At 46.2% G+C, this 65,646-nt stretch overlaps 1 protein-coding gene across 1 annotated transcript; it reads left to right on the forward strand.

Annotated features, from left to right (window-relative positions):
- Positions 1–16,167: 16,167 nt before the first annotated feature.
- On the forward strand, positions 16,168–25,782 carry LOC146176113 (kunitz-type serine protease inhibitor bitisilin-3-like). The gene is made up of 4 exons (XM_084580916.1): positions 16,168–16,281; positions 17,233–17,292; positions 19,414–19,605; positions 25,523–25,782. The coding sequence occupies exons 1-4, from the start codon at positions 16,242–16,244 to the stop codon at positions 25,720–25,722; spliced, it is 492 nt and encodes a 163-aa protein (XP_084437042.1). The 5' UTR covers positions 16,168–16,241; the 3' UTR covers positions 25,723–25,782.
- The last annotated feature ends 39,864 nt before the right edge of the window (positions 25,783–65,646 follow it).

Here is a 65,646-nt window from a genome sequence, read left to right on the forward strand (position 1 = left end):
TCAGAAACAAAAAAATAAGTCATGCAGTACATCAACTGCTTTCAGTGACTTAAAAGATAAATATGAATGTGCACAAACGTTCAGCATGGTCTGAGTTTAAAAAGTTAGTGAATTGATAACATTTGAATTAATCTGACATTTCATCTACTTTCTGTGTCAGTTATTAAAATTCAGATCCATTTGCTGGTCGCGCTCTTTTGCTCAAAAAAAGCTCAATTACTTGCATGCCAGATTGTTTTAGACGCATTGTTCGGACGGGCTCTATCCTTTTGTTTGTGTTGCATGCGAGGTGGGATGAGATAACAAGCAAGATAGTGTCTTTGGCATAATTATTCCCGACGACACTCACGTGCAGGCATCAACATCGCCTACAACGAGTGCAGCGTTTTTGTAAGTAATACATAATTTCGAATGTAGATTTTTTATGCCCACTGCAAAAAACATTAGTGCAAGCAGTGTAGGGCAATATGTGTTTATTTTCATAAACTGCAGCCTCGATGAGGCTATTGCAAGAATGGGCAGGGAGAGGAAGTGCATCACGAAAATACAAATATATAAAGATCAAAGATAATTAAAGTGGCACCAACAAGCAAAGGCTGCCAAAACTGCTTCCATAGGTCGCGAGCGGACGTTTCCAGGAAGCGAATTCCAGAGTTCAATGGCCAAACGAAAGAAGCTGTGTTAACCCCAGTGACGACAAATAAGTGGCTACCTCTAGGTCTAGTATAACAGACACTGAACACTTGGCTAATATAATGACTGTGTTTATTTTTGTTTACTGATTCAAACCATTTTCCTTTCCTGCTTGAATATACTGCAGGTGTGCACACTAAGAAAAGGCAATAATTCAGATTGTACTCATCTCCAATTTCATCACACGTATTCCTTCACATTGTGAGCTTCCCCTTTTTATTTTGATATGGCAACCACCCTATAAAAAGTGTTTCTGATAGATGTAATGCTGATCAAAAAAAGGTGAGGCATTGCTTGTAAAATGTGTTGGATTAATCACATGATGACCGAGTAATGTATGTATAACTTTACTAAGCAGCCGAAAAACGACGGGTTAAAGCGTCGTGACGCTGGCCAAGCGTCGACCCGGGGTTATGCCCTACTCTGCACTACCTCATTTGGCCCGTTTGGGATGGGTTGTGAGGCTTGTGCTTTTCGAGCGCACCCCGGGCCTGCTGGACGGCCCATAGTTGAATGTCCTTGTCTGTATTTTGCACAGCACTTTGAAGTTCCGGTGGGTATGTCCTGGATGCAGCTTCGGTCGGGAACCTGGCACAGTCCCCCATGATGTGCCATTGGTTCGCCGGACCCACTTGACATACACTGCACATACCACTGGTGTAGATGTTTGGGTGGAGGACGTGTAGCACTGCCGGGGCTAGGAGTGACCCGGTTTGCATTTGCCTTAGAATGACCGCCTCCTCCCGACTAAGTGCCGGGTGAGGCGGCGGCATTGTCCGTCGAGCAAGGCGATAAAATTTAGTCACTTCCTCGTAACTGGTCATTCGGTCTTTTGTTTCGAACCACCATTAGGAACGGTCCCCTTCGGGAGGATGCATAATCTCCCGCGTGCGCCGGGAACCACTTGATGCGGATAGTGTTGCCGCGTTCTTGGAGCTGGAGCTTCCTGATGATGGCGGCCGCCGGCGCGCACACTCGCCCCTTGGCAAAGTTGCGCACAGCGTTCCTCGAGTCGCTGAGCACGGTGCGACACTCGGCCTCCGAGATCGCCAGAGCGATGGCAACCTGCCGTTGTCGTGATGCCGGTAGCCGCCGCAGCGGCCACTGCCACGAATCCTTCTCGCTTGTATTCCGCTGCGTCCACAAACCGGGCGTGCGGGTCCTGGCCGTGTTGCTCGACGAGGACTTTGGCCCGCGCCTGCCGCTGTTCTTGGTTGTACTCGGGGTGCATGTTTTTCGGTATGGGGTCCACGTGGATGTGGGCCCAAGCCTCATCGCTGATCTCGACCGAGTAATACATGACCCATAGGTAAGGAATTTATTGACTGCAATAATATATGGTTACTTCAGCGTCTGATTACTTTTGATAGGGGCATTCATTCATTACTGACTCTTCATACTCACAGGTTATCCGCTGCCGCCCATTCTTAGTATTGTGGGCCTTTGTTCGCTTGTACTTCCGCTCCAGAGTTTTCCATTTATTTTCTACCCGTAACGGAGTGATGACGCTCCCTTGGAAGCGGTGGCTCATATATGATAAGACGTCCTCCTACATTGGCTTCCTTATTCGAAATGAATCTCGCTTCTGTAGCCTACTCTGTTTGCAAAATTATAAATGTACTTCATTCCTGTTCGAATAGTAGTACATGAACAGAAATGAAGAATGCTTATAACAGTGCTTCCTAAATTCAATATATAACTCCATTTGATCCTTATTTGTTGCTTTATGTTACCCAGTTACCTTAGAAAACTAAATTCATAGTTCTATGCACTCATCAACCAATGACACCGGTAACTGAAAAGTCATATACCCCTTTATGGAAAAAGGGGGGGGGGGGGGGCGGGGCTAGCATACAAACTGATATATAATTACACCAGCTGGTATATTTGACACCGATGTTTTAACAATCTAAATGTGCCATGCAAATCTCGTTCAATACTTTTTACGTAACTGTTATATATATGCGCAGGTGATCTTTAATGATAGCTTTTTAAAAGACAAGTATATGTAGAAGCTTACGTATTGCATGGACGTATCGCTACACACGCCTCATCTGCCCACAGAGCTCGAGGCCACACTTGTTGCACTGCAGCCCTGTCCCGTCTTTATTCAGTGGATCCCTTGACACTCGGGGATTGACGGCAATGAGCTTGCTAACCAGCTCGCCCGTGAAACTCGTAACCGGGTGCCGTTCATCCCCTGGTCCAGGTCCTTAGAGGGTGGGTCGAGACTGTCTCTTCGCGCCACCATCATAGAATATTGCAGTGCTGCTGCATATACCGCAAGCTCTACCCCGACCCATATCCTAATCTCTCCGTACTGGAGGCTCAAGTCCTTCGGCAGATACAGCTAAATCGGCTCATAACCCCTGCACGGCTACACCTATGCAAATTTCGCCGCGATCCTCTATGCCCCATCTGCCCTTTCCCTTATGTCAACCTTACTCACTGCCTATTTTCCGGCCCGGTTGCATTGCAATCGGGTTATTCCCAATGCTATCTGGACCTAGGTGGACTGACTTCGTGGTGAGGGGAGGAAGAACAGAGCCTGCTTTTTCAGCAGGCCATTGATGTATTAGGCGCCTAAATTTTGCGCTTCAATAATGTTTTCTATTGCTACAGCAGTAGTATACTACTGCCAAAAAACGTGCACCCAGTTCATAGCCAGGCGAGACGCGAAGCTCATGCCAAGATATTACATAAAGCTCATGCAAACGACAGCGACGCGGTCTACAAGGACGCGGCAGAGTACACCCACAATAGAGGCTACGTCTTCATTGTAGCGTCGCATGACCTCAGACACAGAGACTCATGCTTGATTAAGATAACAACCTCAGTCGAAACCGAAGGAGCAGCCACACCACTTTCTATTTTCTCATCCGCTGTCGCAATCATTCTGAGCGATTCTAAAACAGCAATCACGAATTTTGCACGGAGACAGATTCATTTTGCGACCCAAAAAAATCTCAGTTCTTGCTCTACAGTACAAAGACCGATTCAAATAGTGTGCGCGCCAGCCCACGAAGATTACCCCTGCAACGAAGCGGCCTACTCTCTTGCTCGAGCGTACGTCAACCGAGAAGCGCACACTGTAGACTAGGATAGTGCTAGGGACCAGCTAGTCACATATTATGACATAACACTCCAATACAGCGAGCGAAGAATTGTCTATCCCCCATCACACATCTTGATCTCGAAGGAACAACAACCAACCTCGATACAGCGCCAGGTTCGCACATTTCCTTCATCGGCTGTGTTAGTCCTTATGCTCCCAGGTCATTACATACTCGAATGCTCTCTTTGTGGGGCGCCGAGAGCCAACCTCGGCCACATTTTACATCTCTGCCGAGAATTTTAACCTCCATCTCAATGGAACCTCGCGGACATAGAGGGTTGGAAGATTGCAGTCTACAGTTCCGCACCGGTCTCACAAAGGTGTCTGGTAGACTTGGCTGGAAAGGACGCCGCACATCATGGACTGTTGGTCACCACCTGGGATCAAGAGCCAGATCAAACCTACAGGATATCACTCCCTCTTTAAGGCTCATCATAAACTTTTCCCCTAGCTACCTAGCAAAAGCTCTACAAATTAAGGGGCGTGTGATACACCGTCTGCTGCATTTACACTCGGGCTTTCGAATTTCTCCAGTGGAGATTCCTGTGTTCTCGAATTTTTGATTCCATGTGCTGTAAATTGAAGCCTGGAGCAGCTTTTTGAGGGCGTGGCTGCTCGTGGCCCTACGAGGCTGGGAATAGGGAGACCCCGCGGGGTCTCTCTATTTTTTCTTTTCCTTCTTCCTACAGTCGCAACTACAATTGGAGTGCGACAGTTACTGTGGCTTTCCTTTCTAGTGAACCAATTATTAATATTATTATTATCATTATGACACATGCCTCTGCAGCAGTCCTTCAGAGAGGTCAGGTTGACACTGTTTACTTTGATTTGAGCAAAGCTTTCGACGTTGTCACTCACTCAATACTACTTGAAGAGCTTCTACTCTCTGGTCTCGAAGTTTCAATCGTAGCTCCCTATGTAACTATCTCCTTGATCGCTGCTGCTTTGTCAGTGTCAATAGACAGACTTCCTTCGTTTATCCTGCAACCAGCGGAGTTTCTCAAGGTTCTGTATTAGGCCCGCTTCTCTTCTCCGTTTTTATTAATGACGTTTCCTCCGTCATCAAGAACTCCTCGTTTCTTCTTTATGCTGATGATATAAAAATATTCAAGGTCATACATTGTTTTCATGATTGGTTGTTCTTGCAATCGGACATATCTGCTTTTTCTGAATGGTGTGCTAAGAATCGACTTACCCTCAGTTCTTCCAAAACTAGGGTTGTCTCATTTACTCGTAAAATGCACAGCTTTCTCTACTATTATTCTGTGAATTCTGTGCTGTTGGACAGTGTTGATGAAATTAATGACCTTGGTGTACTTTTTGACCGCACCCTCAGCTTCTCCTATCATACTAAACGCATTGCTCAGCGGGCTATGCAGACACTCGGATTCATCTGCAGGCTTTCGAGAGAGTTCCGTACTCCACTTCCATTCCTAAAGCTGTACCTGTCCATATGCTTGCCGCTTTTGGAGTACGCGTCGGTTGTTTGGAGTGGCACTTGTAAATCGAACTAGAACAAGGTTGATAGAGTACAGCAAAAATGTTTACGGATATTTCGATATCGCTTTCCTTGCTCAAATTCCTCCTCGCGCTCCATCAAGAGTACCCCACTGAATCTTCCTTCTCTTAACTACCGTCGTGCCAGAGTAGATTTAATTTTTCTGTACAAGCTCCTACATGGCCACATTATGTGCCCTCAGCTCTTAGAGTACATCCTTTTGCGCATTCCGCGATAGAGCATGAGGGAATTCAGACCGCTTTAAGTTTCTCCGTCTCTTCATTCCCATTCCCCTTTTGACAGAATGCAGATGTTGTTTAACTCTTTTTGATTTCACCTTGACATCTTCCAAAACTCGCTCTCTCCATTTATATTGGACGTTCGTAGCTTTGTATTCTAAACTGCATTTATCACACATAACTTCCACTTTCTAGCCTAAGTATTGTATTTAATTTACTTCAGGTTTTGCTTTATTTCCTGTTCAGTGCTGTTTAAAGTATCTTGTAGTGCTTTTTATCCATTTCCTATTCATATTTTAACTTTAAACTTTATTTTCGAATCTTACTGTCCCGCATTCAATTCTACTTTTTAATTGTATTTCCTTGTATTTCTAGCCTGTGTTTTACGTACCAAGCTCTTGTTGCGCCTGGAATGGCGGTTTATTTTATGTATATTTCTATTACTATAATCAATGTCAGTTATTTGTTTCTTTTCGCTATCTATTGTATTTTTTTTTCTTGATGTGCTCTACAATTCTCTGACTTTGTATATCAGACATGCTACTCATTGATTTCTTTCTTTCCGTGACACTTTTCGTCTGTTTAATTTCTTGTGTTATTTGTTTCTTCTTTTGTGTTCTATCGGTGTGTGTAAAACTTTGTGTGTGCGTTTTCATTTTTTTTTTGTGCTGCAGCACGAAGAGCACATGGCTGTTCCTGCGCACATGAAATAAAGATTGATTGTTCGAATATTATTAATATTGTAAGGCAACGCGAATGTCGGACTTGGGGAATCAGGCTTTATTACAGACCTGAAGCCTTGGTCGCACACTGCAGCCAAACACACTCCGCGATGACGATGACTGCTGAACGTGCTGCTTCATCTTCATCCTGCTACAAGAGGGAGCAGGATGAAGATGAAGCAGCACGTTCAGCAGTGTGGAAGATGAAGCGCCACACAGTGCTCACAATATTAATATTATTATTGTTGTCAGTTATATTATGTGGCGAGAGAACAATATGAATTGGCATTTGTTTTAACTGTAGACCGTACTCCAATAAGAAAGTGTTTTTAGAACTTGTTAAAGGGTAGTAAAGTCGTTAGCGCTATGGATGGTGCTGTATATTGACGCATATAGAAGACGACGCAAAAGATGACATCTGAGACGACAAGCGCGAGCCTGGAAGTGAAAGAAGCTTGAACGCAAGACTTGTTCTGGTCGACCATTCAAACCATCTATCGCTAGGTTCTTCTTGGTGTTCTACCGAGACGTGACACTAGTGGAGCGCGCTGGGGTATGCATAGGACTCCTTCGGACAGTCCACAGCGGATCCCAAACATCGACATGCCTGTCCATCGTGCTAGCCGCCGCCTTCTAGGACTAGCGCCGGAGTACAGTCATCTGCCGAACGACTCCTCAAAGCCCAAGTTCCTCAGACCTCCCAAGCCATGGCACATACCAACCCTACGCCGGTGACTCTACAGAACACCAAGGTGCCAGAGTGCTTTCGCGGGGAAGCGTTTGAAGATGTGGAGGACTGGCTCGACCAGTTTGAGCGAGTGGCCAAGATAAACCAGTGGAGCGCAGACCAGAAGCTTTTTAATGTTTATTTTGCCCTTCAGGACAATGCTAGAACGTGGTTTGAAAACCACGAGGCCAGATAATCCACATGGAATGACTTCTGCTGCCAGCTGGTCGACACTTTCGCGAGAACTGACCGACGGGACAATGCGCTGCGCCTGCTTGAAGTGCGCATCCCGAAGCCAAATGAGAGCGTGGCTATGTTTGCGGAAGACATGGCTCGCCTTTTTCGCAGTGCCGACCCTGATATGAGTGAGCCAAGGAAGCTACGGCTTCTCATGCATGGTGTCAAAGAACAGGTGTTTGCCGGCTTGGTACGCAACCCACCTAAAACGGTGAGAGAGTTCGTTAAGGACGCTACTGCTATAGAGCGAGCCCTACAAGACCGGTGCCGAATGTACAACCGACCCGTTAACTGTGCTTCGACGACTGCGGCGGCGCTGAATGCTACCGATAGGACCGCTCTTCGAGACCTCATTAGAGAAATTGTCCTTGAGAAGCTCCAGCGAATTACGGCTACGAAGGCTCAGTCATCACAGGCCCTTGTGGAAACCGTCAGGAATGAAATTCGGTATGCCTTATCACCGTCTGCACCATGTAACCAGTCTCACCCCGTCGACAACGCGGCAGCTATTTCGGAGCCATACCACGCTCCACAACCGGTCAGCTTCACGGCCGACGTCCCTGCACCTTACCACTAGCCGCAACATGAGAGCTATGTCGCAGTCCTTCGTCGCCCGCCTCCAGACCACGCCCCACCGAGCTCATCGAGCCGTCAGGAGACGCGACTCTTCCATGGACCTCAGTGGGCGCCTTCCAGGCGCTTTAAACCACGCCTAACTGACAGGTGGCGCAGTTATGATAGACGGCCACTCTGTTTCTACTGCGGGCAACCTGGCCACGTGTATCGGTACTGCCGCTACCGCGAAGAGGGGCAAGCCTTTCCGCCTGCTTCTGCTCGCCAACACTTCAATGCCGACTCTGCCCGAATCGAGGACGACCCTCCGGTCAGCAGGGAAAACAAATCCCGGGGCTTCCGCCACTGCTCCTCCCCATCACCACAGCGTTATCCTTCGCTGATGCGTCGTAGTATTGCTGACGTTAGCGGACAGCGGTCCCCGAGCCCTCCCCGGGGAAACTAATAGCCGCAACCTCGCGAAGGGAGGTTGCAACCAGTCGAAAAATGCCAAACCCTTCACCACCGCCGCAATCGCCGACAATCTGTGCTTCTGACGCTGCTGTTAACATGAACATTGACATCGCCGCACTACCGCCGAAAATGCCGCACCAGATGAGCAGCCCCGACGACGAAGCCGACAGCGCCGACCTTGCCGCACTTCCGCCACAAATGCCGAAAAAGAAAAGCAACCTGGATGAAATAGTTAGTGCTGACCTCGCCGTTTCTATTGACGGGCTGGAGGTACATGCTCTAGTGGATACCGGGGCGCATTTTGCAATTATTAGCCAGAAACTGGCTGATACGCTGCGTAAAGTAAGAACCGAATGGACTGGGCCAGTAATTAGAAGTGCTGGGGGTCAGCTACTGGCACCGACAGGGAAGTGCACTGCCCGGATAGGAATAGGAAACGCGGTGTTTGTTGGCAGTTTCGTTATTCTCCCTGACTGTTGCAAAGACCTCATCTTGGGCATGGACTTTCTGCGCCTTCATGGGGCTGTAATCAGCATTCGAGATAGCGTAGTTGCCTTCACCAAGAATCATGGAGACCTTGGTTATGCGGAAGTACCACTGATGCCCTTACGCGTCGCCAAGGAGACGGTGACATTACCTCCGCGATCATGCTCTCTTGTTCAAGTGAAGTGCGACGTGGCGCATACCGGCGATGTAATCGCCGAAAGGGCAGTCACCCTGCTACTAAGCCGAGGTGTTTCTATAGCTCGGGAGCTAGTCAACTTGACCGATGGTCAGACCGAAGTGCTGCTGACAAACTTCAGCGACGAGCGTCAGCAAATTCCGAAAGGCGCAACTGTGGCCTTTTTCGACAGCATCCTAAATGCGCAGCACTGCTTCTCACTGCAACAGGAAGGGCCAGTGTGCAAGACGCCCGTAGCCATAATCGATGTGAGTCCAAATTTGTCTTCTTCAGAACGGGACCGCCTTTTGGATCTCATAGATCAATATCGAGACTGCTTTGCTTCCGAATCACGGGTCGGCCAAACGCCCTTGACAAAACATCGAATCATTACGGATGACTCGATTCGCCCGATTCGACAAAATCCTTACCGTGTGGCTCCAAAAGAACGTGAAGCCACTCAGCGCCAGGTGGCCGAAATGCTTAGAAACGACGTTATCCAGCCATCACAGAGCCCCTGGGCTTCCCCCGTGGTGCTTGTTAAAAAGAAGGACGGCAGCTTACGATTTTGCATAGACTACCGCAAGCTCAACCAAGTGACTAAAAAAGACGTGTACCCTCTTCCTTGCATCAATGATTCCCTTGATCGCCTACGAAATGCACGTTACTTCTCATCAATGAACTTGAAAAGTGGATATTGGCAGATAGAAGTAGATGAGAGGGATCGGGAGAAGACAGCATTCGTCACTCCCGACGGATTGTATGAGTTCAAGGTGCTTCCGTTCGGTTTGTGCTCGGCACCAGCAACATTTCAGAGGCTGATGGACACTGTGCTCTCGGGACTTAAGTGGCAAACATGCCTGGTGTATCTTGACGACGTGATTGTGTTTTCGGCCACATTAGAAGAGCATCTACGCCGTTTGCTAGCTGTGTTTCAGGCCATACGGTCTGCAGGCCTCACCCTAAAACCCGAGAAGTGCCACTTCGGTTACGAGGAGCTGCAGTTCTTAGGTCTCGTCGTTCGCCAAGAAGGTGTGCGGCCTGATCCTGAAAAGCTCGCCGCAGTCGCCAAGTTCCCAACACCTACGGACAAAAAGACATTGCGGCGCTTTCTGGGTCTTAGCGCCTATTACCGTCGGTTTATTGCTGGCTTCTCACGAATTGCCTGGCCATTAACTTCGTTGACGCGTGACAACGCTGTCTTTAGCTGGGGTGAAGAACAGCAACAAGCTTTTAATGAGCTGCGGTGGCGTTTACAGACACCACCTGTTCTGGCACACTTTGATGACGACGCCCCCGCACTGCTTCATACGGATGCCAGCAACGTGGGCTTGTGCTGTACTGGTGCAGCGCCAGGATGGTGTAGAAAAAGTAAGTGCTTACGCCAGCAGGACCCTATCTAAAATGGAAGCGAACTACTCCACAACCGAAAAAGAATGCCTTGCAGTGGTATGGGCGATTATGAAGTTCCGTCCTTATTTGTACGCTCGCCCCTTTGAAGTCGTTAGCGACCATCACTCTCTCTGTGGGCTGACGAACCTAAAGGACCCTTCAGGGAGACTCGCGCGTTGGAGCCTTCGATTACGTAAATTTGACATGGCCATTATTTACAAATCTGGAAGGAAGCACACGGATGCTGATTGCCTTTCCCGAGCGCCGGTCGAACCTTCCACTATACCCGATGAAGGCACTGCGTGTTTAGGTGTCATAGATGACGTAACGCTTTCCCAACAGCAGCGAGAGGACCAGCAATTGCTCCCTCTTATTGATTTCTTGGAAAAGCGAACTACGGTTGTGCCTAAGATTTTCGCTCGACTAATGCCTTCGTTCTTTATTCGCAACAACGTACTTTACAAGAACTTCCTCCCAGGGGGAAACAGTTATTTACTCGTCGTCCCATCAGCTCTCCGCAGTGAAGTTTTGCAAGCGTGTCACGACGAGCCAACCGCCGGTCACCTAAGCTACACCCGCACTTTGGCTAGAGTACAGCACGGATACTACTGGCCAAAACTGCCGGCGACAGTGAAACACTCTGTACACAGTGCATAGACTGCCAGCGCCGTAAATCACCCCCTGTAAAACCAGCTGGCCTACTCCACCCACTTCAAGTGCCAACGACACCTTTTAAACAAATCGGCATGGACCTCCTGGGACCATTTCCGACGTCCACAGCCGGGATAAATGGATAATTGTCGCCACCGATTATCTAACCCGCTACGCGGAGACCAAGGCTCTGCCAAGGGGTACCGCCGCTGAAGCAGCTCGGTTCTTCGTTGAGAACATTGTCCTGAGGCATGGCGCTCCGGCATTCATTATAACAGACCGAGGAACTGCATTTACGGCCGAACTTTTGGAGACCGTTCTCCGCCTCAGTGGCACCAGTCATCGTAAAACTACAGCCTATCACCCCCAAACCAAAGGGTTGACGGAACGTCTCAATAAGACCATCGCAAACATGCTTTGCATGTACGTCGACGTGAACCACAAGAATTGGGACGAAATTCTTCCCTACGTCACGTTCGCCTACAATACGGCACGCCAAGACACCACTCGTATGACACCATTCAGCCTCCTTCACGGGCGACCAGTAACAACTATGCTGGATGCAATGTTGCTCCCGAATGCCGACACCGATGATCTCGATCAGGACGCCGAGGAATTCGCTCAACGTACTGAGGAAGCTCGACAACTAGCGTGCGTGCGGATCAAAAATCAGCAAGAGCATGATGCACGACGCTACAATCAGAGACACCGACATGTCATGTACGAACCTGGCAACAAAGTGTGGGTCTGGACTCCTATTCCCCGCCGTGGACTCTCCGAAACTATTGCGGCGATACTTCGGGCCCTATGTTGTTCAGCAACGTTTAACCGACGTCACTTATGAGGTGGTGCCAGACAAGGTGTCGACATCAAAGTGACGCCAGCAACAAGCAGGCGTCGTCCACGTTGTGCGTATGAAGCCGTACAACTCGGACTGACCTCATCGAGACGATGCTTCCTGAGGAGGGGGGTAAATGACGCATATAGAAGACGACGCAAAAGATGACATCTGAGACGACAAGCGCGAGCCTGTAAGTGAAAGAAGCTTGAACGCAAGACTTGTTCTGGTCGACCATTCAAACCATCTATCGCTAGGTTCTCCTTGGTGTTCTACCGAGACGTGACAATATAAAGCAGACATTGTGAGATTAAAGTGGTATTTTTTTCAGTTAAATGCTTGTTTTGGTGCAGATGCGGCATAAAAATTGGGGGGACATTTAAGCTCCGCCATAAGGTTTTGGTTCAGATGCGGAATAAAAAATTGGGGACATTGACGCGATAGCGTTTCATGAACACTAAAGTAGTTTTCGCTGTTTTAATTTTTATTTTGCACATATTTTCTCTTCTGGTTTGCCGAGCGATGACGTCGGCCGGTAGTTCGAACGCCGCTCCTTAAAGCTTGGCGTGTTCCTGTACGCGTTCAACGCTTGACACATACGGAGTTTTTCCATTTTTGTTTTCATTCGTTGCGAATTCGCGCGGTAGAACGGACAACAACGCCGACACCGGATTTTTATTACACGGGGTCCTTAAGCTCTCGCGTAAAATGTTGAACGAGCGCGGAATGCGGTAAGCCGGATTTTAAGTTCCTGAGAGCTGAGTGAATATTCTTAACATAGATGACAACCTTGAGTCCTTTTAAACCGTTTCCAGCGCGAAGAGCACAATTTGCAAAATAACAATGCATAAAAACTATAAAACCTACTGTAAAAACGACCCATCGGTTTTAAAAAATGAGAAAAATGGCATCAATTTGTACAGAGTATACTGGACACAGTAACAGTAGACGCCGTAATTTGCGCGAGCTGTCTCTCGCATGACAACTGCTTCCAAAAGCCGTGTTGATGTCGAGAAAAGAAAAATAATTCTATGGCACACGCCGCGGCCTTGGCAGGTGGGACGTCCATATTTACCCCCCCCCCGCGCACGCACACGCACACGCACACGCACACGCACACGCACACACACACACACACACACACACACACACACGCACGCCCGCACGCACACACACACACACACACACACACACACACACACACACACACACACACACACACACGCACACGCACACGCACACGCACACACACACACACACACACACACACACACACACACACACACACACACACACACACACAAAACAGACAGAACCCTAAACTCTTGCAAGTTGCGGAAGGAGTTCATATGATTAATATTGTCACACAAAAAACATGCAAAAGAAAAAGAAAAAAAGAACAATACATGACTATAAAACGTCAAACGTCATTTGTTGAATACAACATTCAAAATATATACATAAAAGCGGGTTATAGCTATTTGGAAAATTATTGGCTGTTACTTATGCTTCTAATCAGTGGCGGTTGCACTTTCCAATAATGTATTGTAGTATATATAAATGAATAAGTGCCATAATTAGTTTTAATGCGTGTGACATGTAGAGATTCGGGAGCACTTACGTTCTTCATCTAATATCTGGAACACATTTTTAGCATTGAGTCATAAGTGAAAAGCCACTCTAAATAGATATAAAACACTGCTTAGTCAAGTCGTACGACTGTGTCTGCACAATCTATAGGTACCATGTCTGACTAAAAACGCAATGCTTCTAGAAGGATGAATCTGATCTCACACTCCCATCTGAGGAAAGGGCAGAATTTGCATCTCCTGCCGATTTTACTATGTCCTGTCGTCACTTGACGTCAGGCAACCCTACATCGAATCAGTGCAGGCGATATCAGAAACCACCTACCACCCGCCAGAGCTATTCCATTCATTTACCGCTACCAACGCGATGCCACGTTTTCGGGTACAGGGCTTTTCACGCTATCGCCTTAAAAATCCTGCATATTCTCCTGGTGGGTGATGGCTGGTAGCTGATAAAGACGCACTTATTTGTTATAGGGTTTCACGGCGGCAAAAAATGCAACATGGCAAAACAATGTTACCGTGGCCATACGACAGGATCTCCCAAATCGGGTTTCTAATCTGATATGTATTGTTGAGGGGAACCAAACCCTGCGAAATGCAAGACTCATGTCTTGAAGACATGAGTCTTCCGACGCCCATACGAAGACAAGTCCACTTGTCGAAACGTTGGCACAACCTGCTAGCTGAGGCTTCCCCCCTCTACCCTTGTTCAGTGCTCTTTCATACCATGCAGCCATCTTCTTCCTCTCGTTCTGCCTCATGCATTCCGAGTCAGACACGCCGGCCCTAGGTCATGCAGGTGCGGTCCGAGCGAAGAGGGGCTTTCTGTTCATATCGTGTCGTATTGCATATAATGCGGTAGCTTACGACTCTACGCAGATGATAATATGCGAGGTAATATTGAAATGCAAGTGATTTATGAGTTGCAAATAGCATGCACGCAAACGATGCTATTCAGTAGAAGAAGCCGCGGGCGGGAGCCGCTAACGTTGTTGCGTCATTACGTATAAAGGAGGGAATTTAATGCGTTTCATGCACTTATTTGGTAAGCGTGCTTTTAAAACAAAGTGTGCACGCTCAACTGAAACTCCGAGGAAAAGTACGCACGTCGCCTAGACATGATAGTTGACTTCCAAATAGATGTGCATAAATGCATAGTAACGTTACACAAGGGGCATTCTTTGCATAACCCGCGGACGTAGTGTACTGTGCGAAAAAGGAAAAGCATATAGCAAAATTAGGTTTTTAAGTGTTCTACATTGTATCTCATTGCCAAACCCGATATTAATTTATTTGCGGAAATAGCTCCTCATTGACGCAAGAAGAGATTACAATAAATTAAATAGATGTTTCTAAAGAAATCATAAGCAAGCAATAGAATTCGTGCGGCAAATACGCAGGAGCGTTTTGTTTTATTGCGTAAGCAATACTACACGAGGTTTAACCTATCGTGTAAACCCGGCCGGTAGCCACGTTTGGCCTTTAGAGCGACCGCAGATGGGGCCCCTCTTGAAGCCGTCGGGTAAACCCGGTCGGTAGCCACGGCGCGCCGCAGATGCAGAAAAAGAAGAAGAAGAAAGAACAGAAAGAGGGAGCTATGTCAGCTTTGTTTACGCAACCTGCCGGGTTTAACTAAAACTAAACTCCAGCTAATTTGTTTTTTTCTGCGGCATGAAACATGGGTATATTGTCGCCTTTGTGAAGAAATCACGCATGCATTAATTCTGGTTTGTGAATCACTTCATTATTGCTTAGGACCAATTTTTCTTACGCCATTTAGACCATATGGCATATCCGGTGGCTGTGCGCAATTTTCTAGGTGAAGTTTTTGACCACAAGCGCATCCTTATAGTCTTTTGTTCACAGGTGTGGACGCCCTCATGTTAGCTCACAGAATCGCGTTTTATTGTTTTTTAAGGGCGAGAGTTTAAACTTGTGGCGAAGTTTTGCCGTGTGTTTCTATACCCGTCTCATTCCTCCCACTTTTCCATATGAATGAAGCTCTCTGAGTTGGCGCTGCTTCCTACTCTACCATCTTATCCGCACTCCTGACGTCCCAGAGCACACCAACCAGCCACACGACCGCTTACTTCGAAGATCGAAATATAATTGTGTTCCAGCGCGCCATTTCATTCCTAACGTATTCGTGCCTGCCATGTAAGTGCTATGCTCTCATCAAAATCGACGCCGATGTGACCGCACAATTTTCTCAACCACTTACTAATGATCTCGCACTGAAAGCCGGCCGCAGGCATGCTCGTAACTTTTGAGGGATGCCAGGCTTCGAACTGTCAGACTACCAACACTGAAATAATGTTTTTAATTTCAACGTGCACGCGCGAACGCGACAACGTGCACGCCCTCAACTGTAACCTTCCAAATACCATCGTTATGACGATTCAATAATGAATCTGAGTGGCAGCGCCCACCCATAAAACTGACAGAAAAGGCAACTGTGACCAGCAGAAACGTGAGCGAAAAGCGGCATGTACCAGCTTTTACTTGTATATAGGTTCGGTAAGTCATTTCATTTTGTATTATATACTTTGTTCAGCTAGGAATACCTTAAAGAGTACTTTCGGGAAACTTACCGTCGTGTAGAATCCAGCCTTTAGGAACTGACGTGGAAGGTCAAATAAAAGTCAAATATAGAAAAGAAACTGGATTCATCAAAGTTTACTAACCACAAATGTAAAGTTCTCCTATGATTCGTTGCCATTTGTCTCCCGTCGAAAAGATATATAAAAGATCTTCATTTTTCCAAACAGTCGGTAGCACGTTTTCCAGTGTCCGCTACGTGTGGAATTGTTACAGTCTTAACAACCTCGACAAAAATCACATTGCGAGGAAATGAATTGTATCGTGTTTGTTTCAGCTGCGTGCCTAATTGGTGAGTATTTTCTAAGCAAACCAAAGTTAACAATAGGGGTAATACGTACCCTGAGCTGAATTTCGTACTAACTGCCCACGTTTGATTAATAGGACGCCAAACTAAATTTGAAATACGCGAACAGCAGGTCCGAACACTGTTACCCGATAAAGCGTGTTAAAAAAAACACTGACTATGTGTGAGCTTTTTAACGAGATAAGTTTAGGACTCCATTCTCCAGGAATGCCGTCATCGGCTTTGGCGTGTTATGAGCAACATTTCTGGGCATATATCTGGCCGCTGGTAGTAGGGGAGCTGACATGGCCCTGTAGGGACTGTCGCCGGGTGGTGTGAAGTCTCGAGACCACATGGCATGACAGAATTGGGGAGTGCTCACGGCTCGCGCTTCGCCTTTGAGAAGGGAGGGGGATATTGCATCCAGCCTTTCAGGACCCTTCAATTGGGAGTTCCGCGCGCTATCCTCATCCCACATGGGCACGTTCATGCGGCTTGGTTAAAGGGGGGCTCTGCATCTATGTCTGACGATGTTTCATATATTAGTCGTAGCCTAGGGCGGTATATATTGAGTATTTCTGGGCTAGTAGATGAGAAAATAAAGCGATTATTATTTAGACGAGTAGAAAACTCAGCACGCCAAAGCAGCTCCGCCGGGTCGCCGACAGGCGTACTCCTTAAGACTGTCACACCATCCCTTAAATGAAGCCTAAGTGCCACGCTGAATTTTAAGTTTTCGCTAATTTTAGATTGTATTTTTTGACATTCATAATCACTTCTTCACATGCGTTATGCAGATACTGTGTGCTTTCTTCGCTTGAGACAATCTTTTATAGCTACAATCCAGTTAGGTTTCGAAATAATAATTTTAAACAGAATGAAAATACGCTCGATGGAGGTCATGTGAAGGTGCTGATTTAAGTAACGTATCTTTTTGTTGTGTGCTTTTTCTCGCAGGTGCCGCATGCGGCCAAAAAGCATTCCTTTTGGGACAGGAACGTACTCTCAAGGGTTCAGGTGAACGACTATAGCCCTTTTTTTTTGCTATGGTGATATTGTTAAGCGCGCATTGCTACCACTTGGTGATGTGGTAAATGAGTGTGGTATTTAGGCTCTGTATAATACTATGCGAATCAAGTAAATGACGCGTACATAACATTACGCATGCTGCGCCCCACCGCCAGAGGCTATGTTTTGATGGGGGGAAAACGAAGTGGCGGCCGTGTGCTGCCTGATGTCAGTGCACTTTAAAGATCTCCAGGGGGTCGAAATTGCTCCGGAGCCATCCACGATGGCACCCATTTATCTCTTTCCGCTTCCACTCCCATTTCCCTCCCTTTACCTACGGCGCGGACAAGTGTCCACGGAACAAGTGGGACAAGTAGTGTGCACTTCCTTTCATCTGAAACAGTTATTAATATTGCGTGCTAGGTACGCATAGGGGGGGGGGGGGGGGGGTAATTTACAGAGATCGGTCGAAACAAGACAGCGGCGAAGCGTACAAACGTTCTCCTGCCCTTGCTCTTCTTTCTTCTTCACCGATCCACCCGACCATTCTTCTTCATCTTCCGTCGACGTTCTGCGAAAACGCGTGACAATATTATTATTACGTACTTTTAACAGCACCCCTGTCCCTTTGACTTATAGCATATCTGTATGGGGTCAATGCAGTGAGAACTTCTAATTAGGCCATCTCACTAATATTTTGACACAATGAACAGATTTCGGACGTCCTATTCATAGTGAGAATAGTGTGAGCTATTATAGACCCTTAAATTACGCATTTAATGGTGTACGGCAAGGTGTACGGCAGCGTAATAGCAGCCGCAACCGTCTGCGGCTTCCTTGTGGACCCTCGTTCGCGTCATGCACTTTGCTACAAGCTTACTCAAAAATTAGGAGGATACCTAAGCTTTGCCTTTGGAGTAGATGCAATAATGTCCTTAATATCGCCTTTTCATACCGGAAATTTTCGCAATATGTCCAGAGTTTGAAAAAGCTTTAAACGGCTTTAGTTGGTATAGGAAACAGTAAGACGCAGTATGTCCTATTTCAAGGTGGATACAGTAAAACACAGTAAAACACTGCAGGTCTCTAAGCACTGTATTTTCACTTCATGAGTAAAGAAATACAAGAATAACCTGAATAAACCAGTAAACATATTGAGAGGTAAAATTGTCACAAGGAGTCAGGGCACACGGCTTTCACTGTCGTAAGTTAATCAAGTGGTCACCGCCGCGAATCGAACCATTTAATCCGTGCGCTTTCATTTGTATACCGCGTTAAATTAGTAGAGTATTTTTGTTTGTTTTTCTCAATGTGCCGCTTCATGAAAATGTGCTGCAAACTAGGTTAGGTTACTAAATTTGTAAATAACCTCTCTACTTTCAGCTGTAGAAGACCGTAAAGAAAGATATATATGAGCAATTTGTATTCTCTTTCATTTGCGCATCACAGTAAATCACCAAGTGCTGCTTGCACCTCATCTGTCCATGAATATCCAGGCCGCACTTCCTTCGCAGGCGCCTTGCCTCGTGTTCCTCCAATGGATCCCTGGACACTCGGGAATTAGCGGCAATGAGTTGGCTAACCAGCTTGCCCGTGAAACTTATCCGGGCGCAGTTCATTCCTCGGCCGGAGTTCTTATCGAGCGTGTCGAGAGTATCTATTCGCGCAGAAATCAAATAATACTACAATGCTACCCGCTTAGAGAGCAAGCTTACACCGGCCCCTTCCTAGTCTTTCTCTCCAGGAGGCTCACGTTCTTCGACAGATTCGGCTTAATTCAGTCATCACACCTGAACCCTGTATCTGTACTTATTGCGCCCCGATCCTTGACGTCGTAACTGCCTTGCCACTTATGCAACCTATTCCACTACCTACATTCCTGCTTGATTGCATTGCAGTCGGGTTTATCTCCCACCCCCTCCCATATTATTGGGACCTGGCAGGACTGACTGAATGCTAAAGGTGAGGAAGAACAGCGCGTGCTCGTTCAGCAGCACATCAGCGTATTAGGCGCCTAAGTGTCGCGTTTCAATAAAACCTTCTACTTTTAATAATCATGTTACATATTAACTTGCTGTGGACACGGATTGTGCTAAGATGCGCTACAAATTTTCTATGCTTGTTTTACAGTGGATAACTCAACACGATGCAACAAAACCGGGAACCTAGTAGGAACTGAATGCAAAGACGGTTTTGTGGTTGGACGATACACTTACAATGCGAAAACCAAAAAGTGTGAATATTTCGTACCGGCAAGCTGCAGTGGAACACCTAATGAAAACAATTTCCGCACGCGCAAGGAGTGTTTTGAGACCTGCATGAGTAAGTAATCAAAGAAGATTCAACATAATGCTTTTGGTTGCATATGTAAAAAATGTGTTCATGCCGTATGATGATCAGCTAATAATTATGTATGTGCTGCCGTTTTGTAGACAGGGCAGATGTTTCGCAGTATTACTATTGCTTAATGGAGCGTTGTATTGTAAAAGAAAAGATAAAAAAAAACGCTAAAAGTACAAACCTAAAGGATAATATCGCCATCTGTACGGCGTGTGTGTTAACTACGTCATTAGCTGCAGTCGTTGCTTACATTGTTTTTTTTTTTTATACCATGCAAGCTAAATAGCTTTTTATTGACTTTTGGCAGTAAAGAAATTTTTTTAGAATGCATCGGCTGGCCACGTAAAAAATAGCGTAAATTCTGAAGCTGTGTCCTTTCCAAACAAAGTCAATATCGCAGTTACAAATGGCATCGTTACAAATTGCCTCGTAGCAATAATTTTGGCGGGAATCTTTACGGATTTTGCGGTGTGGTCGCGCAAATGTAATGCAGGTGAAAAAAAGAAAAACGTTCCAGGCATTGTGAGCACTTACAGGAGAAAATACTGGGCCCGAGATGAAATTATTGTAATGGCCATGCGGACTGTAAAATGGACGTTCTAGAGAATGCTGTGTTGTAATTTGATCGGGGGGTCTAGTCCTTTAAATTAATGCGCTATTTAGGAGAGACCTTCAATACGTCCGTCAATTTACCGCCCTCACTAAAAAGCGCATATCTTCGAGGTTGTTTGCGGTATTACTGTTATTATAAAATTAATAAAGAAACCTAAAAGAAAACTGTAAAGAACAATTAAATTCATGAAACCTGGCCCTGCAGTGGCATAACATCTCTACATCAGCACCCTTAAGATAAATGGGTGAATGGGATAGAGACCCACACCTTTCTGCGCAGTAAGCAAGATGTGGTGGCGCTGCTGTCGACAGGCTGAGCCGACTGGCGGTGAATAAAGCTTAATTATGGCTTTTGGTGAGGATTATCGGCATCTAAATGAGATTACAAAAACAAGAGACGTGCACCCCTTCATAGTATCCACGACACCCTCGGCTGTCTTTGTGATGCTACAGTTTATCCTGTATTGATCTTCGCTCCGGCTATTGCAGACCATAGTGGATGACCTGGACCGCGAGAAGGCTGCTTTTGTAACACCTGATTGGCTGTACCAAATTAAAGCGATAATGTTTGTCTTATGTAACGTTTTTGTCACAATTGCCCACGATAGGCGTCCTTCTGCAAGGTTTCAAGTGGTCCACTGGCCTCCGCTATCTCAAATATGTGATTGTCTTCTCCCCACATTTTCTTCTCACCTCGTTGACCTGCCTAAATTCTCTCCCTCTTTCGTCGTGCCGGCCTCAAGCTCAACGCCACTAAGTGCCGTTTCGCGAGCCGTCAGCTATAGTCTTTGGCCACGTCGTTGATGCCACTAGTATTTCTCCTGACCAGCAAACTTCAGGCCGTGAAAAACTTTCGGCTGCCCCGTTTCTGAAACGACGTGCGCAGCTTCCTGGACCTGTGTTCATATTTTCGTTGGTCTGTGCCAGGTTTTACCGGTATCGCATGCCCCCTCATAGATCTCAAAAAGGACGTGACTTCCTCTTGGCGCCTTATCCAAGATAAAGGCTTTGTAGAGCTAATATCTAGGCTCACCACGTTGCCCGTCTTGAGAAGTCTGTACTGACGCTAACAGCCGTGGAATCGTCACTATTCTTTCTCAGTGACAATCCGGGCACTATCGTGCCATTGCCTACGTCAGCTGTCTCCTTTATACCATACAGCCGATTAATTTATCACTGAACTCGAGTTATTTATTTTACTCCATTGCAAAAATTCGTCCGTATTTACACGGCCGCACATTTACTGTGGTCACTGACAACAACGCGCTCTGCTGGCTCTCCTCTCTGAAAGACCCAACGTGAGGGCTGGGTCGTTGGGCTTTACGACTCCAAGAGTTTGATTACATAGTTATTTATAAGTCTGATTTGCAGCACAACGATGCTGACTACCTTTCCCGCTATCCTGTTCACTCGCCAGAGATTTCAGCAATTGCCTGTAAAGCCGACTTCTTCTTGCTTTCTTTGCCAACTGGTGACGAGCAACGTCAAGATGCCGAGCATCGCTGTAATATTGACCGCCTCTAGGCTTCCTCTTGTGACCGCTCGAGAAGCCAGTTCCTCCTTTGTGCTGAAACTTTATACCACCGCAATCTTAACCCTCCTGGTCCGACATCCTTACAGTGCCGAAACACTTTCGGAAAGCAATGCTTCAAGAACTGCCCGAGTTCCCAACATGTGGTCATCTTGACGTCTTGCGGACTTACGACCGCGTGCTTCGTCGATTCTTTTGGCCACGCCTCTACCGCTCTGTACGCCGTTATGTAGGTAACTGTGCCCTGTGTCAACGTCTGAAAAGCTCCAACATCCGCCTTGTTCATTCAATTGACTTTCTCTCAACAACTTTCTACCGTGCCGGCTGGAACTTCTCGGAGCATTCCCTGAGTCCACCTCTGGAGTCGACATGTTGGCGTTGCCGCAGAGTACGCTAAACGCTACGCAGTCACGCGTGCGCTTCCCGCCAGTAATGCTACCGTTGTCACCAATTTTCTTTTTCGTGACCTTATTTTACACGATGGCGCACCGCGTCAACTCTATACAGACCGCGGCTGCTCCTTCCTCTGTAAAGCTGTCGAAGACATCTGTTCTTGTTGTACCAAACTTTAGCTTGACACCGCCGGTCAGCCGCGAACGAACAGCCTCCCCGAGCGCCACAACATAACGCTAACCGACATGCTTTCTATGTATGTTTCACCAAAACACCGTAACTAGGATCTCGCTCTCCCATACGTTACCTTTGAATCAATTAAAAAGGGGGAGAATTAATCTGAAGCGAGAAGTGAGAAGAGGAATCAAAGGAAGGGAGGAGTATGAGGACGGGAAAAAGGCTGACGGAATAATGTTGGCAATTCTAAAGAAAAATAATGAATGCGTATGTAGAATAACTCAGACCGAAAATCAGCTTGGGAACCTTTGTCCCACGGTCTTCCACATTTGCAAAAAAAAAAAAAAAAAAATCTGTATGAATGACTATTCAAGGAGCGAATGTAGAAGCTCTCTCCTCGAAAAATAATCACAGAGGTGCCATTTATATTCCTGGTAAGAATATTAGTGAATATAGAACAATCTTAATCAATATGAAGCGATAAACTTTCCGCTTGCATCGCTGCTTCGGTGGGTGAGGAGTTAGTTCTTTACTTCATTTTTTCAGCGGCGCCGTGCTCTCTGCTTACAAAACTGTTTCGATGGGCAAGGATTTTTTGTTTGTTTTCCCGTTTTCCTTACGGAATGCTCCGAAAAGACTCGAGTAAAAAAATTAGCTCACGTGACGGATGACCGGAGTGACAGCGCTTGGCGCTGCGGTTGATTAAGAGGCTGATAACGAGAGTACCGGGTTGTTCCCATTCTTCAGTATTAATGGGTTCAGCGAAATGGCAAGGGCGAACACATATTCTGCTGACATAAACGTTACCAAAAATTAGTTATCATTGCTAATGACCATCGAGATAATGAAAATGCCACGTGGATAGTCACGCAAGGCTGGCACTTCCGCGCTCGGGCTGTGGCGCGCTTGTTAAATGTTCCTTATTGCCGTCCACCCTATATTCGTGCTGGAAAAATGGCAACACCCCTAAAGGCATGCCTGCGAACGACAGAACCGCGTCATGTGATATCACAGCTCTAGTCTCTAGTCACTCTAGTCTCTAGTCAAAGAGGGGCTCCAGATCACAATCTGCTTTTACTGATTTACTCATTTTTGAGGGTAAAGTATTGCTAATTGGCTTTCAAGTTTTCTTCGAGGCTGATCTTTGCTGTCCAGATTTAACGCAACCTATTCTTTATGTGGTGTGGTGACTGTGCATATTGTATCAAGCACCGCAAAACAAGCCTGCCCGGAGGATTTTATGGAACATGGGATAGCGAGTTATTGTACAAAAACAGGGACATGTCTTTTGAGAAAAAAAGATGAAAAAAATTCCAGAACCCTTGACGTATATTATTGGTACATATATATCCGGTTTGGAGGAAATGTTTTCAAATCCACCTTCGTGGACTGACTGGGTTAATAGGGGTTGCATTTTTAGTTCTTTTTTGTGAATGAATGATTTCAATTAATGTGGTACTATCTTTTGTCGACAAATGCATGTGAAAAATCTTCTGCGAATGAAAGGTTGTCGTGGCATTTTTTAACGGCAACTGTTCATGTGCCAGTAATTTAGCTGCACGTGGTAGATTTTCAAGCTGTGCTTGTAGAAGAAATTTCCGTCGTCATTAAATTAGGCTGTATTGGTTTCCACGCTCTATTGAGCCCGATGGTGGGCATCGTGTGGTCGGATTTTTTAGGCCTGCTATGAAACTTCTCAACCATCAGCGTAGTCAGGACATGTTTTCCGCGACACCCATCCGCGATTTCATATATGTGGCCTACATGCAGCTGATAAGCCTATTCGACGAGTTGACAAGGGCTTCCTTTCTTAAATTTCAACTTTCACTCCGAGTGAACTCGCACTAAATGTCAGGGAGTTATGCTCTGCATGCAAGGAACACTAAGCTTTCTTGACTAAAACCGAATGGGAAAACTGAATTTGGCATTGGTATTATAGTCCTTATGACTTGAACAGAAAGGTCTAGTCAGTCATAAAGCGCATGATACTGATGAAAGCTGATAGCTTTTGGTCATAATGAATGTTGATTTCGCCATGTTTCACAGTCAATCTGTCGCTTGTAATAATTTTCACCTTGGTTTTTCTTCGTAATGTATAGTAAACTAGAATAAACGTATAAAATTTGTGCTCAAGTAACGCGACTTCTAATTAAAAAGCAGCAGAGTGTAATCGAATCGTATTATCTATCTACCTTTGGAGTAAAAAGTATTAGTTATTTGTATGAGAAAGAAATTCAGGGAACAGTATACGCAAAAAATAACTGCGCAATAAATGGTCTATATTTGTAGCAAAAATTCGTGCTACTGGCTTCCCTGCAGAAATTTGCAGGGAAAAGTCTGCACTTTCGTAGAACTAGTAGCATTACCTTATTCGGAGATCTTGATAAACTACATTATGAATATTTAGAAAAAGAAAGTAGCCGTGGTCAGTTTCTAGGGCAGATATCACATACTCTGCGGAGTACATCAAATCGCGATAGCTTGTTGGTTTAATTCCGGTAGCATTGATTCTGTTGAGCATAACACGGGTAGCGAAACACCAGGCCAAATTACTACTGCGCGGAAAACAAAAAATATGTTTTCATTTTAATATTTAGGCACTTGATTGCGGTTTCAAGACCATTGCAAAGAGCCCTTGCGGCAATACTTCTCGCTGCACGCAACTGTCGAGTGTGACCCAACCTGCCCCCACGAGGTTGAAAGAGCAGTGTGGGGTGGTACAAAGAGTATCCTCACCATGAAAGTGGAGGCAAAAGGCATCGAGGCACCCTAGGTGGTCATATCCCGCGCTCACATCAGGCGGTCTCTTTCTGCTGACGCACCATGAGCTTGCCTTACCAGCACTTTGAATTGTATAATGTACGTGCTAAGTGATTGGTTTGGTTTGGTTTCTGAGGTTTAACGTTCCAACGAATCAGGCACTGATAGACGCTGTGGTGGGAAGCATTGGAAATTTCGACAAAGATGGGTTCATTAACGTGCACTTATATCGCACAGCACAAGGCCGCTTTGCTTTTCGCCTCCATTAAAAAGCATGCTGCCGCGGCCGGGGTTCTATCCCCTATTTTTGGCACAGCAGTCAGTCGCCCTAACTACTGCACCACTACGGCGGGACTAATACAAATTTTGAAATGAACCTCTTCGTCTTCACGTTTGACAGAATTTGTTGCCAAATACATCCCACAGATACGTCACCTTGCCTACTGCCGCAAAGGGGAAGCCGGTTTGGATTTCATTCAGCTTTTACCTACGACATCGAGAGTGATATCTGCAAGAGTATAAAGTACACATTCGGCGGAGATTTTTGGCCAAAATATAACAAGTTCAAAACTGAGGACAAGTGCCGAGGCGAGTGCACACCACGCCACCAACAACACACAGGATGAACACAGTCGGAGAAGATTTTGTACTCTGATAAACCTAAATAAACATGGAGGTTTCCCTTTTCTGTGCCACGAAACATTATGACAAGAATGTGTATGCCGTAATCCCTCATTTTCTCTATAAAGCTACTTTATTTTCAGCAATGTTTTATACAATATCAGCAAGTTTTGCTGATAACGCTGTATAAAGACGCTTTAACTGTGCTTATGTATGTTGTTCATCCATAGGTATATGTGCGAAGGGAGGCAGAATTCATTGACAAGTACTCTTTAAAAGTAATTGTTTAACACCAGATACCGTCGCTGTTTCGCCTGTATGAAAACCAGACCAGGGGCGTGATCTGATTTGCGCGACTAGAGCCGATACAGCACTTCCTCATCAGAAGAGAACGTCTCCTTGAAAGTAGCAGTTCTCCACAACCTCACATAAAATTCTAATGAATTACTCCCAAATCTAAGTCCCTGCAGCGTCTGCGGGGCAACTGAATAACGTGGTCGTTGCACCTCCGATGCAGCAGATCATACTAAAAACCTCTGGCACCAGACAGTGCGCATTGAGAACTGAACCAGGTGAAGTTTAATGATATGACCTCATCAGGTTAGGCTAGCCTAATCTTTTATTAGACGAACAGACGCTATTATTAGGTGTGACGTTGAGAGTAGTGAATTCCCAGCCAATAAACGTTGAGAGTAGTGAATTCCCAGCCAATAAAGGAGAGGAAAATTGAAGAATAAAAATGCAGGGAGGTTGACTAGGGGATGCCCAGTAAGCTGTACTAGACGTGGGGAGGGAACAAATAAAGAGAAAGGAAAGAAGTACCAGCAAGGGAAAGATCTTGTCACATGTCCAGAGATCTGTAGTAAAAGGAGGTAGAGAGTACATACTTAAAATCTAGAACTCAACCCTGGGTCCTTTAAATACATAAGAAGCGCCTTCATCGCTTTCCTTTATTATGACAAAGGTGTTTTCCAAGGGACATGAATCTTACCTTCAATACGAGGACGAGAGTCCAAGCGGCGGAGCGTAGCAGCCGAGAAGGCACACTCTCGCTCAAACTGAGGAGAGTTTCAAAGTACGTTCGCAATCGTTTCATCGCACCTGCACTGATCACAAGTTGGAGTCTGCTTTTGCGATGACATGGGAATAGGCGTTTGTAAACCTCTATCTTAGCCACAAGCGACACAGCATTCTACCATCACAGCGGGGAGGCGGTATGGTATTTGAAGTTGAAGCAATCGGTCAAGGTGATGCGAGCGGAATGCCCAGCCTCCGGACTTAAACCATGGTTGTCTAGTCATATTTCGGGCAAGCCGTCGAAGGTACCTTGCTGCGTCGGCTCTTGGCAATGCTATTTGAACAATGTTGGTTGCATCGTGAGATGGTCTGGCAACCACTGGAAGATGATTTTGTGACCCTCTTCTAATGCCTTTGGGGGGGGGGGGGGGCAGGTTTCATATTTCCGCACCAAATTGCACATGGTCGCTATGGCTCAAGATAGATTGAAAACACTGTAGGCCAGGTTTAGAATCACAGAATACAGCCCATGTTCGAGGTGGATTTCCAGAGATATAATTTGCAGCAGCACGATGTACGGCCCGTTCTGCTGCAGTAGGTGTAGTCTTATGTGAATTAGATGGCAGATTTTTGCCTGCCTCGCAGGAACGACAACGTCGCAGGCAGAATTGGTAGGGGTTACCGAGCCCTGCGTACAGACGTGAGTACGCTGCCAAGAGTCATTATGTATCAAGGACAGTGTGAGCTGCTGAAACGGTGGCGTTAATGAACTCGATTTCCTTGATATCCCGGAATGCAAAGCGCGCACATGGGAGCCGCAGGCACCACAGCGGTGACAGAGGTTCTGCTGCCGGAGTGAACACATAGAATGGATAACTGGTGTGTTGCTGGGGTTTCAGCAGAGAATTCAGAATGTGGTCTCAGCGGAGGCACCTGCGCAATGTTATGCTGTGTAACCCTTGAAGTATGTCGTTTGTGCATTTGCAAGGAGTAGGATGGAGAGTTGGGCGAGTGTAAGAAGTGTAAGGTAATATACATTAAAAGCGGGCGGTCTTTGTCGAGTGCAATACTTCCCAATGTTGGTGCGCTCCGAGGGAGGCGCAGGCATGTCCGAAGTGCGTCACCCTGAACTGCCTGAAGGACGCACTAATTATTCTTGCACGGGTTTGAAAGTACGGGCTTACTCTACCGCAGGAATCTTAAAAATAGTGCTGTGTAAAACTACAGCATTAACTGAATTCATGAGCCCCATTATTTTTCGTCATGAAATTGGAGTAAATGAGCAATAGATTTTAGCTTTCTTTTCACAAGGTGCAATGCATTCTTGCAATAAATTTATCATTGAGTCCCACTCCAAAAAATCGAGAAATGTGTCAACAATGCGGCGGAATATGCGGTACGTACGTCTCTCGTAACATTGATCTTTTCTATTGTTCGGTAGTTCTTTATGTGTACCACTTCTGTAACTCTGTAGCAGTGAGGTACCTTTGTGTTCCAAGAAAAAATGTTTTGATGTTAACATTAATTTGGTTGTCCCAACAGGCTCACTGCCATACAAACTGGCTGTAGTCTCAATGGCTATCTCAATGGCTGCGCTGTTTACATGAACTGTCCTAATGGAGATGCTACTTTGTATCAGGTCAGTCGTGGAGTTCTACCGGGAGGAGTCCTCAGCCCAACTTTACTTAACGTTGCAGTAATTGGCCTGTGAGTGAACTGCCAACTAAGATCCACATTAGTGCATACGCTGACGACATGTCCATCTGGGCTTCTGGCTCGACACGCTCTCAACTACATGCGAGATCGCAACAAGTGGTGTCATTGACATCGATGCCCCTACGGCGTCAAGGTTTGCTTTTAGTGGCAGAGAAGTTTGCTGCGATCGCATTTACGATGAAGTGTGTCAGGCGCTACCAGATTACTCTTCATTGAGTTGTGATACCGCATGTCTACGATCACAGATTATTGGGAATAATTATTTACCACAGACTATCTTCGTCAAAACATGTCAATATGATGCTTGGTCTTCCGAGACTGCAGTATTTTCAAATAAATAAATAAATAAATAAAAGGTTTATGGCCATGTTCTTCGCTTCATAGCTGGCACCAAATGGGGTCCGACTGAAAGCTCCTTATTACGCCTTTACGAGACGTGACTTTCGGTACAGTCTCCCAGTACTCCTTAATATTATCATTTCCTGCTTGTGTACTTAAAAAATCGTGCAAGCGCAGGCGCTGAAGGTATGTCTTAGATTGCCCAGATGCACCTCTAACAGAAGCACAATTCAAGAGCACATGACCGGGCAATATCGATATCCTTATCACACGAACCATTTCGTTTGAATTTACAAGCGCTTACACGATATTGTTATCACCCACTGAGAAAGATTCTGGATAAGCTGCCGGACTGCAGTTTTAAACGTGCACGTCGCTGCCATCAGTCGCTAGTAACCTGGCTATGCCCTCTTCTATCGTTTCGCCCAAACACCATGAGTGATGGATAATCCTTCGGTGCATCTACGTGTTCTCGGGATACTAAAGAAAACAATGGTGACAATTAGTGGGCTCAAAAAACTTACTCTGACTCACAGCTCGAAAAAATATCATAATTATCTTCACGTATCCACTGACGGATCTGTGTCAGCCATGGAGGAAGGAAAGAACTTAGGAGAGGCCCTGACGCTGCAACTTCTCTCCTCCTCCTTTACCCTCCGCATTTTCTTTCTCCGCGATGCTCACGTAGCTAGGGCCTTTAGCAACGCTGTTGCTAGTGGCTCGAGTTGTCATAGTAACAGCGTCGCCGTTACCAATGGCCCGACTTGGCTAACCCTAAATTTTGACGTCACTTCCGCCACACTTTCTCCAATGCATTGGGAATGGCAAGGGCCTCTCCTAAGTTGTTTCCTTCCTCCATGGTGTCAGCAGAGGCATCCGTTGCAGCTCTGGGATGCCGCCTCAGAAAACAAACCTCCATTTCAATTTTGGGCACACTTCTACATCCACCACTGCTGAACTTGTAGCCTGTCGGGAATCTTCGCACAGCTGTGGGGAACCAACTAAAAAATGGCGTATATTCACGGACTCAAAGACTGCACTATAGAGTTTGGAAAATTTCTTACGCCACACCGCCTACCAGTCTCTGACACTCAAAATCATGGAGCTCCTTACGTCTGCCCCACTGCAAGGCAACAGGATAATGTTTCAACGAATCAGTGCCTACTGCGGTTTCCATGGAAATGAACAGGCCGATGCTGAGGCAAAACGTGCCCTTAGCACTGGCCTCCAAACAGCTATAAATTTTTCAAGAGCGGATACCACGTGACCTCTGACGAACTGTATGAAGAATGCTATATACTTCAGCTTACTGGACCCAGCCAGACTCCCGACATATTCGTTTAAGAAGACTCAATAGAAACTGAGATTTTAGGCTCGGCGTGAAATTTGGCGCCATCATGCATGCTTTCTGCTTAAACTTCGTTTAAACGTGGCTTTAACGCGCATGCACTTGTATTCACTTGCAGAGGCGGATTCCACGAAATGTTAAACCTCTGGCATCCCATACACTGCAGAACATATATTATTGGTGTGCCCAGTGTATGCACTGGAAGAAGTGCTAGCCGCTTCCTTGAAGCGTTTGAACAAGAGACCTCTGTCGGAGGAACTGCTGCTGGGTGCTTGACAGGACAAAGGGAACGATGTCCAAAGAGTGCGGGCTCTTTGTCGTTTTGAGCCACATAGAACTGCTTCCATATCGTCAACCACCATGATCCTCTTTTATTGCGTAAGCAATGCTACGCCAGGTTTCAGACCGTCGCGCAAATCCGGCCGGTAGCCACGTTTGACGTTTACAGCGACCGCAGCTGGAGCCCCTCTTCAAGTCGTCGGGTAAACCCGGTCGGTAGCCACGCCACGCCGCAGAAGAAGAAGAAGAAAAAGACAGAACAGAAAGAGAAGCTACGTCAGCTTTAGTTACGCAACCTAGCTAATTTTCTTGTCCCCTTCCTTAGTGAAGAGTAGCAGGGCAGGTTTTAATTAATCCGGCCAATCTATCTGCCTTTTCTGTCAACAAACCCATCTATCTATATTTGGGAGATTTGGCAGTGGTAACAAGCAACGTGACGAGCATAGTCGGCTCGAGCATTGACTCATTAAAAATATGGGAGACCAAATGTTCGAAACAATGTGTCAAGTGGCAATTGAGGATAAACGTCTACGAAAGGTAAAATGGAGAAGGCGACAGTGTCGGGACGTGAAGAGTTATATGACAATGTAACGTATGTATTGGAGGTGGTTGTTCCTGTGACGGCGATCAGAGGAGACCTACATGGCGAGCATGTCTATAAGAAGCCGATTAAGCCTCTCTCTGAGTCCGTTTGTTTGTGGGTGGTAAGCAGTGGTCAAAATGTGTTTAGTTGAGCCCGAGCATGAAATGTCGTCCACAACTGCTAAACAAAAAGCGTGGCCACGGTCAGTGAGCATTTCGCGGGATAGCCTATGATGAAGAATGAGGTCGATCGTGATGAAAGTCGGTGACATCAGGGGCAGTATGCGTAAGGAGCGAGCCCGTTACTGGGTACCAGGTGGCATATTCTGTGGCTACTGCAACCCATCTATTGCCAGAAGCGGACTCAAAAAAGGGTCCGAAAGGTCCAATTCGATGGTGCGGAACGGCTTCGTAGAGATGTTGGTGGGCTGAAAGAAGCCAGCAGGAGTTGAGTTGAATTGTTATATGCTACAGGTGAGATTAGCCTTGCTTATTCTGCGAGCGATTGCTCCACGGTAGCGTCACTTATGTCTTAAAAAATCCTAATATTTGCGAAATCTGCCCCACACATTAACTTATAAGAGTACATATTTCACTACAGCAGTCACCATCTCTGCATACATTCACCCTCAGTATAACATAGTCTATTCTAGAAATCATCATCTATGCACACATTCACTCAGAGTAAAACACAGTCCATTCCAGCTGCCACCATCTATACACACATTCCCTCACAGTATAACATAGTCCACTCCAGAAGTCACCATCTACACAAATATTAACTCCCATTAGAACATAGTCTTTTCCAGCTCTTACCATCTAGAGTCAAGATCAGTGTCCTGCAGAAATTGTAAAAGAAGGTGTGAAGCCTCCCTTTTTAATGTCTGGTTTCCACTCGGGTAAATATGGTCCTGAAGTGAACCATGAAGGGCTCCTGTCTTCTTGAGGGAAGAGAGCGTCACACACCTCTCCGCATTGTACTCTAGAGAGCACATAATATAATGTTCTATATCCCCGCAAACACCTCATATAGAAGATAGCGGATGCTATGTCATGCCCGCCTTATGCATCCAAGCAGGAGTACGAGCAGATCTCGTGCGAATGCGACGTAGTAGAGTGGCCTGAACTCTTCTCAGTTGCTTGGTCACTCATGGCTAATGGGGCGCACTCCACAGGGTACTAAAAGTATTGAATACCGTTTCTCTGAAGAGTCTTTTTTATATTGAAGGACTTTTTCGTGGAAGGACCTGACAATGCATTATGGGCGAGACTGTCTGCCACCTCGTTGCCTCTGACACCTATGTGTGAGGGCACCCATTAGAAATGTAGAGTAAAGCCTATGCAAATTCTGCACTAAGTGTAGAGAGTTTACAAACAAGGCAACAATAGGGAACCCGCGCTCTACCTTTGAAGGGCAGATTTTGAGTGTTAGGATGAGAACAGGTTGTGCCGGACAAGCCCCCAGGTTCTGAAAGCCACCTCAATAGCAAAACTTTTGGCCGTTATGTAGGACACGACTTCAGTAAAACGCACAGACCCCATATAGTCCTTAGAAGGAGGAGGAGGAAGATGAAGAGGAAAGGCAGGGAGGTTAAACAGTAAAAGCAACCGGTTTGCTACCCTGCACTGGGGGAAGGGGATGAGTGGATATAAAAGTTGTGAGAGAGGGATAGTTGAAGTTAGTGCAGTCACATAAACGACACGCCACATCACATAACGTCACAGTCATATCCTAGCAAACTCATAGTCTTTCGATTAGGCCTGTGCTTTTCATAAAGCGGAGCAGTGCCTGGGAGGACTTCACCGCACACGATCGCCGTGGCCAGGGACCTAAAATCTTAATTTCAGTCAATGGGCGTCTATCTAGATGCTCCAGAGTACGGCACAGACACTGCCTTTCCTCACTGTATATCGGGCACTCACAAATAATGTGGCCTATAGACTCGTCGCATCCACAGTTTCTACAGGCAGAAGGAATGTAAAAAGGCTGTGAGCTAGAGTTTCTGACCTTGTCTACAGAACCATCGCTGAAAATGCAAAGAAGACGGGCATACTCTCTTTCCAAATGTTCAAGTATGAGTGAACGTGTTGCCGCTAAAGGAAAACTGCGCTTTGCGCTCACATGGGCAGTCATCACCTTACAGTTGAGGGTTGGAAATGACCAGTGTGGTTTCAATCGTTTCCTTTGCCTTCGAGCATTAATGAATAGAGATGTAAGAGTAATAAGTGCCAAGTACGATCTCGCCTCAAATCACTTGTGGATCCGCAAAAGAGAGGATTGCCCAGCTACTGTCTCTCTGAGGCGGCCAATTTGCAATAGTAGACTCTGTGAAGTGACAATGCTAAGAGGTTTCAATAGTGACTCAAGAAGTATTGCATTGTTCGCTGGCGCCTGAGGAGCTCCAATGGTTCTTCTTAGGCCCTTTTTATGGAAAACTTCGAGGCGTTCAAGCTGTGATGCCGAGGGGAAATTAAAGGAAATTAGTACATTATGCGACTGATCACCAGCACTTCATGCAGTTTGACCATTGAAGAAGGATGGTTTCCCCATGGCGCACTTGCAATTCCACGGATCACATTGAGACGCGAAGATAGAGATGAGACAATCGCGTCGACAGCTATTCGCCTCTGTAAATGAGAGTCAATAATGACACCCAGAAAACGTGTGTGATTGAACTGGATAATGGAAGAGTGGCCAAGGTCTATCTTTAACCGCGCATGACATTTCCCTACACCTGGCAGCAGAACAAAGCCGGAGTTTTCCACTGATAGAGACAATCCCACTTCTTGAAGGTAAGCTTCTACTGAAAGTAGAGCCTGTTGAGCTATCAGGGCTAATCGCTTGTGGTGGTGGCCAGTAATCAAAATACAATTATCGTCAGCATCTATTGACATACGCACTTGCCTGCAATTGTTTCGAATGAATCGGGAACGCCAGCTATTAAGACGATGAAGAGCACCCTTCTTTGAAGCCAGCAGGAGGAGGAGGAGGGAGGAGAAAAGGAGGGTGGAAGGCAGGGATGTTAACCAGAAAGAATGAATTTCGGTTGGCTACCCTGCGCTGAGGAAGGGGAATGGGGGATTAAAGGGGGAGAGTAAAAGAAGAGAGGAGATGAGAAAATCACAGTGTCAATCAGGCTAGTCTCTGCTAAAAAGCGAAGAATAATTGGTTCTCAGGAAAGGAAAGGCGTGTTTCTGTGGGCACCTGAACCGCACTGTAAGGGAAGGGAGGAAGGTGGGAGTTAAAGTGGAAAGAGAGAAAAAGGAGCAGTAGTGGAGGGCTACGGAGTGATTTCGACCACCTGGGGATCTTTAAGGTGTGCTGACATCGCACAGCACACGGACGCCTCTTCGTTTCGCCTCCATTGAAACGCAGCCGCAGCGGTCGGGTTCGAGCCCGGGTACTCCGGCACAGTAGTCGGGCGTCTTACCACTGCACCACTCCGACGGGGCAGCGAAGTGCCTTGTAGGCTTTCAGCGCAAATGATTTATGTGGCCATGGTTCCAAGATCTTCCCTTCCTTCCATAAGGGGTGAGCGTCCAGACGATCCAATGCAGCACGCGGCGTATGTCGTTCAGTTGCAAAAACAGGGCAATCACAAAAGGTGTTCAATCGTTTTATCAATGTCACATCGTTCACAAGCCCGGCTGTCAGCCATCCCGATCAGGAAAGTGCATTTATTTGCGAAAGCAACGCAAAGCCATAGGGGGCACAGGAACATTGTTTCACGACGTATTGTGTGGTAGGGAATACGCAGGCACAGTTCGGGGTCCAATGCCTTGAGGCGATGGTTGGAGAACTCTCCGGTGTTCCACGCTGAATGTGTCAGCCTCACAGCCAAACAGCGAAGCACGCTCGCTGCGTCGGCTCTCGTTAACGAAATTTAGACTGGAAGTCCTTCGTTGTGGGCACAACGGGCAGCGTCGTCCGCCTGGTTATTTCCTGCAATGCCACAGTGTCCTGGCAAATACTGGTAGATGATGCCGTAGCCTTTGGATATTGCGGCGTGGTGCAGCGTGCGGATCTCTGAAATTTGTTGTTCATTTGAGCCTTGGAGTATTGCCGCTTGCATGTCTTGAAGCGCTGGTTTGGAGTCCGTGAAAACTGACCATTCTTGGGGGGAGTTCTTGGCCGATGTATTCGACTGCAGCGCGTACGAGAGCTAGTTTCGCGCCAGTCGAAGAGGTGAGATGTGTTGTCTAGCTTTATCAAGACGAACCTTGCCGGTACTATAGCTACCACTGACCCCGCGGAGCTGGCTGACGTAACTGAGCCATCTGTGTACACATGTATTCGGCGATTGTGCTTAGAGCGCAGGTGATCCAGCGTGTCATTTGTTGCAAGGCAAGCATTGGTACCCCAGCTTTCTTCTTTATGCCAGGAATTGATAGGTGAATCTGAGGTTCATTTAGGCTCCATTCGGTTGCGCACGGTCTTGAAGCAGGGGTGAACTGCGAGGGAAGATAAGTGCGGTGATCTTCAATGGTTTTGGAAAAGGCGGTACATGGTCTAGGTGCTGGAGATTTGCCAGGTGGTGATTAGGAACTCGTGCAAGGTGTCAAATGTGTGTTCTCAGTATCTCCACAGCAACATAAGGAGTTACAGGATGTTCCCCGGCTAGAACAACCGTTGCTACCGTTAAGGTGCTTTTCGGCAAACCGAGGCAGATGCGGATAGCTTGCGCTTGCACACTTTGGAGAGTCAGAATGTTCGTCTGCGTGATGTTGTTGAATATCTAAGGCTGTACCGAATGTACCCACAAAAATAACGATCGATAAAGTTGAAGCATCGAATGCACTCATGCGCCCCATGACTTCCCCCAAGGAAGGAGAGAACAGGAACAATAGCAAGTAGTCTCTTTCATGTCATTCAAATGTGGGCTCCACGAAAGATTCCTGTCGATGGCAACTCCCAGAAAGCGATGGCTTTTTTCACATGGAATGGCTTTCCCTGTTTATAGATGTGGTAAAGTGTGACATTTGTTTTCGTGTTAAGGCCACAACAGAGCATTTCTCACTTGAAATGCTAAGGCCCTGCAAATGTAGGTAAGACGTCACGATTGATGCTGCTCTCTGAAGTCTCGCACGAACTTGGAGACGAGTCACACTTGGCGCCCAAATGCAGATATCATCAGCATAGATGGACATCTGAGCAGATTGTGGCAGGAAATCAACCAGGCCGATGAGAGCAAGGTTGAACAGGATTGGACTCAACACCCAACCCTATGAGACTCCGCGTGAGCACTGGTGCAAAGAGGTTGGTCCGTCCTAAGTGTGAAAAAAAGCGACCACTCTGATAAATAGCTGCGTATCCAGCTGAACATACGGCCTCCAGTTTCAGTGGTTTGCAATGCTTCCATAATAGCCTCATGTGTAATTTCGTAGGCGCCCTTAATGTCCAAAAACAATGCCGAAGTCAATCTTTTCAAATGTTTTTACACCTGAACGGATGTAACCAGGTCAACCACGTTGTCGATAGACGAACGCCCACGTCGAAAACCGGACATAAAGCCTGGATACACTCGCTATCTCTCCAAGCACCCCTCAATGTGCGTGAGCAGCATTCGTTCCGTAACTTTGCCGACACAGCTTGCAAGTGCTATCGGACGATATGATGAGAGTTGGAGGGGTGATTTCCGGGGTTTAAGCAGTGGAATGAGCCGGCTGGTCTTCCAGTCATTGGGAACTGTGCCGTTGCACCATCACTTGTTGCAAAGGCCCAAAAGAGCATGACGAGCCTCCTGGCCATGTTTGGTAAGCGCGGCGTACGACACACCGTTGAGCCCAAGCGATGACTACCATCTGTAACAAGCTAGCGCGGCGTCGAGTTCTTCTTAAGAAAATAACAAATCCATACGGGAATTCCTTGGTGGTGGAAGCTCACAGCAATACTCCGCTGCGTCGCTGGTGCAGCGCGAAGGATTGGAACGGGTAGCGCTGTTCAAGGTATGTTCGGAGGCCACGAATCACATTCCAAACGTGTAACAAGGAGTTCCGTGGATCCAGTGTTGCGCAAAAAGTCCGCCAGCGTTGAGTCTCAAGTGTCTGAGCTCTGCGCTGTATCTTCTTTTGTTTGCACCTGGCATACCGAAGGTCTAGGTGGGACTTTGTGCGACGTTATCTACGCTCTGCTCGCCGCCATAGCGATCGCAGTCGCTGTAATTCAGTATCAAAATGAGCGTAGTTTGAAAACAGGGCTTAAGAAGCGGGTTGCTCTTTCCATAGACTCCTTAATATTTCCTTCGATACCCGTGTCGAAGCTTTCAACACAAGCTTCTTCCATAATTTCCTTAAAAATTTCCAGTCAATGTTGCGCATACGTCGTGCTGAGGAAAATATTACATGGCCGGTAATGGTAAGGTAGGTCGGGATGTGGTCGCGTTTCCATGGGTTTCAATACCTGAAAACCAGCGGACGCGTCTTGTAAGGCATTCCGAAACGAAATTCAAGTCCAGGCAGCTGCTATAATTCACTAATATACGTCGGAGTTCAGTCATTAAGGCATTGAAAGTTATGGTCCCAGGCAAAGGAGACAAGCTTTCTGCCCCTGACGTTCATGCGAACAACTCACAACAAGGGATGATGGGCATTGAAATCTCCTGTGATAATCCATGGAACACTTGTGACTCCCATCAGGTCACTCATTCTCACGGTGTCAAAACGGCTTGATGGCACGAGGTACACAGCCACAAGGGAAAACGTCAAGGCGCGGCTTTTCACGGTCATGCAGGCTTACTGGTTATGATTGTTCGGAGGAACCGGAAGAACGTATGTTAGTTCACGTCAAAGGTATACAATAACTTTGCTTGTCCTGGTGCATGCGTGCGAAGAAAAGGCCTCGTAACAGGATATTCACTAAATTGTATATATGTTCGGTTCACAAATAACGAGAATGTGGAATGATTTTCATAGGTAATGGGGAAATCATTTTCAGCAGGAGGAGATGCAGGCCACTTGCGACGCTGACATTCATCTCAAGCACCAACGTAACAGCGCCTTGAGCGGTAGAGGCCAGGCCTGAAGAATTGACGGAGGATACGGTCGTACGTGCGAGATAACGCTCTGATGGCTAGCAGTCGGAATATCATAGAGTTCGTGGAGAACGATTTTTCGTAAGTGCTTGGGGACGGAGAATATCAGTACAAGTAGGCTGAATATACCGACCGTATAAAAGCCGCAAAAAAGAGTAAAGCGTTTAGTGAAGGGTCGGTTTGGGAGGCCTATTAATGATAGGTGCTCCGTATCCCGACGCGGTTCTTCGTTGATAGTTTTAAAATGGAATAGAGAGAACAGGTCGATGACGCATGCTGTCGTGGGAATATCAGTGTGGGCAACAGGATAACGGGAGAGGCAGTCGGCATCTTTGCGCAAGCAGCCGGACTTGTAGATCAGCGCATAGTCATATTCCTGGTGTCATGGAGCCCATCGCCCGAAACGACAAATGGAATCTTTAAGAGAACAAGTCAGCACAGTACGTGATTATCTGTGACAAGTGTGAATAGCCTGCCAGATAGTTATGTTAGAAATTTTGCAACAGCCCACAGGACCAAACACTCTAGTTCGGAAATGGAGTAATTCTTCTCTGAAGGGGACAGGAGGTGACTGCCATAGGTAATTACACGGTGGTTCTAGGACTGGTGCTGGGAAAGTGTTGGCCCTATACTGTAGCCACAGGCATCCGTACGGACGTTTGTAGGAGCTGACAAGTCAAAGTGCAAGATCGGTGCTTACACACTTTTTAGAACGATGATTGAGCGGCTTAGCAATGTCGGCAGTCTTGAAAGAACTTACGAAAGTTCTTTCAAGGCTGCGGTGATTGACAACGACGAGCTCATGGAAATGAGGAGCAAGACCGACGTCGTAATCGTTGACAGAATTTGACTTGTCACTCTGAGGTCGAAACGAAGAACAGCGACAAGTTTCTGGATATGATAGAAAAACACGGTGCTACGAGATAAATGCCATGTCTTAAGGTAGTTCCAGGAAATGTGGCCCTTATAGGAACAGTTGAAGCATATGGGGCGATCAACAGGTGTCCGCCACAGGATTTCGGTAGTGACAAACATACGGTGCTCTGGAAAGGAAAGCATTCGTTTCGGGTGTTCGAACGCTGGAGTTTGTGATGGAACAGACCGCAGGCAAGGTGTCCAAGTTACAAGTTCGCCATGCACGACGGCCTAAATAAAGGAGACATCGGGCAAGTGGTGGTCGGGGACAGTGGGTACTGGTGGAGCAAGTGCCTAGTCCTCCAGTTCGAGGTGAACGAGTCCGATGACAATGTCAGCGACTCAAGGGAGCGAAGCAGGATGTGTAATAGTTAGTGCCTGGTTCGTAACACATGAAGGTGTTGCAGCCGTGTAGTGAGCTCGTAGAAACTGTTGATGCACAGGTTCTTTACTTGCTACAAGAGATGGAACTCCTTGATGAGGACGTCGACGCTATCACAGTCCTTGCACAGGAGCAAGTAAAAAGCGTCGTTCGCAATCCCTTTTAAAATGAGGCCCACCTTTTCCGATTCCGACATGGCGGTGTCAACCATGTGGCATAAGGCTAGCATATATTGAATGTATGTGTCGTAGCTGTCAGTGGAGGCCTGCGTACGCGACTAGATGTGTTTGTTTGGCCACGAGCTTCAAAGCATCTTCTTTTCCAAACAGCACGAAGTTTTTATTTGAAGATATTTCAACTCGTTAATTCGTCCTCGTAGGTGTCATACCATTACCTCGCTGTGCCGGACGAGTAGAATATGACGTTTTCCATCACTACGCTGGGGTCCCAACTGGTCTGGGTGCTGACACGTTCGTAGATGAAGACGTTATCGCCTAAGAAAAAGAAAGCCGAGCAGACCCTAGGACATAGAGCTCAGGCTCCAGGTGAGAAATACACAAAGTACATCGAAGAAGTTTGCAGACATTGCCGCCTTATCAACACAACTATGTTTGAAGAAGACAGGGTGGGCCAGCTCTTAAAGGTATCGCTGAAGGCGTTTACAATTTTCTCATCACGAAAGACAACCTTGCCTGTAGAGTTGATGTCATGTAGCAGTGTCTTGTGTTTGAGGCATTCAAGTAGTAGCGAATTTTCCCGAAATTTGGTCTGCTAACTAACTAACGTAACTACCCAGGTAGCACAAAGTGGGCTATGAAGGGTGGGCCCCGGTGGGCCCGATGTAGGCAATGCAGGACAGCCCCGGTGGGCTCAATGTGGGTGCTGCAAGAGGGGCCGACGTAGGCCCGAAGCGGGCTGTTGACAAAGCCCCAATTGGCCCCACTAGGGGCCGATGCAGGCAGCCCTTGCGGGGCTGCCCACATTTTTCCGGCATTGTTAAAAGGGCACATCCCGCCAACTCCCCGCGATGGTCCTACTTTGGACCGATTTGGGCAGCCGCTTTGGAGGAAAATTTTTTTTTTAATTTCAGTTAGCCCCCCAGAAAATGACATAGGACCAATGCGGGTTCTATAGCGCTAGCCACACTTGGGCTTGCCCACATTATTCTCATAGGGGTCCGACGTAGGAAATTGATGGAAAGCCCTAGTGCAAGTTTTCCCAATCAATATTTAGGCACATAATTAATTACTTTATACATGTCTGCACTTTCTAAACAGCCACAATATTAAATTTTACAATAATTCATAACATTCATCTAGCCGAAATGACTTCATGTACATCTTGTTCAGGCTATGGAGATGTGTGTTCTGAACAGTAATATTGTACCGCGTGTTGCAGGCTGTCCAAAGCAACCACATAAGAGGCAACAGTTAGCAATCAGTTTGTTTTAGTATATGTAGCGCAATTTGCACGAGCGCGAGAACTAAAGCCATGTAAATTTCTAATCGACTAAACATGGCCACAACTGTTATACAAACCATCTATAACAGTTTTTTAGGGCAACATCTAATGCAAATAAAAGTTGGAAACAATGATTACGCAATTGCACGCACGCCTTCTAGCCCCATTACGGCCGATGTGGGACCTACAGCGGTTTTGTGTGGGCAGCCCCAATTGGGCTGGGTGTTGGTTTTGAACCTAAAGCCCACTTGCTATTGCACGTGCCTTCAAATTCCCCACAAGGGACCAATTTTGCTATCATGCGGGCCCTCCCGCCTTCCAGCCCCATTACGGCCCATGTGGGATATAAAGCAGTTTTATGTGGGCAGCCCCAATTGGGCTGGACGTTGTTTTTGAACCTAGAGCCTACCTGCTGTTGCACGGGCCTTCAAAGCCCCCACAAAGGACCGATTTTGGTACCATGCGGGCACGCCCGCCTTCCAGCCCCATTACAGCCTATGTGGGACCTAAAGCGGTTTAGCTAAGGCTGCCTCATTTGGGCTTCACGAGGGCTTGCCCAAATTGAGCCCTTATTCATATTTCACCTGCCGTCAAGTAACCTACAAGGGGCCGATTTGGGCAGCATGTGGGTATGTCCGTTTTCTTGCCCCACTACGGCCGATGTTGGTCCCACAAAGATTTAATGGGGGCGGCCTCACTTCGGATCTATGAGGGCTTTCCCATAAAAAGCCCACATTTAGGTTGGATTGCCCTCAAATATCCGGCAAGGGACCCTTGTGGTCTGGATGCAGGAATGTGCTCTGCATTAGCCCAAGAAACGCCGCTATGGGACCCATGCAGGAGGAGCAGGGGCAAGCCCAAATGGGGCTTGCCCACATTTGCCCCATCGGGGACCGATGCAGGTTTTATGATGGTTGCCCCAGCCCCACTTGCCTACATCGGACCTACTGGGGCCCCACATTCTGTGCTACCTGGGTAACGTCACAAAGCACGCCACGCATGCTTTTTGCTTGAGCCACATATGGACCAGCCTACTCCCTGTGCTCAAAGTACAAAGGAGCGGCGCACCGGGCAGTGCGAACACGATTGGTGCCTTTCTGAATTTCACGAACACCGACATCAACCGGATCAGTATCCTTACGGAGAATTTCCGCCCCAGCTCGACACACGCCCACCGGATATTCTCTTTCGACCAGAAGTCATCACCCTACTTCTTTGATAACCGAGAGGCGCCACTCTGTTACAGTTGCGGCCGCAGCGAGGACATGTCTCGCTATTGCAAGTGTCGGCGATCTGCGCCTGTTTCCACACGACGCCAATGTCGATCTCAAGAAGACGCGCTATGGCAGTCGCCTGCTTCTCTTCACAAACCCTCTTTTTCCCGTAGCAACTGCGCTGATTCCCCTGCCTCCGAGCGCAGCATGACTTGTCTTTTATCCGGCCGTGACGTTCACCGCCGCCTCGTCGCAGCCCCATTCCGCCACCCATGCGAAGTTAGCTGGTGCGACCGATGGAGGTACGATTGTCGGCCGGTAAACTTCTCCTATGCCTCTTGCTATTGTCATGTTGGAGAAAAAATGTGTGTGTGCGTGTGAACAATGTACAATTGCTTTGGCAGACACAGGTTCCGCTCTGTCTGTGACGAAACTCAATTAGAAAGCATCTCGGCCAGAATACTATTTTTCCGTGTGACCGAGCGACCAATTTTTGGGCATTGGGGCGAAAATTGAGCTCCTGTTAGACATTGCTCGGCCTGTGTTTAAATGGGTGGCACAAGTTAGAGGACCAAAATTGTTGTGTTACATTGTGTCACACATGACGTCATTCTGGGCATCGACCTTTTGCGGAAGTGTTTCGCAACACTCAACACTGCAGCCGGTGAAATTTCAGCGCGACGAAACATGCTGTTAGCCTAAGTAGAATATCCATCGCCGAGTCGTGACGATTTTCTTCTCATGCAAGATGCTCTCTTGCCAGCTCAGACAGCCTATTTTGTCCCCGCGCAGTATTTCGGAATTTCATTGGGGCATTGCCAACTTATAATTGAACTTGACACCTGCAGTGTGTTCAAGAAAAATGTGTTAGTTCTCATACTGTTGCGAATGCAAAAGATGGTTGTGCGAACCTGTGGGCCCTGTACCTATCCACACAGCCTGTCCGCTTGTCGGATGGCTCTGAACTCACAAGATTTGAAAGCTGTTATCCCGAACCTATCTCAACCATTTCTGGTTGCCCCCAACTTCTCCCAAGGCTCCTGATTATTCTAATGAGTGAGGAGGGATGATCAGCAACTGCTACCCTCTACCTATTGAAATGTACTGCAGGATGTTCTCGCGTTTTGTGCTTCTGTGTGTTACTTTGCCAGGACAGGATGTCTGCTGTACCAGACCCCCGCATGCAACATTCAATTAACATGATGAATATCAATCCCATCCATCAGAAACCGCATCGAGTCTCTACAGCCGAGCGCAAAAGTATTCATGATCAAGTCTAAGAGATGCTGCAGAAAGTTGATTCGGTAGTGGACGAGTCTTTGGGCCGCGCCCGTAATACGGGTGAGGAAGAATAATTTATGACGATTTTGCGTCGATTATCGTCGCTTGAAGGCGGTCGCAAAAGGGCTTGCACCCACTGCCGCGCATTGATGACGCTGTCCACTGTCTGCGCTCGGCGTCATACTTTTCGTCTGTTAATCTCCGCTCCGGGTGCTGGCAAACACCGATGCGTCCGTGCGAAAGCGAAACGTCTGCCTTCGTGATTCCTGACATCCTGACAGCTTGTTTTAACGTAATGCCGTTCGGCTGGTATAATGCACCTCCAATGTAATGTAAGTGTAATGCACGTTCAAGCATTTGATGAATAGGGTTCTTCATGGCCTCAAATGGGATATTTATATGAGCTATTTAGATGAAGTTATTGTCTTTGGCAAGACATTGGAAGAACATAATGAACGCCTTGGAATAGTCCTGGACTCCACCAGCAAGGCTGGACTCAGCTTAAGCTGAAACTGCCACTTCGGAAAACAGGACATTCTTGTCAAGGATTGTATTCGACGTGATCCGTATATGCTTGCTGCAGTTAGACAACTTGAAAAGTCACGTACAATACCCCTCTGAGTTTTCTTGGACTGTTGTCGTATTTCCGCCCCTTTATCCCTGGCTTAGCCCACCTCGCATATCCCCTAACTGCCCTTCTGTGCAAGGAAGAGCAGTTTCTTTGGACATCTGATTCTTATTCAGCCTGCAACCCGCTGAAATTTGCTTTGACCTAGGGATCCCTTTTGAGCCACTTTGATCCTGCCACTGCGACGGGAAAGATATATATATGTAATGGCAACAGGAGATGTCTGTCTGATGGTGAGCCTAGCATGCTACTCCTGATGAGGGGTGAGGGATGAGGGTGACAAGTTTGTGTGGGAGCGGAAAATGTATGAAAAAAAAAGAATCTGTCGCACACTTTCACACACACACATAATCACACAGAGATGAGTTTTAAAGGGTCTCGATGAACCCTGTGTCCTTGAGAAAAGGTAATAAGGCATTTATAGCTCGCGCTGCCGACGAACCCTCACACCAGAGACCCAGGACATGTTCAAGGCACAAGGTTGTGTCTTTAGCTAAGCCTAAATTATTACTCAGTGTCCTGCGCTTTGCAGTAAACCGTTCACAGGAGGTTACCAAATGTTCCAAATCTTCGCACATTACATGCAGAGCACAAACGGCTGCTGGCTGTACCTATTTTATGTAAGAAGTAGTTTGTGTGTGACACATTCAAGCGGATTCGTATTCCGCTGCCACGGAGATTCACACTGACACTAGGGACGTCGGTGTTGGGGCTGTACTAGTACAGATTCAAAGCCGTGACCAGCACGCAATTGCGTATGCCAGCATGGACGTTAAGGAAGTCAGAGAGTATTTACACCGAAACTTAACTAGAATGCCTAGTTGTCTTCGCAGTCCACAAGCTGCTATATTACCTATATGGACGTTCATTTACGATCGTCACCTATCATCATTATTTATATTCTGGCTCGCTTTTAGCCCACGTGATCCATCTAGTCGTCTGGCGCGTTGGGCGTTACGCTTGCAGGAATATGACTTGTCCCACTTTCAAAAGTGGTCGCCACCATAGTGGTGCTGACTGTTTATCACGCCATCTGTTGTCAATAACTACCGAAGAAGTAGACTTGGAGAAATGTTTGTCCTCGCTTTCTACGCCATTTCCAAACAGACAGACCTTCCGTCAAGTGCAGCAAAATGACCTCAGGTTGCAATCATTTGTTGCTGCGGCCTACACAGGAGCACGTTCTACGCCGTCATCTTTAAAGATAGACTCCTGTACAATATGAATTACGTGGCTGATGGTGCATCCGTGCTTTTTGGTCTGTCAGCAAATTCCTGCAACTATATGCTTCACGCCATGTGCGACGGCATCACATCAGGTTATCTTGGGTTCTCCCGTACATTGCAGACTTCGCCAGCGCTTTTAGTGGTCGAAAATGTATAAGACCACAAAATAATACGTCTCCAGTTGTGGCCAAGCGCCTCAAGTATCGCACCACTTTTCCTGCAAGTCTTCTGCAACCGGTAAAGCCACAATCGGCGTCTTTTCAAAACGTTGGCATCGACTTGACTAACCTATTTCCCAAGCCTTCAGATGAAGGCAGCTGGATTACAGTCGGTGGGGATTATTTGACAAGGAATGATGAGACTGCAGCGCTCTCATCCGGCAAGGCAAGTGATGTGTCGTTATTTATGCTGCACTCGATTGTTCTCCATCAGGCTTCTCCCCGTATTATCATCAGTGAACCTGGACGGGAGTTCACTGCTGACATTGTAGTGGAGTTACTTCGGCTCACGATTCCAAATACCGCCACTCCACACCTCACCATACATAGACCAATGGTTTTACTGAGCGCCCAAACCACACCCTTACGAATGCTGTTCATATATTCACGAGAACAGGAAACTGACAAAGTTGGAATGGTCACCGTAAAGCAGCGCGAAACGCAAGACGGAGAGGAATGGGAGACAGCACGATCGCTTGTGTCGTCTCCAGTTCATCTCCGTCTTGCGTTTCGCGCTGCTTTACGATGACTGTCCATATATGACGCATTGGACTGCCGGAAATGGGACACCATGTTGCCATTAGTGACATACGCGTACAACATCGCTAAGTATGAGATTACCGGGCATTCCAACTTCTATTTGCGCTATGTCAGGGTACCCCGCAAGTTTTTAGACACCATGTTCCCCTTCTCACCTCACGACCATCCTTCTGTGTTTCAGGTGGTAGGTCTTGCTGAGGACGCTCGTCGCCTGGCCCGCTTGCGCACTTTGTCCTCACAGCTCCAGTTAAAAACTCACTATGACAAGCGCCATATTGAGGTCACATCTGCTCCTGGAGATTTCGTTTGGCTTTGGACGCCGTTATGCAAGAGCAGCTTGCACCGGAAGTTTTTGTTCAGGTACTCTGGCCCCTTCGTCGTGGTTAATCGCTTAAGCGAAGTGAACTATGTGATCGCCAAAGTTACATCCCTCTCACACAATCGCTGCTCTAAAACCATTCAAGTAGCCCATGTGGCTCGTTTTAAGCGTTACGTGCGTCGTACAACCTGACTTGCTCGAGGACGAGCTCCGTCTGCAACGAGGGAAATTGTTACGAGCTATGCAGCAACTGCTGTGAAAGAAGTGGTAGCGACTGTGCTGTTAGAAGAGAACGAAAAGCGAAGGACGTGGCCTGGCTGCCGGTTCTGCCTCGAGGCCTTCCTTCATCATCTGCTTCCATCACCTTTGAATAAACACATTCAATCCGTAACATTATCAATTTGAGAAGAATGGAAGCCACGATCAATCTCTGCGCTGACAAGCTGTGCCTTGCCAAGAAGTTCACAGAGGTGGCGGTCGCCAAGTTTTTTAAATGATAAAACCAGATGCGCTCCAATACTGCACTGCGCTGAAGCAGTGCCGCCTTAAGCCTATGAGGTCAACTATTAGCCTGATGGGAATTGCTCCAAGATTTCGGCTACCAATTGGTTTGTAGAAGGAGTAAATGAAATGACGCGTAAATGCTGCGAGGATTTCGACACTTTGAGACGTAGACTTCTACAAAAGTAACAAGTTTTCTTGGTATACACCATAACGAAAGAACTGAACTTGAGCAGCACCAGCACAGATAGGTTTCCCGAGCTGACGTGGTTCCCCTGAACCTGACGTATTGACCGGACTCCATGGTGGGCTATGCCTCAGCTTTCGAACAAAATGCACAGGAATTCCTTCCGGATCATTAAATATAGAGCATAGAAGGAGACAGGTCCTGAGAAAGTTTACATTCTATTTGCCTCTGGAAACCTGGAGCCTGTTTCTTTATTGTTGTTGTTATTTTCTCGCCTCTGGCGATCTGACTCTTTTTCATCCGGCTTAGGCACAGTAGGTGAACAAAAGGTGGTGCTGCTATACCATCCTTTCTAACATATTCGGCCAGCAATACAACGGAGTCCTGTATAACACAGGGGTGTAATACCCCATATTCTGGTTTGCTAGGTCTTTCTATCTAGTAGCATAGTTTGCCCAATTTAGTAACAAAAATGTTTTACTGGACTTGCTACAGCGAAGGCAAGGAGGGCACGCATAACTGGTTTGAAAAATGTGGAATTTTAAAGGAAGATGGTACGTAAAGGAGAAGCAAAAACCTTAACTCCAACCATGCGCATTGCGTTACATATTGTCTGGCGAGTTAGGATGTCCGCTTTTGTGTAATATATGCCTTTAGCATCTTTCGCGAGATGGATATGCATTGACTTAAAGCGTCAGGTATTGAGACTGTTGTGCTCACATTTGCAGGCCTGCTTCTAAGTTCATCACATAACTAAAGACATTGCACCTCTGTCTTCTTCTATGAAGCCTGTTCAGCCGCACTCTGATCGGACAGGCCACATTAATTTTTGTGGTCTGATGAGTACGTTGTAGAACCAGCAGCTCACCCTCCTATAGAAGTACAGCCTGCGATAGCATCAATATTCACATGTTGCCAGCTGAGAATACATTTAGCAGTGAAAACAGCCCTATTCTTGCATAAGTAACAATTAAATCCGTTACTGTGGGTCTCAGTGTTTATTGCTTATCTGAAATTGAAGTATTACGTTACAGTGTCAATAGTTGCAGTGTTTATTGCCGTGCAGTAATTGAGAGTGGCAAGGTAAACATGCATATATATTAGGGCTTGAAATTTTCTCATAACCTACTACTCTAAAATTTGTCTTGAATAGTGTGTGTGTATCGAAATACCTCACGTTTCCTGTATTATATCCAAAATAATCTCTGTTTACTTCAAAAAAGTACGTGCTGTGTCCAAACAACTGCATTTACGGTATTCTTTCTTGCGGAGCGTAGTGTTGTTGGCATTCGACGGAAGTATGAAATCTGTTTTTTGCCGGCCAGTACTCGGCATCAGCGGCGTACTTTTCGCGTCCGCAATAATCGTATTTAGGATAGTATGTGTAGCCTTTGGTGTCACCTTCTTTTCCTTCCTCTTGATGCAAGCAGGGTGATTTGGCTGCAAGAAGAAAAAAAAACTATTTCATTCTTTCATTCATGCGCTCACATATTGGGTTTAAGGCACAGTTTCGTGCACTAAGTACACGTCATGCATTAACATTACGAAATTTCATTACGAAAATATTTCCTCAACTTTCCCATGTAGAAAGGCTACCGAAGAAAGGAGTAAAAAAATAAAACTAAAACTTATAGATTACGGTCACGACATTTGGCTCTGAGAACTTTGCACACAGACTCTCTGATACCTTGGTTTCGCCGTTTGATTGGAATAGTAGACGAGCCAGAATTTCGGAGGCACCGGCTTATGTTGTTGAGTTTCACACACAATATCCAGCTTTAGGTGACACTGTTCTCAGTTATTTACTAAGACAAATGAGACATCTGATTCGAGAATTCACAGATGTTTGCCAAGTTACTAACTCCTGGTTATGACAGATGAGGACCGTTTATAATATATGAAACGTAATGAGAGCCGTGGAAGGAATCGCTGAACCTCTTCGACCTTGTCTTTAATGGCACGCTGGCTGTATGGACTCGTTTATAATCTGCGAGCTAACATTTCGACATTGATAATTACGCATAAAGCGGTACCTGTATGGAGCGTTTTTTAACCTGCGAAATGCACCTCGTGCGAAATGGCCGCGCCGGGGTCGTAGGATTAACAACCGCATGATCAGTAGCCGATTACCGTTTTACTGCTGCTCAGCAGTGCGGAAACTGGTTTTCGCTGTCGCCGCGAGCTTCCCAAGCTGTGATTTTCTCTCTTTTTTTTTTCTGGACCATATCTGCCAAAAAATCAAACATAGGCATCACTTCTAAAAGTTATGAATTCAAAATTCAGAAACCATATAGCTCAAGGGATGCGTCTGAGGTCCGATGGAAAGGCTAGAAGGTCATTAAGAGACCTTGAGCTCAGCCCAGATATCTGCACGTGGTCCCAGCGACTGTCCACCGTAGCCTTCATCGAGCTCTTACTCCTGCAGAAAACTTGTTGTACCACGGCCTAAATATGCCACACAACTGCTACCCCGATAAAGTGCGGGGTGCGACTCAGATGCACTTTTCTCCGGACGGGTCCCTTCCACGGAGGCCTTTTTCCTTCCATTGCCATGTCTGCTTTTATTGAGCAGCCACCTTCGATAGGCATTTAGCGATGTAGCGTTTGCTTTTCACACTACTACCCTATGCTGAACACTCGAGCCTTTTCCGTTTCACTATTTTATAGTGCATGTATTTCTTTTCTCTAACCTGCTGCCTTTTCGTGAGCTTCAGTTTCTGCTTTCCCTGTCTGCGTCCATTTGCCCAGTGGTATGGTGACGACGGTACTCAAAAAATGCTTATAAAAGCATCACTTCAAACAGTTAAGGTTCTAATTGCGGAATCCATAGCACAAGTGTGGAGTCTGAGGGGACCTAATAGGTTAGAAGGATAGGGTAATTCATGGGAGACAAAGCGTTCGCGCTCTCAGTAGTGTTGCTACGGCCTTTCATGCCTGCTCCTCATGGGGGATATATTTATTATAGTTGCGGCGGTTATCCCACAGTATCTGTCGCCTTTCTACTTCAGCGATAAGTCTTTAGTTGAAAGCCCACCGTTCCATGCTGAAAACACAACGATCAGTAGGAAACTAATTGATGCCAGCTGATGGATCCCTACTGTCGCACGCAAAGTGCTCACTAGCGCATCTCCCCAACCGGTGTGGCTTTGCCCAGAATCAAATGACGGCCGCCCCGACTCTCATTCCCCATCTGCCACTGCCCTCTCCCGGTCGCTGAGCGGCGTTGCTGTTTTCATCTGTTCCGTCAGCACCTAAATGATGTAAAAAATAGCGCGAAAAACACAAGGACAGAAAGGGCCATGCTGACAAGCGCTAACTCGCAACTGAGGTTTATTGCTGATTACACGCCATATATACATAAAACAGCAGCCTATAAAACAGTATAAAACAGCATACATATAAACAGCACCTGGCGTTTTCACGAAGACGTCCTCTCCAACGACGAAAAAGTAAAAAGAAAACGCGCTCCCCTGCCATCGACGCCGACGAATCGCCCTGAAAAACGCCTGAAGCGAGCCACGCTTCAGACGGCTGAAGCTAAGCGCCACCCCGCTTGTTGCTTCATCCCTACACTGCTCTTAAACTTTCTGCCTGACGCGTTTGCTTCTCTCTCCTAGGTCCCTACCTTTCTATTTCTCTATGCGCGTCACCTCATAACGGATAACGATACAGGTCCAGCCCTGTTTCTCAGGACACCGCACAGCAATGCTATCTGCAGGCTTAACAAAACATTCTCATGTGTACAGCATCCTCCACAAAATTAGCAGCCCAGGAATAGAAAGATATTTCGAAGGTCAATCTCATACAACCCTCACTAACAGTTCATAAAGTCTATTCGCTTCGTAGATGCTCCTAAACCATTTCTCATAGGAACACCAGCAAGCATCTTACACGCCATTAAATGTATGTACCACAGGCCCGGAGCGCAGTGTTTCGTTAATTAAGGCTCCTACTACCACCCACCAGATCCATCTTTAGTTGGTGCTTAAGACTTATGTTATAGAAGAATGATTAGGCGTAAGATCGCTATGGAATACAGGACCAGACAAGTGAACAGTTAAAGGGTTACCCATTTACCTACATATTTCTTCATGGTGATATTGCTTCAAAAGCTTTCACACCGATATGTAAAACTGTATTAAGTTTTGGCATTTTAAAAGAAAGAAGCTCGAATACTGCTCGCTCGAGGCGTTGCATGCCGAGCCTGGACGAATAGAACAATCTTCAATGCTCATTTTTAGCGTTTTTGCATTTATTAAAAGAAAAACTTCATATACAAGTGTCCCGAAATGTATTTTACCGTTAAGTGCCAAAGAATGTGTTCATGTATCAATGCAAGCGCCGTGGGAAAGCGAATTCACGATTCGAGGGCTTCGGGGTAACACGTGGAGAGCAGACGACACAGCGAGTTTCACTCTCGGGTATTCTTATTAAACCAGCCGCCAGTATCGCGGCCCTAGATTTGCGCGCCATCTATAAGGTTCTGCTTAACCTTCAACGAAACCTACATTTTTTGCTTGTCAGAGAAATCTACAAGTGTAGACAGGTGGTGTTGTCTTCGTTTGTAACTACAAATTGTAACTTTAGTGCGAGCTTAGGGCAGCTGCGTCGATTCTCAATGGAAACCATGACAGTTGTTTTGTGGTTGTAGATCATTACCATTTTACTACCTCTAGTTCAGAGTGACCACATGTTTCCGTTTGTTTTACACGAATATTTTTATTGCAATTAAATGAAAAAGAGGATGAAGTACCTTTACTTACATTTTACTGCTGCAGGATCTTTGGCTCATTATGGCAAATAATTTGCCATAAATAATTTGCCATAATGCAATGAAAGAAACGAATAATACACCGCCTCTCAACCGTTACGAGCGCTCACCTTTTTCGCTATGACTATTCATATCATAGCTATTCAAAGATATTCATATCAAAGGTATTCAGAACTTACGGATGCATTTTTCGTAACATTCCTTTCGCGTTTTGAAATTGTTTCCGGCAGTGTTGCCGCATGATCTAGGAATAAATAGTATGCATTGATGTTTGTTCTTGTGAGGCTATGAGAGACGCCGTAGTGAAGGACTCCGGTAATTTCGACCACCTGGGGTTCTTTAACGTGCACTGACATCGCACAGCACACGGGCGCCTTGCTTTTCGCCTCCATCGAAAAGCTGCCGCCGAGGCCGAGATTCGATCCCGCGTCCTTGGGAACAGTAGTCGAGCGCCGTAACCACTGCGCCACCCCGGCGGTAACACAACCCCTACGTCGCCACCCTCACGTTGCTTCAGTGGCAAAAACCATTACCGAGTTTCGACTTTGCTCACATATCTGTTTAAAGTGTCCTTGAGGCCCTTATCACATTGCGAGAAAAATTTGTAAGTAGTGAATTGGCACTTTTGGACTACTCCAGCGCTTTTAACGAAACATTCAAACAAAAAAGACTGCACTGTTTGCATTAATATGGAACGATCCCTTCTGTAAATTACCATTAGGCGCTGATTCTGCATTCACCAATCCATCTCCACCACCGGGGGCCACACCTGCAAAATAAACAGCTTTGAGTACGTAATATGGAACGATCCCTTCTGTAAATTACCATTAGGCGCTGATTCTGCATTCACCATTCCATCTACACCACCGGGGGCCACATCTGCAAAATAAACAGCTTTGAGTACGAGGCCAGTTTCTTTACCGAATCCGGCAAAATCAACTACAATAAGATCTGAAGAGCTTCTTCACTACTTGTGGAAGAGAAACGAATATTATCGACCACGGCATGAAGATCAATGCATCGGACACTGCGAATGCTGTGAGGCCTGAAATTAAAGAAAGAATACTTTCATCTGTCTTGCTACTACGTGGCGGGCTAAACCTAATACAGGTGCAAAAGATAACGGCCGATTTGACTTGGTAAGGCCGTAAACACTAGATATAGTAAGACAGGCTTTCGTATATTTTTCGAATGGCGTGCATATATAGCATACATTCCCAGTCAACCAAATTACGCGAAAGGCCACTTTAAACAAGCCTGATCCTGCCTAATCTAAGATTAGCGTGGCTGATTCCGCATCTAACAGTTTCGGTGGATTCGCTTCCCTTCTCAGATGCGCCGTCTGAGTATAATGGGTCTGCTGCCGTGAGGCTCAGAGAAAGACAGTGGAGAAATTGATGAACGAGGGATTCAATGCGGACGCACCTAACTCGTGCCTAAAGGCGTGAAACAAGAATCTCTTAAAGCCTTAAATAAACATAAGTGGAATTAGAAGTAAAATATAAAGCAAACCACATTGAGGAAGAAAGGGCAGCGGGGCGAATTCTAGAAGTTCACTTGCATCGGACAATGTTTATTAACTTAAAATGCGGAAAGACATTTTGGCTGCTGTGTAAGGACTACAGGCTTAGGTTCAGAGAGAGGAACAGAGGGGGATATTTAAATCATTTTGTAAAGTATGTCTTTTTCTTTGGTGTCCATAGGTGATATTAACGAACGTTTTCGCGGGTATTCAGCATTCAGCTTCTCACCAAAGGTTTGTAGGTGCACTGCTATCAGCACATGCTAAGCCGAGGAAAAAGACAAGGTGAGGAGCAGAAGTTCAAAGGCGGATATTAGAAGAACCGCCCTATCAGTCGATACTGGTAGCAGCACCACGTCATCAATCTTCTACGCCTGCTCCCCAGCCGCCACTAGCAAACCTCCTATACTAAACGGAGGCGGAGTGCAGTTGCGAGATCGCCTTCCTCCCTGAGCATGGGTGCATTTGAAACCAGTGAACGCGGAAGCCAGATTGAACTAACGCAATGCCTTAACTACCGCAACCATGGAAGACTGTCTTCCGCACATCGCTAAGCCTCTGCTGTTTCCAGTTTCTAGGTGCAACCGGCCTGCCTGTTTGTAAATCCTGTGAGCTCCCCAGCCTGTAACCATCAGTAACCACTGCTTCCGAATCTAGCTCTTGCCAGGAAGCAAGTCAAAATTTTCCATAACATAGTGTGAGAAACTTGTTTTGCCATGCAATGACTCATGCGTGCATACCGGTCATTGCAGCCTTTTCTTCAAAGAAGCGCACTTGTGGCTAGCATTTTGGCAAACGATTTCCTTTATCCACGAAGTATGCTATTAGCTGTCATGAAAAAATAATACGAACTTTGAGTTACCAACCTGTCGCCTTGTCATTAATTTACCCGCCCAGCCCTAACATTAGTTTTGATTTAAAGGAAGAAAGCGCTGCCTACTTTAGTCTGCAGTTTCCATCTTTTCTGGATATGTTACGGTTCGCACACAATCGCCGCTGCTTGTCTTGCCTTAAGTAGAATGCCCATCATTTTAGGTACCTGCTTTCCTCACGGACCAAAATGATAGCACGTAGCTCGCGCGCTCTTAAAAGTTTGAGAGGAGTCACATGCAAGCAATTTTGACTCCTGCTACCATTTCCTACTGCTGGCGATCTTGCCTCCTGCAATTGTCACCTAGATAGCCAATGGTCTCCTGCAACCGTTGACTCTATCGCTTCTTTTAGCAGGGACCGCTGTTTTCAAATATTGTTCACATAGCCTTGGACTTCCCCAAATTATTAAACGCCACTAGACAACGTTCCTGGGGTTATCACTATGCCCTCTGACTGAGCTGTGTCCTCCTTAACCCGGTACCCACCGAAGGTTTGATATATGAGAGGGCCCGTTACCTATTCTCAATCCTAAACCTACCTTCCGCAGGGCCTCTACCTGAAACAAAAGCGGAAATTGTTTACCTACATGAAGGCCGTGTAACAGAAGACAACGTGATAGCGCTAACAACGCCGCAGACGGGATGAACCGATAAATAGCAGAAACCGAAGCGTTCTTGAACCGTGCTTTGCTTTGTTGTTTTGATCGGTCTTCAATTTTCGTTCTCAGTGCCGACGCATACCATCTTCGCGAAACTAGGTTTCTACTGGCAGTAGGAGCGTTCAAGAACTGAAAACATTCCTGACTTTGACACCAGTGCATAGAAACCCTCGATTGAATGGCATCGCCATACACATCGTGGCAACTGGTGAAAGCATCCATGCGCGTTAGTAATATCAGGGAAGATAATTTACTGAGCGCAATTTTGAACTAGAACTTCACATGGGTAAAACTGGCTAATTGAGTGCGAAGTTTCATCCGCAATTCACGACAAAACATGCTTCGCTGGCCGGCAACAAAAATTATAAACGTCGTAAATGACGCTACTATGGCGGCAATGAAAACGGACTTCATATGTAGTTTCTTTTGTTTGAAATTCCCAGCATTAAAGATTGCATGATGGGATGCCCGCTTTGATGAAAAACCTTGAATACATGAATACATTCATCCTCTTGGCAAAGGTAGCGGAATTACTTCAAGGGAATGATTTATCAACACCGCAATATTAATAAAAAGTACGAAAATATATATTTGACATGTGAACCGAAACAGCAGGGGTTCATGTCATAGAACCCTTGTCACGAAGTTGGAACCCGATATCTCATTTCCATGAACATAGCTAATGGATAATAATCATGTGTGTTGCTCTGCTTCCTCGACCTTTTAAGCGCCCTCGGCAGCCTGACACATTTTAGTTGACCTTAGAGAATTAACAAGTGTTTTTCAGAGGCAAGCTCGCGAAGGAATATCTTTCGTCACGAAATCAACGCTCGCACCAGCTTTAGGTGGTTTGACACTTTCGTTTTTATTGTAATATCTCCGGTAGAGCGAATAGGGCAACAACTATGGCATCGGTGATGTTCACGTCTGTGAAAATCCTCAGAGTAACCATAGGAGATTGCTAATTTGTGAGAAACAGGTGACTGGTGGTAGTTACTAGAACATATGAAGTGATTGGGGTTGCTTACGGACGTTGCAGTTAAGGATACTGGTCGTAGTGTACCATGCGCGCACTAGATTGCAAATCGATAGAAGATGGTGAACACAGAGAATACTGCTATCTCATTTCCTCAGCATCAATCATTTTGAGGGCCCTTAGCTTTCTGTATGTGTAACATACCCTCTTCCTGCCAACGGCTTGATCACGCGTACGTTTCAAGTAAAGCGTGAAGCGGCTCTATTAAGAGGTACGTCCCTGGTTAGGCGCGCAAGAGACCATAGATTAATCTCTACTGCCAAGTGTTCTGGGAAGCGCTTCCTGTTCCCCGGGCCAAGGGGAGCTTTGGCTGCTGTGGCGTCTTCGCGACACCGGTTTCTGAACGACTCCATTAATAGTCGCGTTCATTCGCTAACGACCCAAAAGGGCGACCGTTGAGGAAGCCGTACTGCAGAGTATTTCTTGGAAGTACATCCTTTCTGTTAGGCAGAAGGAAGTACTCCTGCTGTCGTGTCTACCCGACGCTGGAGGTGTGAAATAAAGCTAATTAAATCCCGCATTCTCAAGCGGACTCGGGGCGCGGTGTGGGCCTGAAGTGAACGAAATAGGAAAAAATCGCTGCAGCCCTGGCTTTGAAGAGCGAAGCCCAACCGCCATGTCAACGCATCGCGGAATACTCCTGGAAGCTTAATAAACAAACAACAATGCTGCCGTTTACCGCAGCCTTACAGCTTCCCAAATGTGTTTTGAGCTTTGGGCACTGGCGCTATGCGTTCTTGCCTACGGATTGATACACCTTATTGTCCCATATAGAACTATATGGTTGCTTTCGGCAAACATACAAATGGACTTGATGGACCCTCTAAGTTTTCGTGAATGTACGACCGTTATTATCAATGAGCCAAAGTAAATAATGAAACATCATAAAGGTACATGTAGCGTTTTTTAAGGCGAAACATTTTAATTTCTCATACTCGCCGGCATGACCTCTGTCTGTCCTTCCACCACAATATTTGCATTTAGGTAGTGTAGATTTTACATTAGTCTCGAAATGTTTGCCCCAAGATTACAGACAATTGCATAAAACAAAATAATGAAAACTTTAATTTGCAAAGATTCGAAAAAATAAAGTCCCTTCGTTTGAGTGCAAAAATACGAGATCATGTGAAAGTGCTTGACATAGGAGTAGCGCATTTGAATAAATTTGTTGTGCAAACTCATCTTCACCCTTCTCGGCCGGAGATAGCGCCGGAGATATTTATTGCGACGGTAGGTGCCTATATGCAAACATAACCATCGGGTGTTATCATAAAATGCTTAGAGCTTACTACTAGAGATTATGAAACTGCAAACAAGATGTCACAGCTGGCGGTAATTTTCCATGGTCTCTTTGAGGGGTACCATTAAATAGACCTTGTTATTCTTTACAGGAGAAAAGTTTCCTGTGGATGAAACTGCGCAGAGGTGCGTCGAGTGTGGCCGTGGGAGGAGCGGCTGCTTGGCTAGAAATGCAGTGCTGTGGTGATCCAGTAGATGAAACGTGACTCCGCTGCTTCCTTTCTACTTCTTTTCTGCTTGACTTCTGGGTAGATTCCTTATGGAGGATGCACGTTGTAGGGTGGGTGAGTGCGACGCTTGCTAACGTACAGCTAGATGGGATACATTGATGGATGAACCTTGCGGACGATCACTGTCTGTGGTGGTTGCTGGAAAGCCATATGTGGGTGTTCAAGACGGTGATACGTGGACGCGCTTGTAGAAGCTATAATATTCTCATCTGTGAGGCAAGCTTCTCTAAAAACTACATGTGAAGCGTAAAGTAGCGGTAGTTACATTGGTAGTAAAAGCATTTGACCCGCATAGTATCTTAGTATAAAGTGACTTTGCGAAAGTAGCCATCATTCCGCATCTTAGTCTCATTGCCGAGGAAATGCAAGGCCTTTCTTTGATATAATCGATTTGCTAAATGCTGTAGAGAGCGTCGCGGCACCAGGAAGACTTATGAACCTCGAAGAGAAGGGTGAAATGGCATGCATGGGAGAAGCCGCATGGCGCTCGTCCACATCAGAAACTTGTTGTATATCTGTTACCTTATAGTTTACCATCCATACTAATGAAAATATTAGCGATGCCCGCGATCACTTTCTTGTGGCAGGCTTGCCCAAGGTGATTGCGTCTGCAATGTTCGAACACTCTAATGCACGTTTTCCAGGCAGCGACGAATAGAGAATATTTATCTTTTGTTGGACGGGGGAGGGGAGGGGGGGATCGCAGCAGGAAATCGGCCCTGTTTCCTTGTTTCTAACACATCCAAGATTATCGTGAGTGCAATCCTGTAGTATCACTGTTATATGCATCTTACCATTGAAGCACCACAGCAGAATAACGGAGAATAACTTCATGTTCACCTCAGTAGAGAACGCTTGAGGTTTTAGAACATGGACACTCCCTTATATACGAACACAAGGCCACGATTTAACAAATTGTGCTTCGAACCCTTTCGCAACCCTGTAGACTCTTTGCGTTCGGGCCTTTCACATTGCAATCAAAGCCTATTGCATGTTTTACATGACGTACACTTGCGTCAAATCATATATTTAAAAGGTCAACAATGAGAAGATGCTACAGGTATTTGAATATAAATATCAAAGTTTAAAGAATGATTACGATAGCTACTTTATAACTATAAGCGGATCGCTCACCTAAAAAAAAAAGGAAAGGTTTTTCAATGAGTTGCAGTTTCTTCATTTGCGTACAGAACTGAAAGATGTTGACAGTTATCTTCCGAGAAATCTACTGACCGGGCTAATGCTGCTGGCAAGTTCACGAAATCACAGGAAACCTCCAACATTCCTAGTGTTGTTCAGAAACCAGAGCACATAACAGCAGAATAATTATGTAGTAATATAATGATGTCAAAACTAACCGGATTTCATCGGCGATGACATCAAAATTAGGCATGAAGTGAGAAAAACTGAACGTCCCCATGACGCCGTGATGTCACAGTTCCCAAAAATACGCAGTAAGAAAGTAAAAGGCATGCCTTGTTCTTTTTTTTTTTTTCCAGAACAAGGACCCGCAAAGAAAGTTTATTTTTGAAAAACAATTCTTTTTTTAGAAAGTTGGTAGTGCTGAGGTGCACTATATAATAGATATTGACTTTTAAATAATAAATCAAACGTGCAAATTTGCACCATATAAGCAAAAATTGTTTTTGAACAGACATAGCTTAATTTGCAGTCAGCAGCAGTGCCTTCAGGAGTGAATCCGGTTGCTAGGCAAATCAACCTTGACCTGTAAGATCAGCTCATGGCTTCAAGGCTTTTAATAATTTCGCACTTTGGTGAGCACAGTAAAGTGCGATTGGTTGATATCAATGTTGCTTGAGGCCGGGTCTCTTGTCTGTGAATAACACCCTAAACTGCGATCAATTTGTGCGGTCAACTTCGCCAGAAGAAGTCGTCGCGTGTGACGCCCATCCGTCAGGCATCGATGGTGAGGATCCGCATGCCAAAGCAGCAGACCTGCGGGTAGGTTTGGCCGAGAAACGCCAGCTGTTAAGTCGAATCGCGCACGCTTCTAAAGACTGCGCAAAAAGGTATAATCTCTACCATGGTTTAATGACTTCCTTTGAGCCATTCAATGCATCTATATCGAGCACCACACGGCGCCATAAATGCTGCAGTGCCGCAGATAACTTGCACGCTGTTTTTGTTCCACCGGAATTTGTGAAAGTGGGTCCCCTTCTGGGCGCAAACACTGCCGATTGCTTACGCGACGCATCAAACGTAGGAACTGGCCGAAGGTTGCGTATGTCCACTCTGTCTACTTGCTCCTCACTACAGATTGGCAAGCTTCAGTTTGAAAATATGCAACGTGCACACTTTGCGGTTTTCGACATGAGCGGTTTTGCCAACGCCACAGTTTTTCGGCTAGTTCGCCATACAGCATGAAGATAATATCTTTTCTCTGTCGAAAGCGGCCTCGTAACTTGTTTTCTGGCATGTCAATCACGTGTCGGTAGTAGAGACGTCGTTGCCATTGCCATCTTTCAAAAGCGATAGCAAAGAATGGAGGACATCTCTAAACCTCGACCTTACACCTTTGACGGCAGATACCACATGACATATTCCCTCTTGTAGTTGATGGTGTCCTCAACTCCATTATCTCTTGAGTTTAATAGTTATAAATGTATGTCTTACCAAAGCGAAGTAATCAAAACACACTTTCGCATCGCCTAGGTAGGTTTACCAAAGTTAGACTGCAGCCATTTTGTTTTTGTTTTACGCGGATGGGGTTAGTTGAAACAATTCCTACAAAAATCGGAAAGCACTGTCATAATCAGTACATTAACGTGATTTCACACCTATTTTTAGGTTTTTTGTACATCGCGTAACGCCCTGTGACATCCTGCAAAGCAACGTCATCATGCACATATTCAAAATTTTCCGGGGAATCCCACAGTGTGTGGTGGCATGAAATCATTACATCTTTGCATCATAGGTTGACCGTTTTCGCGGTTCAAAAAGAGCCATCAGCTTTGTCAATAAGCAAGCAGCAATGTTGACCGCCGATAACGTTTTGTGATTCTAAAACAAAAAAACGACTTCCCAGTGATCGTTAAGAATCAAGAATACGTAAGAACCAATTCAAAATTAGTCGACTGTAAACAATAGAAGCGGTGCCGCAGCTTTTGTGGCGCATTTACAAAGTAGTCCGCACTGCGGAACGGCACGGAAACCGTGGCTCAGAAAATTATTTATAGTTATAGATGTTTTAAATTTCGGCCCCCTGAGTTCACCATTGCAGAACAAATCTGTCGTTTCTGACTCCTCAGAAATGAAAGGACGCTTAGATATTCAATGATCAGACAACGTCATCGCGCATCAGTGTTGCTGAATTATGCTGATGCGGATGACAAAATTTTTGCTACTCACTCAATGGCTTTAGTACAGACCGTGCAGCGTATTCATTTTCAGGGTATGTGGAACGAAAATGTACATGATAAAATGGTAGGTGTTTAAGTATGCATTGAGGCTTGGTATATGAGAGAACTCTGTTATGCACTGCTTTGCACGGTTTAGCAAGGCTGTACAAACGTTTGCTTCGATGAATCTTTACTGCCTTTGAATCATGTGACGCGCGCGATGCCGTTGATATTTTGTTCTCTCTTTACCCTGCTAAGGTCGTTTCTTTCAACGTTATCCGGCGTCAGTGCTATCCGGCGTGGAGAATTATAGGCTCCTATGGAGGACGCGTCGACGTGACATTTGGCTGGGACATGGAAGAATGGTGATAGAGTCCTGGCGTAGGCCCGAAAAATTTAATTTTTATTGTCTTCTAACTCGCACTATCAATTTGCACAGCCTGTCAAGGTCATTCGATCCAAGTGAAGAGAATGCCAAGTCTGCACCAAGAGTACTAGAGCTTAAGCAATGAAATTCGCAGCCAAACACAGAACACAATGAACAAAGCAGGCAAAAAACGACCTATGAAGCACGAAGAAAACATTAACTTTTCAATATATAAAATATGTTGCAGTCACAACAGATATTTCTGCTCACAGTAGGCTTGGTAAAAGTCTACATTTAAGCATATCTTGCCGCTGCTACAACTGAAATATCAATATATGGCCAATGACGTTTTTTAGCATGCCTCTTATAAAAAAGAATATTGAATTCCTGATATAATTTGTACGCAATTAGGGTAAGTCGTGAAAATTAATTACCACAGAAACCTGTGTTGTATTCTTGCATTATGCCGATAATATAAATTCTTCAAGAGGTTTTGCAAAATACTGACATCATTCTCATGACGACTTCTGGCAAGACCTTTTCTGATATAAAAGTCAGCAGAAGTCCTAATGTTCGAATACATCAGAGCAATACCATTTCGAAGCCCCGCTTGTACACTTTTTCCAATTGCTCTCGCAGATGCACATCAGCACATAAGCCCATTGATTGTTTCTCATGAACTGCCAACTAATGGCTTCATATGGTTTTTAGAATTGGGAATATACTTTAACCACAATCATGTGCTTGGCCCTTGAGCCTCGGGCCAACACATCTTCTTGCATTTGATTCAGCGCACTCGCCGCAAGTTAAGCGCAATACCATCAATTCATTCTTTAGCAATGCATCCGATCAATCTTGCCACCTCAAATTGGAAGATAGCGTTAAACCCAGACGCGCCGATTCTTGTAGGCTGGATACCCACTGACCCTCTTATCCTCAGTGGCTGAGGCCTTGTTGTGAGCAAAAGAAAAAAGAATAAGAGATAAGGATAAGATCGCGGTGATTCCCTGTGCACACGGGTATTCACACAAATTAAAAATAGGAAAAAGTGTAGGAATAAATGCTTTATTTTCATCTCCGGATTGCTTGTCAAGCCTTAAAAAGCTCATTAATGAAATGGGTCGCAGGCATATAAGATATACCATGAATTATCGCCACCGGTTCGTTTTCTGAGCTCAGGTCGTCATGTATTCTATCCCCTTGTCTTGCGCCCATGCATACATACGTGTATCCCCTTGTCTTGCGCTCATGCATACATATGTAGGCCAAACCGGCAGATGCCTCAATGAGAGATTGTTTGAGCACAACCACAATGAGACGCAACAAATTTCAGACCATCTGGGCATTCACTGCTGAGATTCCACTTATGAGTTGGGCAACACGAGCATGCTGCGCTGGTTAGGTGTCTGTAACATCCGGCATCATAAATAGCGTTGTGTCAGCACCCCTCCTTAGCGCTTATAGGTAAATAATGGCGCTTTTTATCGGCAGCAGAATGATCTGCCTTCTCCTGTTGGAATTGTGGTGCTGACGACTGTTTACCGGATTCGGTTGATCTTCTTATATTCTTGATGGGGCTGTATATTTACCGAAGTGTCTAAAAAATAAACTTGCAGCTGTAAGTCAGCGCTGTTTGTGTCTCGTCTCCCTTTCCTGTAACTGTGTAGCTGGCGCTGTTCTGTGTTTTAGACACAACTTTGCCGATATGCCCGATTTCTCGCGGACAGATCACGAGGACGCGGGAATTTCTCTGTAACCAAGTAAGGCTTTCACATTAAAAAAAAAAAAAAAAAGACATCACGAACACCACCAGTGTGGGTGGGGAGGGGGGGCGGGGTTCCAGTTTTTGCAGCGGCATGTAATGTTAATTTAGTAAAAAGAGACGAATAATTCCTTTGTGTAAATCACCAAATTAACAGCACCATTTGCCCTATTGGGAGGTCAGTACAAATCATAAATTTAGCCATGACATTAGCCAAGTTTAAGTTTGCATTATTACACTAGTGTTCTTGATCAATACGGGTGGATTTTGCTTTCTTCGTTGCGTAATTAGATTGACATTTCCAGTCGTTGGCCTGCGAACACACTCACAATCTCCTCAATAAAGCAAAATTTTATTCTGGTGTTTTGTTTTCCTCAATACAACGCTCGCTATACTAAGTATGTGGACCAGACTCATCGACAAATAGCGAAAACATTTAAAGCAGTAATTATTGAAGTTAGGTGGCGTCATATACGCAGCAGTCGAATAAAATTTGGCTAAGGTGAAGGTAAATGACTTCAGGTCTTCGTAGTGCTGCCGATGGCAGTACTACTGCCGTTACTGGCGTGTGCCCCAGCCCGAGACACCCTTGCCGGTCAACGCATCCCTGTTTTGTTCACCGTGGCCAACCAGTGCCCTCACACTGTGGTCCTCGGCCTTGATTTTTTAACGGCCCACTCTGCACTTATCGACAGCTCCGGTGGCCTTCGTTTGGATCTCCTGTCTGCTCAGATTATCAGTCTTTACCCCGCCTTCGCTCCAACGAGTTGGCTCGCCTGCCGCCTGATTCTGCAATTTACCTACCTCTGTCCCCTGTCTCGCCTGTGCTTGGCGGTGAATATGTTGCTCGCCTCATACCCGAGATATTTCTCCACTGCAACGTCATACTTCTCCACTTCATCGTCCGCGTTACCAATTATAGCACCTATCTTCCTGTCCTAAATTTCAGTCTGCCGCCCCAAATTCTTCCCGAATTATTATCCCCTGCAAACTTGTCCCCTATCACAGACTGCAACGTCTCTTCTCTCACGCCTGGCCTACCTTCAAGCGAACTTCAAGCACCCGCATTCCCCACCACCATTACAGACACTATTTTCGAGATGATAGCCTCCAACCTCAGCGTCGAGCACGCTCATGACCTTCACAACCTTTTGTTGCCCTTCATCAACATTTTTTACTTTCTCTGGGTCAAGCATCAGTTGTGACTCATCGCATTGACCCCGGCAATGCCCGATCTGTACATCGGAGCACCAAGTCACCCAGCGGGTCAACGATATCATCGAACCTTTGAACAGCCCCTCGGCATCTCCTGTCATGCTCGTTAAAAAGAAAGACGGCAGTTGGCGCTTCTACGTCGACTATCGACATCTGAACAAAACCAAAAAGAAGGATGTCTACCCGCTTCCGTGAATAGACGATGTCTTGGATTGTTTCCATGTAGCTCGCTACTTTCCTTCATCGACCGGCGTTGCTGCTTGGCAAATCTCTTGACGAACGAGACCCCGAGAAGACAGCTTTCGTCACACCCGATGAACTTTACCAAATTAAGGTCATGCCTTTTGGACTTTTTAACATCCATTTCCCGTTTTAACGCATGATGGACTCCGTACTCCACGGCTTCAAGTGGACGACTTGTTTATGTTATTTGGATGACGTGATTATTTTCTAGCTCTCATTTGAAAGCCACCTCTATCGCCTTTCGTCCATCTTGAAACTTTTGTGCCGTGCCGGACATCAACTTAACGAAAAGAAGGGCTGTTTTGGTCGTCGGGAACCTAAAGTGCATGGCTATTTGGCGAATGCCACCGGCGTGTAACCCGACCCACGCTAACAGTGCTTTTTCATCGCCTTGTTCACTCCGTGATGTCCGAAGTTTTATAGGATTGTAATCTTATTGTCGCCGGTTCGTCCCGAACTTCGCAGCCCTCGCTCGCCCTCTCACCAACCTACTGAAGAAAGCGTTCTTTTCTCTTGGGGACCAGAGTAGGGTAACGCATTCTGCAGGCTCATCACTGTTCTCGCCAATCCTCTTGTGTCGGCCCATTTCAACCCGTGTGCCAAGATGGAACATCGCGCCGACGCCAGTGGCCACGGGATTGGTGCCATTCTTGCACAGACAACGCGGCCAATCCTGCCTGATTGCGTATGCCAGCAGCCTCCTGTCTTCAGCGGTTCAGAACTATTCTATTACAGAATGAGAGTGCCTGGCTCTCCTTTGGGCCATTGGAAAATTCCGACCCTACTTGTTTGGCAGCCTCGGCCGCTGAGCACTACGCTTGCAACAGTATACCTTCTCCGTGGTGCCCAAATTCATTCGGCTGTTTGAATTAATAATGAATAAGTAACAACTCGCCCAACAAAGTATCTTGGTAATTCACCAGGAGGGAGACTGCCTGTCACGTTATTCCGTCGATCCTCCTTCCCCTAAAGAATCGAACCCCTTCGTCTTCTCTATATCTGACTTCTCCCACATCATCGACGAACAGGGCTTGGACCCAACCCTAAGCTCTCATATCAACCACCTCCGCACAGACGGCCGTAACTATTCCCTTGCCATGCCATTTTCTTGCTACATGAGAACACTCTGTACCACCGCAACATGCGACCTGATGGCACTCTGCACGTGCTGCTCGTTCCCCAACACCTACGCTCTATTGTTCTCGAACAAATACATGACGTTCCTACAGCTGGTCATGTTTGCCTCTCACAAACACGTACGAACGAGTGCGCCGGCGTTTCTTCTGGCCTGGCCTCTATCGCTACGTCCAACGTTACATAGTCGCTTGCGACCTCTGTCAACACCAGACGAAGCCCACTTTTCTGAGTCCTGGACACCTGCAGCCAATTGCAATCCTGACTGAGCCCTTT

The sequence above is a fragment of the Amblyomma maculatum genome, chromosome 10 (assembly GCF_055883805.1).
Source record: "Amblyomma maculatum isolate TAMU_Amacu chromosome 10, ASM5588380v1, whole genome shotgun sequence".
In the NCBI taxonomy this organism is placed as follows: Eukaryota; Metazoa; Arthropoda; class Arachnida; order Ixodida; family Ixodidae; genus Amblyomma; species Amblyomma maculatum.

Coding starts and splice junctions, on each gene's coding strand:
- LOC146176113 (XM_084580916.1), top strand. CDS start 16,242: ATGAATTGTATCGTGTTTGTTTCAGCTGCGTGCCTAATTG. Junction 16,282..17,232: donor TTCAGCTGCGTGCCTAATTG/GTGAGTATTTTC, acceptor TTTTTCTCGCAG/GTGCCGCATGCGGCCAAAAA. Junction 19,606..25,522: donor GTGTTTTGAGACCTGCATGA/GTAAGTAATCAA, acceptor TACATCCCACAG/ATACGTCACCTTGCCTACTG.